Raw genomic sequence first — 72089 nt, forward strand, 5'->3', positions numbered from 1 at the left:
ACAACTTCCTGCTTCGGAGTGTAACACGCGCGCCAGAGACAAGTTGCTCGTATTGTTTTTTACAAGATTACAGGGAAAAATCAGCTTTGGCTTTCTTCGAAGAACATTATATAATAAGTATAAGGAAAGGTATTTTACCTATATGCTTGGCGTGAAACGGTAGCGTCACAGAATGATAATCGTGTACGTTCGAAATCCGTTGTGGTCTACAATTTTTTCTTCGGTTTGACTACCTAAATCATTTAAGTATAAAAATTCATCAAATATGTTTCAATTAACTCATACTCATCCATCATTTTTCAAGAAGAATGTTCGTCTTCTAGTTTCTAATTACTCAAAATTCTGGTTTTCACTGCAACTATACATTCTTAATCATCGATATTTTATAAAAGATTGTCCAATATATCTGAAGTTAACAAAACATTATGCAATTAAATTTTCTGAGAAGAATTAAAAATCAGATGTTCTTCACTTGAATACGCCCATTGTTTTGTAGGAAGGATGTGGTCTCAAACGAGCCGGAATGCTAAGCGTCGTAGAAACGTGGAAAACAATAATTTTCGCGGCGTTGAGCAGACTAAAAATGCTGCATTTTAACTGTTGCCGCCGTAACACTGCAATCTGAACCAAATAGAACTGATCTGGAGCCGAGAGGTGTAAGCTGCTAAACGTACTGGAAATAACGCACGAAGCTTTGTGACACTGCTGAACGAAGGCGAAATGCAGAAGAGCATGGTTTAAAAGAAGATAATGTGGAATTTTTGGTAGCTTGGGTTTCTGTTGCTGATTGCCTCGTTATCAACGTAGCAGTACTGAGATCTATTCCTCGGAGTCCAATACGCAAGGACTTCAGAGATTACCAGACGACTGACTGTAATACCCACAGTGGCTTCAATATTTAATTAAATGATGAAATCGCAGCAGTGCGCTTTTACGACACACGCAGCTCATTCAGAAATACTGGCCTTGGTAAAGTGAGGAATTTTCACGACTTTCGTTTTTAATTACAATATGTTGTGACTTGGCAAGACAGCCAAGTCACTAGGAGAGGAAGCCGAAAGGCACGCGTTTAAGCTCACGCAGGATGGCGTGAGGTCTGGAACTGGTCAGGGATATGAGACTAGCAAAAATAGTACGTATCTGTTGGAATACTTAACATTAATCCATAATTGGTGAACATCGGTCTGACGGTACATGCATCACAAGATAAATAGCAAATGATAATGGCGCCTTGCTAGGTCGTAGCAATTGACGTAGCTGAAGGCTATGCTAACTATCGTCTCGGCAAATGAGAGCGTAATTTGTCAGTGAACCATCGCTAGCAAAGTCGGCTGTACAACTGGGACGAGTGCTAGGAAGTCTCTCTAGACCTGCCGTGTGGCGGCACTCGGTCTGCAATCACTGACAGTGGCGACACGCGGGTTCGACGTATACTAACGGACCGCGGCCGATTTAAAGGCTACCACCTAGCAAGTGTGGTGTCTGGCGGTGACACCACACAATACTGTGTTAGCTAAGATAGAGAGCATGCTATGTTTTCCGTCCGCTCAACTAAAAAGCGCATCATCTTGTTTTTACCACATGTTGCTTCCTTGACATTCAAAGCTATATTATTTTCTGTTGTCTCTTTTTACGTCCTTACTACAACTGTTCGCATTACTGCAGGTTAGCTGGATCACTTGCCTGGCCAGTGCCGTCTAAGATAAATGCGCCGGTAAAGTAGTTGTCTCCTATTATCGCTGAGTCGGTACACGCTCAACGCACAGCATGAAATGTATCCTCATTATCGTACTTGACTGTACTCGAGACAGCTTGGCTTCAGCTCCACGCGAAAAAAAACCAGTGAGGTTCCAGCAAATGCCGTTGGGTACATAGTGTAATGTTTACAAGTGATTTCTCTTATGAAGTATGAAGTATGGTATACTCGCAGGGCGCTTTTACGGCGCGGCTTCTCGTGTGGCTGCTTCCCTGTCGAGCCACCAGCAAGGGAACATCGTCAGCCATGACACCGGTGGCGTGTGAGTTTCGTGTCACGTCCATGGACCCGGCGAGAAATTGGACTACACAGCTCGATAATACACACATCAAAAATGTTTTGTATCACCCCGAGTCCCAGAACTACTGAAGATAGACGTTGACTGTGTATATTATATCGCCGACACAGTCACTTTGTTCAGAGATGACACTAAACCCGCCCAAAGATGTAAACAACCATGCATGAGCAGCGCCTATTGGACGGAGGGGGTCCGACAGACGATCAGTTCCAGTCATTCCATCAGGAAGGAGGTACACGGCTCGTTTTGTCTGTAGTTCAACCATGCCGAGACGGTCAATACCGTGGTTCGATCGCGTCTGCATTGTTACTTTGTGCCAGGAAGGCTCTCAACAATGGAAGTGTCCAGGCGTCTTGTAATAGACCAAAGTGATGTTGTTTGGACATGGAGGAGATACAGAGAGACAGGAATTGTCCATGACAAGCCTCGTTCATGCCGCCCAAGGACTACTACTGCAGTGGACGACCACTACCCACGGGTTATAGCTCGGAGGAACCGTGACAGCTACGCCACCACGCTGAATTATGCTTTTGTTGCAGCCATAGGAAGTCATGTTACGACTTAAACTGTGCGCAATAGGCTATATTATGCGCATCTTCACTCCCGACGTCCATGGCGGGGTCCATCTTAGCAACCACGACACCGTGCAGCGCGGTACACATGGGCCCAACAACATGCCGAATGGACTGGTCAGGATTGGCACCACTTTCTCTTCACCACGAGCGTCGCGTATGCCTTCAACCAGACAATCGTCAGAGACGTGTTTCGAGGCAACCTGGTCAGGCTTAGACACAGTGTCCAGCGAGTGCAGCAAGGTGCTGTTTTGGGGTGGCATTATGTGGGACCGACGTACGCCGGTGGTGGTTATGGAACGCGCCGTAATGGCTGTACGATACGTGAATGCCATCCTCCGACCGATAGTGCAACCATATCGGCAGCATATTGTCGAGGAATTCCTCTTCATGGACGACAATTCGCGACCTCATCGTGCACATCTTGTGGTCAGGATAAAGACATCGCTCGACTAGAGTGGCTAGCATATGCTCCAGACATGAACCCCATCGATCATGCCTGGGATAGATTGAAAAGGGCTGTTTATGGACGACGAGACCCACCAACCACTCTGACTGATCTACGTTGAATCGCCGTTGAGGAGTGGGACCATCAGGACCAACAGTGCCTTGATGAGGTTGTGGATAGTATGCCACGACGAAGACACGCATACAGGCGTGCATCAATGCAAGAGGACGTGCCACTGGTATTTGAGGTATCGGTGTGTACAGAAATCGGAGCCATCACCTCTGTAGGTCTCGCTGTAAGGTGGTACAACATGAAATACGTGGCTTTCATGGGTAATTAAAAGGACGGAAATGATGTTTATGTTGATCTTTAGTCCAATTTTCTGTACAGGTTCGGGAACTCTCTGAACCAAGGCGATGCAAAACTTTTTTTGATGTGTGCACATGACCTTGGGAACTTGTTGTGTGGCAGCGCAACTGTTTCTTAAAAGGTGCTTGTAGTAAGCTGTACTGCACAATGATGCATGTCCGTGCAGGTGCAAATGTAATTATGTTTCTTTAAATCTATTCAAACGCTTTTCTATTCTTTGTTGCCAAATAGTCGTTATCTCCAAGTTAGCTAACGTGGCCCATTGAGTTGTTGTGGTTTTCGCAAGGGCGTCTGTGATAACGAGTATCCATGTTTACTGCTGATGTGTGGCTGTCCTCTGTCTTGGATGGCCCCACGTAGACTAAACAATGTTCCCTCAAACCTCTGATTGTCTTTGGTTGGGGTTGATTGTTTGGGAAGGACCAATATCGATTCGAAATCTTATGTGATTGGTTTAAGAAAATCTTCTTACAAAAGATTTGCAAGTGGTGACATAGACCTGACAGGTCTAGGTTATTTCTTTTAATTGTGTCATTGGTAGTTTGTTAACTTTGAGAGTTAACATTTCTAAAATTCTGTAACTATAGACAAATGTACAAAAAAACAACGTGCTCTTGGTAAGTCACCAAGCACTGAAATGGTAGACTATTGCAGCAGCATTTCATAGCAAATAAAACATTAAATACGTGGAGCATTTAACCACTGATACGTACGTTCCCATCGTTTTATTGTAACAAGCAGTACAAAAAACGAGGCGTTTTCGAGAGATCTTCATTTTGCTGGTGCTTTGCAACAATTTATATTCTTACGACGTACGTTACACCATAAAAACCATAGATAGGAGTTCACCTCCATTTGAATTAATACAGTATGATGTCTACTAAGTTCAGCTCGTGACGTAAGTCCGATACTGCACCTCTACACAAAGCAAAATGTGACACGGAAGACTTTTCTTTCACGCGTTGATGACTTCAGGCTGTGAAGTTATCAACTCCTCGTCCGCAAACACGTCCCGAGAGAGGACGCCTTAACGCATAACGCGCTCGCTTGCGGGGGAGGGCGGGGGGGCAGCCGCACCTGGGGCGAATGCGCGGGGCAGGTTAATGACGGTGAGCTAACCTGGCAGAGGTTTTTCGGTGGTTCGGCTCGGGTATTTAGGCAAATTCTGGGATGGTACCCGAATTCCGCCTCCAAAAATGAGGTGGACAGGCGTCTCACGCAATTTTCTTCCCACAGGTATAACCGATGAGTGATGCGACACGAAGAACATCCAGCCACAAATGTTAAATGAAAAAGAAATTTCACCAAACTTGGAGCGCACATCTAATACGGGGTACCGTTTACGAAAAGAAGAATCGGAATGAAACTGACTGGAAATACACACATACCCTGCGTATGTGGCTAATTTGTAAACCTCTGTGCACATGCTCTCTTTTACTGGCAAACGTCCTCATGTAAACCTAAATTTACGTCATTACTCTGCGATTCACAATTAAGTTCCAGGCAGAAGGTTCATCGAACCACCTCCAAGCTATTTCTCTATCTTTCGAATCTAGAAGAGTGCACAGGGAAAATGAAGACTTAAATGTTTCTGTGCGACCTCTGATTTCCCTTATTTTATTATGACTATCATAATCTTATGCAGATGGGCTCTAACAAAATATTTTCGCACTCTGAGGAACGAGTAGTTGACTGAAATTCCATGAGATCCTGCCGCAACGAAAACCGCCTTTCTTTTCATCATTTCCAGCCCAATTTGCGTATCACATCCGTCTCATTCTCTCCCCTATATCGCGATAACAAAAAACGAACTGCCCATCTTTGGACTTTTCCGCTGTCCTCTGTCATTGCCTAACTAATGTGGATCCCACACCGAACAGTAATACTCCAGAAGGGGGCGGACAAGTGTAGTGTAACCAGTCTCTTTAGTACACCTTGCAGTTTATAAGTGTTTCGCCAGTAAACCGTAGTCTGTGGTGTGCTCTCCGTGCAGCATTTACCATACGATCGTTTCAGTTTAAGTTGTTCGTAATTCTAATCATTGTGTATTTAGTTTAATTTACAGCCTTTTGATTTGTGTGATTTATCGTGTAGCCGACATTAGTGTATTCCTTCTAGTACTTACTCGTTTGGAGGGCCTCACACTTTTCACTATTTAGTCAAATGCCACTTTTTACACCATACAGATATCTTCTCTAAATCATTTTGCAATTGGTTCTGATAACCTGATGACTTTACAAGACGGTAAATAACAGCGTCATCTGCAAGCAATGCAATCGGGCTGTTCAGATTGTCACCTACATAATTTATGTATATCAGGAACAGTAGTGAGTCTGTAACACTTCCTTGGGGAACACCATATATTATTTCTGTTTTACTCGATTACTTTCCGTCACTTTCACATGAAATGGTAATAGTTTTACTCACTCGGATATTACGCAACCATCCTAAACCTCAAAAATGTAGGCGCACTCAAACGTTCGACGCAATCGTTTGTTCTTTTCCGAAAACGTGATGGCTACACGCAGTTAATAAAGCAGTTACGCACATATTAACTAGCATGGATAAGATTTTCAAACCTCTTATTAAAAATCTTCCTCCTCCTCCTCCATGCGTTATGAGAGACATGCTTAAGGAATTCGTACTCTGCACTTACACAACGAGGGATACTGATAACTTCACTTTACAATATTTTTGAAAAACTGATTTATAGATACCATCTGTGGAAAACATTTGACGCTCAGGAAGCTGATATTTGACTGAGCTAGGGAAACATATTCGGCGCTTACGTGAAAATGTTCCTGTTGTCTGTCCTGGAAATTGGAATGCCGTGTGGCTAGGGCCTCCCGTCAGGTAGACCGTTCGCCTGGTGCAAGTCTTTCAAGACTAGTTTGATGCACATTTGCATGTTAGTGCGTCCTGCTTGTGTCTCAAGATTTCTGAATAATTACTGTGGCTTACTTTAATCGAGCATTGTCCTTCCTCTGCAATTCCTATCCCTATACTTACATCTATTACTAAATTAAATATTCCCTGACGCCTCAAGATATGTCCTACCTGTGGTGTCACCGCCAGACACCACACTTGCTAGGTGGTAGCTTTAAATCGGCCGCGGTCCGCTAGTATACGACGGACCCGCGTGTCGCCACTATCAGTGAATCCAGACCGAGCGCTGCCACACGGCAGGTCTATAGAGACGTACTGGCACTCGCCCCAGTTGTACAGCCGAAGTTGCTAGGAACGGTTCACTGAGAATTACGCTCTCATTTGCCGAGACGATAGTTAGCATAGCCTTCAGCTATGTCAATTGCTACGACCTAGCAAGGCGCCATTACAGTCAATATCCTTGATAACGTACCGTCAAGAACGATGTATTCAAACGATGGATTAAAGTTAAGTATTCCAGCAGCTACGTACTTTTCTTTATAACATTCATTACGTATCCTGTTTCAGACCTCACGCCAGCCTGCTTGAGTTTAACGCGTGTATTTCGGCCTTCTCTAGCTATACAACACTACCAACCTATCGCCTTTTCTAATCAAGTAGCGCCATAAACATATTTTCACACACGCAGATACAGACGTTGGCTGTGAGTGGGCACTCTTGGAAATCAAATGCCAAAGTTGAAAATCCGTGCTTATTCGGCAGAGGCTCTCATCGCTGAGCCAACCGGACGCAGCGCTCATTCACTGTAACTGCTCAGACTACCCTGGCACTCGTTCCTTTGTGGATTCGCTGATGATGGATCCTGGATCAAAAATCGTGTCTGCTCTTTAGCACGTGTTCAAAAGAACAGACGCCACATACTTATGAACACATTTTCTCCCCGACTCATTTAGGCCTCTCTTCATTGGTTATCCTATCCATCGATCTCACCGGCAGCAGTATTGTGCAGCACCACATTTCAGTAGCATCCATTAACTTCTTATCAGAATTGTGTATCGTCCTTAAGAGGCCACAGTGCACGAAATATTTTCTGAAAAGCATGTAAATTTGGTATTATTAACAAGATTCACGAGCTATGAGAAGCCTTCGCTGTTACCAAGTGGGGAAGCGCAGTGTTTAGCACACTGGACTCGCATGCGGGAGGACGACGGTTCAAACCCGCCTCCGGCCGTCCGGATTTAGGTTTTCTGTGATTTTTCCAAAGTGCATCATGCAAAGTTGGAAGGGGTCGTGGCCGGTTTCCTTTTCCACGCTTCCCTAATCGGAGCTTGTGCCCCGTATGTGACGAGCTCGTTGTCGATGGCACGTTAAACACTAATCTCGTCCTCCTCTTCGCTACTGATGTCACAATGCTTAGCAAAGTGGTTCTACCTTACCATTTAATTTTCCAGTTCAGCATCCGATAGATTTTTTATCTTCTCTGATGCTGTCAAAGTGTTGTAATTTTGGTCTTCCGAAAGGTCTTGTTCCTTGTGGATGTTCTGTAAGTGCTTGGTAGATTTAGCTATCTTCTGGAGCTCGAAGTGTGTATCCAATCCGACAAGCTCTCCTAGCTTTAATTTTGGATGCAATATCCGTTTCGCCATATAGGTCATACACTTGTTTGTTTTTAATAATCTCTATTCTGTTGCGTTGCTATCTTGAATCCACCAAATATCGTCATCAAAATTTTCTTTTTCGATATTCTTACTATTTAGTTTTTTGACTTTTTTAACGTCCATGCCTCACAAGAGTATGTCAGAAAACTAGGGACAAGATTTTTAAATATGCGAATCTTTGAATTTATTGAAATTAGTTGGTTTTTTAATAGTCCAGTAATGTATTCTCCTATTTACTTCTTCTTTAACATTATGGTCTGAAATTAGCAAGGTTCCTAGATAAATAAACTGAGTTACTCATTTGTTTCTGTCTGCACCTACTTCATAGATAGAATCTGCATTAGTTTTCGACTGCACAGAGAAGTTTTTGGTTTTACTGGTTTTATTGTCTACACTTGTTCCAAGTAAGCTGTTATACAATATTCCGGCGAGTGAAATAGTTTCTTGTTAATTTCCTCCTATGATTTCTTTATTTGTTTGCTATTTTCTTCTAAAGCGTTATATACATACAAGTAAAGACCAAATCTTGCACACGACTTCACACGAATATAACATGTAACATTTTAACGTAATTTATAATGTGTTAATATAATTAAACATTATGGTGTTTAAGGGGGCTGGGTCATGAACACAACGGGAAATCCTGAAGAAATTGACCATTTTCTAAATAGTGTAACTCAAAAAATAAGAGTTGTAAGCCCCTGTAATGTTTACCATCTTTCAACAGATGTCTTGTGAACATTTTGATGCATGAATAACAGCTTGTGGTCTCATACTTTTTTCTGAATTATGTTTCGTGTTGCAAGTGAAATAAAGCTTGTCAATATTTTGGACACCATAGGTAGACATATCTCTAAATAAAAACAAAGTAGAAACTTGACTTTTTCTGGTCGTTGTATACGTTGTCTTTAACGTAGACCTCAAAAAAGAGGTTGTCATAAATTACGGTTCAAAAAAATTTAATGATGAGTATTAAAAATTTCAATAATTGACTCATGGTCTTCCTTTTAAAATGTCTTTAATTTTGAAATTTAAGTCACACAAATAGCGTAGTTTGTAGGTAAGTATGTTTTACTATAGTTTAGAAAATTTCAGCCTTTTCATAATTTTTAACCAAAGCGTTCCATAACATCAAAAGATTGAAATTTTGGGAAATTCAGCTTTTAGTTAAACCTGTTTGTCTATCTAACATGCTTAACACTAATCCACCCCAGTTCCACTTTCGCCTTGTTTGCAGTGATGTTCTTCCTCCCTCTCCTTTTTCAGACTTCTCCTTCTTATTTTTGCTTTTTTGGTGCTCTCCCACACTGATTTTTCTGCTCCGAAGTATCTCACGTGATGAATGGCGATGAAAGCTCTTTGCATATTTGGTTCACCAGGCAGTCCCATAAAATTCCACAGCTTCAAACCCTGACACGGCACCATCATTAAAATATACCAGAGCTTCCACATCTATTTTTTAAGTATTTAGTCCTACCAAAACAGTTTATGGTAGTTGTTCCAACGACCCTCATTTGAGTTTTGAGTCCTACTATGTAAAAGGCTCTGTAATAATCTTACGTTAAATGGAAAAGAGTGCTTATGGTGAGAACAAAACTCGGTTTAAAACAGAGCTGTCTCCATGACGTGCAGGCGTCACCATGTGCGCAGCCACTTTTAAATTCCTCTGATTTTGGTGCCTTCTAAGGTACAAGTTTCTTTGAAGGAACTTTTCCTTATTCAGGAAACTACAGAGAATTTTTTAAGAGAAACACAAAACTACAAATTTTTACTGTTTCCCCTTAAGGATGGGGAAATCTACAAAAAATATAATTTTTTATAGAAAGAACAAAAATTCTACATACTGTTCGTAAGGTCATGTTTGCCGATAACAATAACTTCATTGAAGGGGGTTAGATTTTGTCTAGTATGGAAGTTCATACTTACAGTTTTTTGAGTGTTTATGAGTAGTCTATTTGCTTCAAACCACGATTGTAAATGACACGTAGTTTCATTAACTGCATCTTGCAATGTGCCACCTCTACTGGCTATCAGGATATGCCCAATATCTGGCATACATGTATTCATCCAGAATCCAGAACACACATGCTATTGCTCTGTTGTACTATGATGTATTGATGGATCGCAAGTTTCGTAGTTTGTAACTCTGGACTACACTGCTACTCTTAAGATTGTGATGTCCTTAGCATATGTTGAAAGTGCAAATAATTTACGGGTTTGCTGCCGGGTGACGTCGTCGACCACCGACGATATTTCGGCAGGAGCACACCCTGCCATTCTCAAGGCACAACTGCAACGAGGAAGCAATGTGCAAGGGAATTTAATGCCTCAGTTCACAGAGGAGAAACAAGGAAGATACCACACACAGAACAAGTAACCGCAGAGTCAACACACAACTAAAGATAAGCAACATCAGAAATATCGATAGTGACTACTAATCGACAGGTGAGGTAGCCCTAGTTCTGTTCCCCTGTTGTTTGACGAGAGACAGAGCCGGATTCCAAGCAGCATTTAGACAAAATCCACCACCATTTCTGTTTATAAGGTTGCTTGATAGTTTGATTTCAACAGTTTCCTTAATGACACTATCCCAATAGCTGGACGTGCAAGCCAGAATCTCCGTGTTGATGTATTCCATAGGATGACCGGTGTCAAGGCAATGTTCTGCAATAGCGGATTTGCTCGGCTGTTGTAAGCGTGTGTGACGCTTATGTTCAATACACCGGTCTTCCACAGTCCTGATTGTCTGACCAATATATGACATGCCACAACTGCAAGGAATACGATAGACACCAGCCTTACGCAAACCAAGATCATCTTTTACGGACGCCACCAGGGCCTTAATCTTAGAAGGTGGTCGAAAAACACATTTCACACCATATTTCCGCAAAATATGGCCAATCCTGTTAGAAATTCTTCGTGCGTGCAACTTTGTTGCTATCGTCACATACTCGTTGCACAGAAAGCTGATAGCGCAACGCACGTTTGATCTGCCTGTCACTATAACCATTCTGACGAAAGGTGACTTCGAGATGTTATAGCTGCCAAACTTTCAGGGTCTGAGATAACGTGGACTCTGTGAACCAAGGTACGAAATAGTCTTTCACGCTGAGCTGGATGTTGACAACTATCAGCTCGTAGATACAAGTTAGTGTGAGTAGGGTTCCTATAAACAGAATGTCCCAACGTACCATCAGTCCTCCTTCTGAACAACAGATTAAGGAAGGGAAGGCAGCCATTCTTTTTCACCTCAATAGTGAACTGAATATTCGGGTGGATTGAATTCAGGAGTTCCAAAAATCGGTTTAAATTCTCACTACCATGGCCAAACAACAAAAGTATCGTCTGCAAATCTGAAAAAAAAAAAACACACAGGTTGTAAGTAGGCTGTTTAGACTTTTTTTATTGGTAGCGCCACGTAGCGCTCTGTATGAAAATCAGTGGCTGTGCTGTGTGCAGTCTGTGGCTGGTTTGCATTGTTTTTTGCTATTGTAGTGTTGGGCAGCTGGATGTTAACAGCGCGTAGCGTTGTGCAGTTGGAGGTGAGCCGCCAGCAGTGGTGGATGTGGGGAGAAAGATGGCGGAGTTTTGAGAGCGGACGATCTGGACGTGTGTCCATCAGATACAGTAAATTTGTAAGACTGGATGTCATGAACTGCTATATATATTATGACTTTTGAACACTATTAAGGTACATACATTGTTTGTTCTCTATTAAAATCTTTCATTTGCTAACTATGCCTGTCAGGCCTAAGGGGACGTTTCAGTTTTTCAAGGTCGTTGACTCCAAGGCAGCCGGCAGGAGTGGCCGTGAGGTTCTAGGCGCTACAGTCTGGAACCGAGCGACCGCTACGGTCGCAGGTTCGAATCTTACCTCGGGCATGGATGTGTGTGATGTCCTTAGGTTAGTTAGGTTTAATTAGTTCTACGTAGATGTTAAGTCGCATAGTGCACAGAGCCTTTTGAACGATTTAAACTCCAAGGCACGTTCCTCAAAGTCCTCCACAGACAAATTGGCCATAATAGGTGACAACGGGCTTCCCATTGCAACTCCATCAGTCTGTTAGTAGTACTGACCATTGAATAAAAAGTAAGTGGAAGTCAGCAAACGTCGAAACAAATTTGTTAACTCGACACCTAACTTAACCTCAATTAGCTGCAACGAATCAGAGAGAGAAACGTGAGTGAAAAGAGAAACCACATGAAAACTGAGTAAAATATCAGAGTCTTTGAAACGCAGTCCCTGCAATCGACGTAAGAAATCTGCAGAGTTCTTAATGTGGTGTTCTCACCTACCTACTAGTGGGCTCAACGAACTAGCAAGATGTTTAGCTACACGATATGTCGGAGCACCAATATTAGAAACTATATACCTCAGCGGGACAGCCTCTTTATGGACCTTAGGGAAGCCATATAATCTAGGTGGTACAGCACAGTAAGAATTAAGACTCTTGAGAGTCTCCTGTGATAAAGAACTTTTCTTCTGGAGGTTATTAGTCTTTCTCTCAACACTCTTAGTATGGTCAGCACCAGTTTTGCGATACGCCGAATCAGAAAGTAGACACTGCACCGGGAAAAGTTAAGGTCTCACATATGCCGAAATATTATAACTGTGCCCTACAGGTGGTTTTGTTCGAAGTCGCAATGATTCTATTTTCGTGATTATTAGTCCAAAATTTTGTATCCACCTTCAGATAATTGTGTCGCAGTGTAAACATGTAAGTAGTGACCGGGCTGCCATCTGGCCGTCTGGCTGAAGGACTTTGGCGGAGGGTCCGGATTCTGTAGGGTAAGGCCGGGTAAGAAGCTGTAGCGAGCAGATGGCGGAGCTTTCGCAAGGTAACGGATCCCCGGGCCAGTAATCCGGCTGGATGACGCGTTCACTCAATTACGAGGTGGGGCTGGCAGAGTGGCGGGGTGGGGTAGGGGGTTGGTGCGCAGCTCGGCCGCGTCCACCCCCGCCCCTCGTTACGGCGGTGGCGCTGAATGGCGCCAGTCGCCCAGAGCTTGCTGCTAACGGCACCCCAGGGCCGCGGGCGGGGCCCCCGGGGCGCGCTGCCATTTGCGAGGGGTGGGGGTGGGGGTGGGGGCGTTGTAATGCTGCCCGCTCCGTAAATGTCGCCAGGCGCCGAGCAGAGCGAGAGGGGAACGTCAGTGCCACTGCCCTACCCTGCCGGAGATACTTCTTCCCTCATCCACGGCTTTGTTAAAGTTAATTTGTGCAAACGGCTCCTTTTTACTGTGACAGTCAAACGCCCATTCCAGCGCTCTACTCGAGCGCAGTTGCCATCTTCTCCTCCTTCCAGCGACGACGCAAGTGCTGCTCCTGCGATTGTAGTAAGGGAAATGACGACTGTTTGTCGTCAACAAATCCGAAAAACACATTTTATCAGTCGCGGCTCGTGGTTTCCATACTGGAGAAGGCGGCGAAATTTATCTATCGGAGCTACACGTTGCACTACGTTACAGATCGGTCTGTCCCCACAACGAGCGTGTTAGTAGGTGAGGGTTTGGGGGGGGGGGGGGAGGGGGAGGACAAATCACATATACTGTACCTTCTTTCCGTTTCGTAATGAACTACTAAATAAGATCAAAAACTAACCCAAAGGTAGCCGCGCGGAGTGGCCGCGCGGTTTGAGGCATCATGTCACGAAGTGCGCGGCCACACCCGCCGGAGGTTCGAGTCCTCCCTCGGGCATGGGTGTATGTGTTGTTCTTAGCATACGTTAGTTTAAGTAGTGTGTAAGTTGTACGTAGGCTGAATTAGGTTTTTTATGTTGGTAACGCCACGTAGCGCTCTATATGAAAATCACTGACTGCGCTGTGTGAAGGCTGTGGTTGGTTTGCATTGTTGGAGTATATGCTATTGCAATGTTGGGCAGTTGGCTGTTAACAGCGCGTAGCGTTGCGCAGTTGGAGGCGAGCCGCCAGCAATGGTGGATGTGGGGAGAGAAATGGCGGAGTTTTGAGAGCGGATGATCTGGACGTGTGTCCATTGGAGACAGTAAATTTGTAAGATTAGATGTCATGAACTGATATATATATTATGTCTTTTGAACTCTATTAAGGTAAATACATTGTTTGTTCTCTATCAAAACCACTCATTTGCTAACCATGCCTATCAGTAATTAGTGTCTTCAGTAGTTTGAATCTTTTATTTAGCTGGCAGTATTGGCGCGCGCTGTATTGCAATAGTTCGAGTAATGAAGATTTTTGTGAGGTAAGTGATTCGTGAAAGGTATAGGTTATTGTTAATCAGGGCCATTCTTTTGTAGGGATTATTAAAAGTCAGATTGCGTTGCGCTAAAAATATTGTGTGTCAGTTTAGTACACGACTGTGCGGCCTTGATTAAATTGTTGCAGCCCTTGCGCTATCGCTGGGAACAACATTGCATCTGGTTCACACGCCGTCACAACTTCAGGGTGAATGTGTGTGCAATTTAAGTGTTACGCCCACAAGAAACGTACTGCCGGGCATATTTCAACTTCATAGTCCATTTCAGGTTGCCGCAGCTTTTCGGTCAGACAATGTGAGGAACTCGTTATGTGTGCCACAGCAGAACAGTGTCTACAGGAAATGCGCAACGTGCACCGTCTTCTGAGAATGCACTACTCTCGCTGCGCACTGGGATCAGCGTGGGACGAGGTGCGTGTTTAACTTCCTGAGATCCTTATGTACCAATCAACGCACCACGACAGCGCAGATGCTTATTACTTGCGGTGTTACCGTCGTGCGTTAAGAGGACAAAGTGGTGGAACAAGAATAGGCTTCTTAATATAAGCCTTAGCCGTATCAATCCCTTTCATTCACTCAGCTCAATCGATGTATCAGTCTGGATTCCACAGTACCTTCACCACATTACGACGTACTTTTCTTCCCCGAGAAGTCATAAGCAGAGCAGATGAATACCGAATGCCTCTAATTGTAGGTTTAGTAGATTCTGGAAACAGCTTTTAATCAGTTAGACCGCGTGCTGTGGCGCAAGGTTGCGCTGAACAAGTGTGTAGGTGGACCATATTAAACTCCTGGACCATATATACCAAATTTCTAGAGATTTAGTTAATTTCAGATAACCCGCTCAAGAGTTTCCAATACACAGAGGCCTGTAACAAGGTGATACCACGTTTTCCAAGCTGCTGTCTCCCCTCCTGGAAAAGGCAATCTCGGAACTGAAGAGGGATAACAAAGGAGTCAGAAACAACGAAAAGACACATAACAACATCAGCTTTGCAGATGGAGTAGTGCTATTTGCGATTTATTTTCAAACACTTCAGGCTTTTGTGCCGGATCTCGCCTTTGAATGTCAGACTGTGGGGGTGAACATAAGCGTTCCCAAGAGAAAAATTATTTGTGATAAATGGAGCACGGTAGGAGACGTACATCTCAAACACACGTCACTGGACACTATCAGAGAACATACGTATTTGGACAGCTTGTAGATAATAATGGAGACTTAGGGTCGGAGTTCCTTCGTCACATCTCGCTAGATTGGTAAATTCTTGGCAGATATTCAGTTATTTTCGGGTGAACGATGTCAGTGAAGCCGAAAAAAATGCTTTTGATCATTGTATCCTCAGCGTGTTGACTTACGGCTAAGAGACTTGGACACTTCACGAACATAGGAAACTTAGAACCACAAAGCGTGATGCCATTGAAAGGGAAAGACCAAAAAAGGGCAGAGCATATCTGATCAATTATCGACGTGAAAGACATCTACATGATAACTCTGCAATTCACAATGAGGTGCCTGGCGTAGCGTTCATCGGATCACCTTTAACGTATTTTCTTACCGTTCCACTCACGGACGGTACGCCGGCAACACGAGTACTTTAATCTTTCTATGCGAGCTCTTATTTCTCGAATTTCGTGACGATGATCATTTCTCCCCCTGTAGATGGGAGGCTACAGAATATTTTCTCAATCAGAGGAGAAATTTAACGAAAAGATCCTGCCGCAACGAAAAATGCCTTCGTTTCAATCATTGCCACCCCAATACACGTATCATATCCGTGGCACTCTCTTCCCTGTTTGCGATAGAACAAAACGAGCTGCGCATCTCTGAGCTTTCTCGATGTCCTCGTCATTTCCACCTGATGCGGATCCCACAATGCATTTCAATACTCCGCAAGAGGGCGGACGAGCGTACGGTAAGCAGTCTCTTTAGTGAAACTGTTGCATTTTCTAATAGTTCTACCAACAAATCGCCGCCTTTGGTTTGCTTTCTCCACAAAGTTATCTATGTGACTATTCCAGTTGTCATTAGTCATTGTAATCCCAAAGTATTTAGTTGAATTTACAGCCTTTTTGATTTGCGCGATGTATCGTGTAACCGACATTCAGCGGATTTTTTTGGAGAGAACAGCTGTTACGTAATGGCAATCACCCGGCCTTGTCGCCAGAAGCAGTGATGACAGATGGACAAAGGCGGAGCTGAAATTCAGTACAAGAGGCAAAGATATATCACGACGAAGACCGCCAAACCGACGCAACAAAGTACTGCGGATAATTGCCGGAGCTAACTGGCTGACCAGTGTTCAATACTTCAAAAGCCACAGTACCTATTGACAAAAGGGCTGCTCCCGTTGGTGAAGATGATGGCTCTTGGAAAACCAGAGAAAGCAGAAGAGCAAACCGAGCGATATGGCAGTGGGTAGCACATTGGTTTCGCATTCGGGAAGGTGACGGTTCATACACGCGTCCGGCCATCGTGGTTTAGGTTTTCCGTGGTTTCCCTAAATCCCCTCAGGCAAGTGCCAGGATGGTTCCTTTAAAAGGGCACGGTAGATCTCCTTTCCCATCCTTCCCTAATCCGAGCTTGTGCTCCGTCAGCTATCAGAACAACATTTGAATGTTGTTGGCAATCGTACCAAACCATAACGACGTTCTACAGCTGTTGCTGTGTATATTTATTAGGGAAATGTTTTGGCAGTTTTTCCGACAACATTTAAAGGAAGCACATTTGAGATTCCATCACAAGGAACGTGGTTTTAGCGTACGGTGTCTAAAGAAAAAGTCGTGCATTCAAGATTAAGCACTAAATAGAATTGCATGCAATTGACCTGTAAGAATCATAAAAGTGAAAAGCAAGAGCTGTATTGGCTATGCTGGTACTGGGGCATATTCTTTAATATATTACATGATGAAAAAATTATTTTACAATAGCAACCTCATATTTGCCAGCTGACTATTCTAGGGCACCCAGGACGTGGGGCTCCCCGAGAGGCTTGGTGCCCGGGGGTTTTGCCCACACCCTGCTCACCCCCCCCCCCCCCCCCCCCCCCACCCCCAAACCTCTCTCTCTCATCTGGCCTGTCCTTCACCACTTCTCGCGCTACTATTTCTCTCCATGTGTTTGAAATTTGGCTAGTTTCATCATTAAAAATTGCTTTTCCCACAATAACGAACCCATCATAAAACCCTTTTAACTTGCAATACGTGTAATCTACTGAAGTTATACTTACCGAAACTGTTACACAGCAAATCGTGGCCATATCTATACACTTTGGAGAAGTCTCTAATTCTGACCGTCAGTTACGATGCATGTTTTCGTAAGGTGTAATTACTGAAACTATCGAATACGGCAATTCATCTTCAAAAACACGTAAAATAATGGTACCAAATTTTACTCTGTGTGCCAAATATTTGACCGTGTAGGGTTTTGTTTGACACGGAGCGTGTTTTACGCGTTTGACCGAAATTTTGATTGATGGACAATTTGAAAACGTGGCTGACTTTGAGTTTCTGTTTCGCCGCAGATGCTTTGTTACAGTTTTGTATATGAGTGTATCGTGAGTCATCACAACCTGTGGAACCTACGATCAAGTAAGAAAATAAAACAGGAAGGGTGGTTAAACACTAAGGGCCGAAAGGGTGAAGGTTCAACAACTCTGGTGAACTTCTCTTTAATGCATAGATAAAGTAGTCAAGCACAGAGAACCACAGCGTCGAGCTGGTTAGAGTTTAGAAGTGCTGCGGGGCACGAGAGCTGACGATGACTCTTACATTTCCAAATGGCCTACAGGAAGCGACCAACAGCTGCAGGCAGTGGGCGGAGGTGGCGGCAGATGGCTGATGTTTCGCTGTTCACCTGGTGGCTGACTCCAGTAGGCTGCGCACGAAGAAACGGACTTGGACGGGAGCAAATTGTAAATACTGTTCGTGAAAACTAACGGCCCTACGATGTTGTGACAGTGGTCTAGTCTTTATACTACAACTCTGAATAGAGATCAATAGGTAGTTAGGTGGAGATGCAAATCGGAGTCCACTGGTCGGATTTCCTCTGTGCAGTCAGACGGCAGCACTGTGCAGATCGATACGGCGGGAGTAGAGACTAATTAATCCCGTGTCGCGGGACAGAGCGAAGCCGGCGGACCTCATTAAAACAATTGATGGAGGTACAAGTCCAGTCAATACAACTGAGCGCGCTGACAAAATGTATTCTTTGTTATCGCATTACACTGCGCAGTAGACGCATGTGAAGGGGTTAGCGAGGTTGCGTCTTCAGGATGAAGGCGGATAGCAATCTGTTTGTCACGAAATCTAGAGATTATATAACTAGTGGAACAAGTACATGGTTAATGGAAGTAAGGTGACTGTAGACTGACACTGGCGAAGTGTTTTCTCCAACAAAAACACTCTACTGACAACGAAGTTAGTCATATTAGCGAAGAAGACGTTTCTGAAGTTATGTGTCTGTTCTTAAATGTTACGTGGAAACGAAGTGTAGTCTGTGGTAAACCTAGAGACAGCCATAATGGAGCGTACTGCAGCAGGAATTAAAAATCAGTTTTGAGATGTAGTGTAGAGTGCAGAAGTAAGCCTAACTGAAAGCACACACGCTATATAAGCAGCAATACCCAGCGGCGAAAGTGCTGTATGGAGTTAACTCAGACTACACTGCGCAACAAAATTAAAAATAACTTTTTTGAAACCTCTTAATTGCCTCCCGTTGCAACAGATCAGTTTGAATTTTGGCTCACAGGTGCCAACAACCTACCTCTGTTACGGTAAAAAACTGAAGAGTCCTTTGACGTTACTCCCGGGCTCGGCGACGTTACAAACATCAAGGTGTCGACACATGCGAAAAAAGGTCAGAGCTTAGACGTTCATATGAGGTGTACGGTGGGTTAATTATGTTTCATTGGCCACAAATATCACCACAATTCTGCCTAATGCCACCATAGACGTGCCTTAACGACATTTCACCCCGTTTTCGACGCATATGTGATGATAGCTAGAACGCCGATACTCAGCATTGAAATCACACGGTTTTCGTATGGGTGGCAGGGAAATCAACTCAAATAGGCCCCTGGGAGGAGCACAAAGGGCGTCAGTGGAACCACCCCTTCAACCCGACGCTAAAGACATCACGGAGCTACAACAGCACTGAAGGTGACTTCACTCCTCGGAGTGTAGTGTGATACCAACATTTACGTTGCCATACAGAGAGGATCCAGTAGGTACCGCTCAAACCTGTTCTATGAAATTTGAACGTGATCCGAAGCAGTAGAGTATTTTTGTGCTTCTTTATTCTTTCGCTTACTCCCGTGGCGTGATCACATGAGGGCTCGTCATTGACAGATGGATGACTATAATGGCAAGGTGTCCCTCTTCGACCACCCAGTTCGTCAACAACCTCCATGCCACCCGCTCACCTTTCTGAGCACATTAACAATGTACCTGGCGCAAACTTAAACACCAATTCCTGCAAGAATCTGCTCTGGCGCCTGATGGTTAGGCACCTTCTTACTTGCATGCAGTTTGCTTGCCTTCAGGAGGTAGAGGAGCCTCGTGGTTGAATTGATGCTGAAGTTTCTGGCTCAGCAAAGGTGTGTGGATGGCACAGAAAGTGTTGCCGAACTGCGTGATCTTTGAGAGTCACTATGTCATTTTATTCACGCATGTTTCAATGTCGAACCTTCCCATTATCACACCACAGAAGGGCACGAAAGCGAAAGGCTAAAAGAGTATAGAAACACGTTACTGCTTTGTATGATGGTCAGATATCGTCAAATGGCTGTGAAAGGCCCCGAATGGTTCCATGATTCCTCCCTCTAAATCACTGTCACACTACATTCATCAGAGGAGCGAAGTCGGGTTGCAGCCCCACAATGTCAATAGTGTGGTGTGGTTGGCAGCGGTGGGCAGTTTTGTCAAGAGCATTGCCCTATTGCTCGTCATAGTGCGAATAGACGTTTTTGACCAAGAAATGTGTGGGAACGAATGCTCCAAGTGAAAGGCTGATTCCACTGACGTCCTGTATGCCACCACACGAGACATTTTCGAGTTGATTTTGAGTGACAGTGTGTCTGAAATATTTTCCGCCACCACCCAAGCGAAATGCGCGAGATTTCAACGCTTTCTGTCCCGCTTCGCAGAGGCGTCAAAGAAAGGGGTGGTATGTGTGTAAGAGAGCATATGATTATCTTATCATCGTGTGACGCATTCACCGTGTGGCTGAACAGGGCTGTGGCGAAATTTGGTGCCCTTCCGACATCATTAACCCACATCACACATCAGACGACCTTCTGAGCTCTGACCTTTTCTTCATATGTGTCGACAACTTGCTGTTTGAAGCGCTGCCGATCGGAAGAGTCCCACGCTTTTGCACTGTTTTAGAGGAACCTCTGAGCCAAATTTAAATTTCTATCATATGCGTCGCAGTTGAAAACAATTACGTGGTTTCGCAAAAATGGTCGTTTAATTTTGTTGGGTAGTGTGGTCTGGCCGGACAAGGAAAAAACACTGACGTAAATTATTGGTGTAGAAAGAATGCGGAGATGAAAGACTGAAAGCGAGTACATCGACGTCGAGCGAAAAAAGAAGAAAGAAGTATAACAATAACATTAATGAAACTTCCTGGCAGATTAAAACTGTGTGCCGGACCGAGACTCGAACTCGGGACCTTTACCTTTCGCGGGCAAGTGCTCTACCGTCAGAAGTGCTCTACCGTCAGAATTAAAGCTGTGAGGACGGGGCGTGAGTCGTGCTTGGGTAGCTCTGTCGGTAGAGCACTTGCCCGCGAAAGGCAAAGGTCCCGAGTTCAAGTCTCGGTCCGGCACACAGTTTTAATCTGCCAGGATGTGTCATATCAGCGCACACTCCGCTGCAGAGTGAAAATCTCATTCTGAATAACATTAATGATAATAATAGTAATAAATTATTAATGCAGGGTCAGATGTGGACTCTGACCACAATTTATTCGTTATGAACTGTAGATGAAAACTAAAGACACTGCAAAAAGATGAGATTTTATGGAGATGGGACATGGATAAAGAACCAGAGGTTGTAGAGAATTTCAGAGAGAGTATTAGGGAGCAGTTGACAAGAACAGGGGAAAGCAATACAGTATAAGAAGAATGGGCAACTTTGACACATGAAATAGTGAAGGCAGTAGAGGAAGAAGTAGGTAAAAAGACGAGGGTTAATAGAAATCCATGAGTAACAGAAGAGTTATTGAAATTTAATTGATGAAAGGAGAAATCATAAGAATGCAGTAAATGAAGAAGGCGAAAATGAATACAAACATCTCAAAGATGAGGACAGGAAGTGCAAAATACCTAAGCAGGGATAACTACAGAACACATGTTAAGGATGTAGAAGCATGTATCACTAAGGTAAGATAGACACTGCCTACAGGAAAATTAAAGAGACTTTTGGAGAAAAGAAAACCACCTGCATGAATGTCCAGAACTGAGATGGAAAACGAGACGTAAACAACCAAAGGAAAGCGGAAAGATGGAAGGAGTATATAGGGGGTCTACACAAGGGCGATGTACTTAAGGGCAATATTATGGAAATCGAAGTGCACATGAATGAAGATGAAATAACAGATGTGATACTGCGTGAAGAATTTGACAGAACACTGAAAGATTTGAGTCTACCCGATGCCCCTGGAGTAGACAACAATCTATTAGAACTACTAATAGCCTTGAGAGAGACAGCCATTATAAAACTCTTCCAATTAGTGAGCAAGATGTATGAGACAGACTTCAAGAAGAATATAATAATTCCAATCCCAAAGAAGGTGTTGACAAGTGTGAAAATTACCGAACTATCAGTTTAATAAATCATGGTTTCAAGATACTGACACGAATTCTTTACAAACGAATCGAAAAGCTTGTAGAAGCCAACGAAGAAGAAAATCAGTTTGGATTCCGTAGAAATGTACGAACACGCGAGGTAATACTGACCCTACGTTTTCTCGTGGTAGGTAGGTTAAGGAAAGGCAAAGCTACGTTTCTAGCATTTGTAGACTCAAGAAAAGCTTTTGACAATGTTGACTGGAATATTCTCTTTCAAATTTTGAAGGTGGCAGGTGTAAAATACAAGGAGCGAAAGGCTATTTACAATTTGTACACAAGCCATATGGCAATTATAAGAGTCGAGGAGCATGAAAGGGAAGCAGTGGTTGAGAAGGGAGTGAGTCATGGTTGTAGCTTATCCCGGATTTTATTCAATCTGTACACTGAGCAACATGTAGAAGAAACTAAAGAGTAATTTGGATTAGAAATTAAAGTTCACAGAGAAGCAATAAAAGCTTTGAAGTTTGCTGACGACATTGTAATTCTGTCAGAGTCAGCAAAGGACCGGGAAGAGCAGCTGAACGGAAGGAACAGTATCTTGAAAGGAGGATATAAGATGAACATTAACAAAAGCAAAACGAGGATAATGGAATGTATTCGAATTAAATCAGGTGGGGCTGAGGGAATTAGATTAGGAAATGGGACACTTAAAGTGGTAGATGAATTTTGCTATTTGAGGAGCAAAGTAACTGATGATGGTCGACGTAGAGAGGATATAAAATGTAGACTGGCAATGGCAAGCAAAGCTTTTCTGAAGAAGAGAAATTTGTTAACATCGAGTACAGATCTAAGTGTCAGGAAATCTTTCGTGAAAGTATCTGTATGGAGTGTAGACACGTATGGAAGTGAACATGGACAATAAAGAGTTTAGACAGGAAGAGAATAGAAGCTGTCGATATGTGGTGCTACAGAAGAATGCTGAAGATTAGGTGGGTAGATCACATAACCAATGAGGAGGTATTGAACAGAATTGGGAAGAAGGGAAATTTGTGGCACAACTTGACTAGAAGAAGGGATCGGTTGGTAGGACACGTTATGATGCATCAAAGGATAACCAGTTTAGTATTGAAGGGAAGCGTGGAGGGTAAAAATCGTAGAGGGAGAGAAAATAGACTAAGCAGATTCAAAGGGATATAGGTTGCAGTAGTTATTCGGAGATGAAGAGACTTGCGCAGAGCAGAGTAGTATGGAGAGCTGCTTCAAACCAGTCTCTGGACTGAAGGCCACAACACAACAACAACAACGCAAGGTTGGCTCGGTAGCTCAGTGTGTAAGTCGGACTACAAATCCAGAGCTCTAGGAATCTATCCCCTGTCGGCTTTGGCTTCTTTTCTGTCAAGGAATCTTTCTTTCACCCCTGGCTATGATACATTGATGCGGCAAATTCCAAGATGCACCGCGGTTCGGGATTCGCGTTAAACTACAGGTAGCTGACTGCGTTGGTGAAGGCCGCATCAACCCCAGAGTTGCCGTGGGGTTACGCCTTGACTCGCTGGAGGCCGTGGCCACCAGCACCGACGGACTCTCCTGGCGCGGCTGCAGTGCGCGGCTCTAGACGCGGGAATGGCACTACGGACTCCAGTAACGTATCTGGAGGCAGCCCTTCCTAAAGACCCTATTACACGATGCTCCTAAACCGTACACCTATGCACCAGCGCCCCAAGCGCGCATATCTGCAACTACAGGCTGTTTCACGTCGCCCTAATTACACCATCCACGAGGGATATGACTGGCGTGTATGCACGGTAGACACTAATAACGCGCGAAACCCAAATAGAAATGACTGATATCTTGTAATCGTTCGTTCTGCCACGAGAAACACTAGGGGGACTGTGTGATATATTGCAACGTCTTTCGTTCTAATTATTTTTGTGAGCTCAAGATTCCTATAAAACAATAAATTATTTTTATCATTATTTATTAAGCAATTGTTATTCTCTTACGTAGGTTACTACTGATCTGAATTACAGACTGAACAGCTTGTTATATATTACGACACTTGGTGACACACGTATATGTGTATCTAAATTTACACTTCTGGCCATTAAAGTTGCTACACCAAGAAGGAATGCAGATGATAAACGGATATTCATTGTACAAATATATTATACTAGAACTGACATGTGATTACATTTTCATGCAGTTTGGGTCCATAGATCTTGAGAAATCAGAACAACCACCTCTGGCCGCAATAGCGGCCTTGATACGCCTGGTCATTGAGTCAAACAGTTTGGATGGCGTGTACCAATGCAGCTTCAACACAATACCATAGTTGATCAAGACTAGTGACTGGCCTATTATTACAAGCCTGTTGGTCGGCCACCATTGACTAGACGTTTTCAGTTGCTGAGAGATCTGGGGAATGTGTTGGCCAAGGCAGCAGTCGAACATTTTCTGCTTCCAGAAAGGCCCGTACAGGACCTGCAGGATGCGGTCGTGCATTATCCTGCTGAATTGTAGGGTTTCGCAGGCATCGAATGAAGGGTAGAGCCACGGGTCGTAACACATCTGAAATGTAACGTCCACTGTTCAAAGTGCCGTCAATGCGAACAAGAGGTGACCGAGATGTGTAACCAGTGGCACCTCATACCATCACGCCTGGTGATACGCCAGTATGGCGATGACGAATACACGCTTCCAATGTGCGTCACCGCAATGTCGCCAAACACGGATGCGACCATCATGATGCTCTAAACAGAACCTGGATTCATCCGAAAAAATGACGTTTCGCCATTCGTGCACCCAGGTTCGTCGTTGAGTACACCATCGCAGGCGCTCCTGTCTGTGATGCAGCGTCAAGGGTAACCGCAGCCATGGTCTCCGAGCTGATAGTTCATGCTGCTGCAAACGTCGTCGAACTGTTCGTGCAGATGGTTATTGTCTTGGAAACGTCCTCATCTGTTGACTCAGGGATCGCGACGTGGCTGCACGATCCTTTACAGCCATGCGGATGCCTGTCAGCTGGACTGCTAGTGATACGAGGCGGTTGGGATCCAGCACGACGTTTCGTATTACCCTCCTCAACCCACCGATTCCATATTCTGCTAACAGTCATTGGATTTCGACCAACGCGAGCAGCAATGTCGCAATACGGTAAACCACAATCACGATGGGCTACAATCCGACCTTTATCAAAGTCGCAAACGTGATGGTACGCATTTCTCCTCCTTAGACGAGGCATCACAACAACGTTTCACCAGGCAACGCCGGTCAACTGTTGATTGTGCATGAGAAATCGGGTGCAAACTTTCCTCATGTCAGCACGTTGTAGGTGTCGCGACCGGCGCCAACCTCGTGTGAAATCTCTGAAAAGATAATCATTTGCATATCACAGCGTTTTCTTCCTGTCGGTTAAATTTGGCGTCTGTAGCACGTCATCTTCGTGGTGTAGCAATTTTAATGGCCAGTAGTGTACATTTATACGGTATTTTGCAAATGGAGGTCTCAATTGTTTTCGGAGCTATTGCCCTGGCAGTGACAGTACTCATTCGGATTAGGGCAGAACGACGAAGAAAACGAAAAGCTAGACATTGTTGTATAAGACTCCGGCTGATATGAAGGGACGAAGGCAGGTGAATATATTCATTGCATATGAAAGAACAGATGCCCGAAGATCCGCAAGAACTTCGGAACTTCGTGATGCCGCACATGGCCTGTTTCTGGAAGCTGCTGTCTATGACAGAAGATGGAAATAGTAAGTGTGATGCAATAATGAGGGTGGCTATCTCACCTTCTCGAAAGTATAAATTAAATCATATGTCTATAAATTTTCTTCTCGTACCAGCATAAATCACTGATAAAATTCCGGTACAAGCCCTGTTATGTTGCAGGTTAGAACTACTCTCTAGTCTAGCGCGCGGATAGTGTGTCTGCTTGTTTCGCAGTTTCACCCGTTCTACCGCTACCGTCCGCGGAGTGTTCGCAGCCGCGCGCTAGCAGCATCTACATCTGCATCCATCTACATCCATACTCCGCAATCCACCAGACGGTGTGTGGCGGAGGGTACCTTGAGTACCTCTATCAGTTCTCCCTTCTATTCCAGTCTCGTATTGTTCGTGGAAAGAAGGATTGTCGGTATGCCTCTGTGTGGGCTCTAATTTCTCTGATTTCATCCGCATGGTCTCTTCGCGAGATATACGTAGGAGGGAGTAATATACTGCTTGACTCTTCGGTAAAGGTATCTTCTCGAAACTTTAACAAAAGCCCGTACCGAGATACTGAGCGTCTGTCCTGCAGAGTCTTCCACTGGAGTTTATCTATCATCTCCGTAACGCTTTCACGATTACTACATGATCCTGTAACGAAGCGCGTTGCTCTCCGTTGGATCTTCTCTATCTCTTCTATCAACCCTATCTGGTACGGATCCCACACTGCTGAGCAGTGTTCAAGCGGTGGCCGAACAAGCGTACTGTAACCTACTTCCTTTGTTTCCGTATTGCATTTCCTTAGGATTCTTGCAATGAATCTCAGTCTGGCATCTGCTTTACCGACGATCAACTTTATATAATCATTCCATTTTAAATCACTCCTAATGCGTACTCCCAGATAATTTATGGAATTAACTGATTCCAGTTGCTGACCTGCTATATCGTAGCTAAATGATAAGGGATCTTTCTTTCTATGTATTCGCAGCACATTACACTTGTCTACATTGAGATTCAATTGCCATTCCCTGCAACATGCGTCAATTCGCTGCAGATGTTCCTGCATTTCAGTACAATTTTCCATTGTTACAACCTCTCGATATACCACAGCATCATCCTCGGAAAGCCTCAGTTAACTTCCGATTTCATCCACAAGGTCATTTATGTATATTTTGAATAGCAACGGTCCTACGACACTCCCCTGCGGTACACTTGAAATCACTCTTACTTCGGAAGACTTCTCTCCATTGAGAATGACATGCTGCGTTCTGTTATCTAGGAACTCCTCAATCCAATCACACAATTGGTCTGATAGTCCATATGCTCTTACTTTGTTCATTAAACGACTCTGAGGAACTGTATCGAACGCCTTGCGGAAGTCAAGAAACACGGCATCTACGTGTGAACCCGTGTCTATGGCCCTCTGAGTCTCGTGGACGAATAGCGCATCTTCAAGCAGGCGTCTGCAGCGGCGTCGCGCAAGATTAACTAGTTCCCTGCCGAACGCTGTGTACCCAGCTGCTCCGAATGGATGTTTCACAACTGGTGGAATCAGCGCGAGGACATCCAAGCTTCTGCAACGCTTAACATCATCAACATAAACATTCTAATCTCAGGAAAGATGTGTTAACGGAAAGTGTATGATCGTTGAAACTGCGAGTGGCATCATATATTGATTTGGGCTTAAGTTTTTCCCATCATTCGTGTTGCGCCATTTGAGTCACCATCACAGCTACAAGTATACAGCAGTTTACTCTAATCATAGGTGGCAGGACGGTCACTGTAAATGTAATCCCTGCACAGTACAGTCCAATGTCCCAACCGCTGTCACTGGGATATGATCGAGGCCAGCGCCGGACGACGTGGAGGGTGTAAACACTGCGAACACTTACAGTTGATTAGCGGCAGTGTGTGGAGACCGTGAACCGTCACGAAGAAGTGCTCTTGCGGCACGGGAACGCTCGTCCCCATGTAAGACGGAAAACCTCGGCTACCATCGCTGAAATGGTACTGTAACACCCACTGCGTTTTCCTGGCTTGGCCCCTTTAAAATCTTTAAGTCGTCCTGGAGTCTGCTGCATCCACCATAACAGTTTCTGGAAGGCTGCAAAATGATATCCACGCAGAAGTATCTTCGTAGCGCCAAGTAGGTGGTAATCAGAAGGGGTCAACAAGAGTTTATTGTAGGTGTGGCAATATTTCGATCCCCATTTCAGTGATGGAGCCATGGTTTTCGGACTCGTATGGGGACAAGCATTGTTCGTGTTTCAAGAACACTTCTTCATGAAGCTGCACACTCTCCACAGACTGTAACCAATCGCCTGTAAATATCCGCAGTGTTTGTACCCCCTTCCACAGAAACCATATCGTCCGGCACTGTCCTTTATGATGACACCCTACATTATCGGCCCACATAACGACATCAGCTGGGAAAAAGGGCTGTACTGTGCGGGGATTACACTTCTAGCGATTGTCCTGGCACCCACGCTTAGACCAAGGTACTACATGCTTGCAATTGCAATAATGAGTCAAATGACACAGGCTGACTGGTGGTAAAAGGTAAAGTGTAAATCAATATGGAATGCCCCTCATAGAACGTGTATACAATACTTTCCACATTTTTCTTTCATTTTGTCAAGGTTTTCTGGCCATTTGTTTCGTTTCCCGTGGTATTGAGCTAGCGCTAGTTGTAAAATAATCAGTGAAACATTCTCTTCAGTAAAATCTTCGATGTTTGCAAAGCCATCCCTAGCCGCAAAAGCAAAAAAATCCGGTTTTGGTAGTTGCTCTGAGAATTATTTTGGTCTGTGATGCTTCCGGCAAGGACTTCTAAAAGTTTGTACTGCAAAGGGGCTGGTAAACACCTTCTCTCATAGGATATTCAGATGCTCTTAATCAAACCTAGTAGGTTGCGACCACAAACCAGTTTATATGGTTTATGTAAAATCGTATCTCTTATCTCAAGGATGCACATATCCGCCCCGTATTTCTGCTGCTTAACGAAAGCGGCCCTCATCTGCACGACAGCCAAGACAGCGAGACCATAGGCACAGAAAGGACTGACGTCTTAACGCACCTCCTGAGCACTCAGCTGTTTTGGGTCTACTTAACAACAGGGAATGCCATCGGTCAGAGCACAGAACTTTCTTTTACAAAGGTTCTGGGTATTTGGAAACAACTGATTCGATACCGATTCTGACAGATGCAGGTGCACTGACGGTGACGTAGTAGCCTGCTGAGCAATGTGTGGTGACCAAACGAGGTTGGTTTCTCCGGCAATAACTGTCGGTTGTTTAAATCTTCTGGTAGAAGTCTTATAAAACTAGAACACATGAATTATTAGTTCATTTTATTACATAAATCAGTCAAAGATTTACTTAAATTTGACCTCTTTTTGTCAGAGGAGTACTGGAGAATTTACAACTATCACTGACTACGAAAGCGTCACTTGATCCACTAACGAGGGAACCTCCCCATCGCAACCCCCTCAGATTTAGTTATAAGTTGGCACAGTGGATAGGCCTTGAAAAACTGAACACAGATCAATCGAGAAAACAGGAAGAAGTTGTGTGGAACTATGAAAAAAATTAGTAAAATATACAAACTGAGTAGTCCATGCGCACGATAGGCAACATCAAGGAAAAAGTGAGCCCAGGAGTGCCGTGGACCCGAGGTCTAGCCGGCACGGTAGCTCAGCGTGTTCGGTCAGAGGGTTAGCAGCCCTCTGTAATAAAAAAACTGAGTAAATCGATCAACAACGAACTTAAACGGATGTCTTACAACGTCCGCCCCGAGCAGATGCAACGAACAAAATGAGATTTTTTTTAAAAAAGAAAAAAAAAAGGTTAGCGTGAGTAGCTGTGGAACGAGAGGTCCTTGGTTCAAGCCTTCCCTCGACTGAAGATTTTACTTTCTTTATTTTCGCAAAGTTATGACCTGTCCGTTCGTTCATTGACGTCTCTGTTCACTGTGATAAGTTTAGTGTCTGTGTTTTGGGACCGCACCGCAAAACCTTGCGATTAGTAGACGAAAGGGCGTGCCTCTCCAGTGGGGACCGAAAACATTTGATCGCAAGGTCATAGGTCAACCGATTCATCCACAGGAAAACATATCTGATATATTCTACACGACACTGGTGACGGCATGTGCGTCACATGACAGGAATATGTTGTCGACCCACCTAACTTGTACACTTAGCGAATGGGTAAAAAGATTCTTCTACCTTGCCCGATTTAGGTTTTCTTGTGGATGTGATAATCACTCCCAAAAAAGTGATGAAAACATAAGAGTTTGTAACATAAACTAAAATAAAAAATTAAACTTTTCACTCGAGGAAAGACTTGAACCACGGACCTCTCGTTCCGAAACTGCTCTCGCTAACCACGGGACCAAGGCGCTCCGTGACTTGCATTGTCCTTGATGTTGCCTATCGTGCGCATGGACTACTCATTTCGTATATTTTACTAATTTTTTTCATAGTTCCACACAACTTCTTCCTGTTTTCTAGATTTATCTGTGTTCAGTTTTTCAACGCCTATCCGCTGTGTCAACTTATGACTAAATCTGAGGGGGGTGCGATGGGGAGGTTCCCTTGTAAGTAACATACTGTTCTTTTGAGGCACAATATTCCACAAATACAACAGCACAAGTTCATCTTCGAGTATAACAACGCGTTAGTCTTAACTATGATGCTGACTGCTGGAACTGATGTCTCGAACTGAGCAGAGCTCTCGCGTGCTCGACACTATATTGACCTCACTGTCAGAGCGAAACCGGAATAACATTGCTCTGGGCGGAGCTTGTGTAGTGCGCATTTCTGCTGTTAGACGATTATAGCGCAGCTCATTGCCAGCTGAGTGCCGCCTGAGTTGTCGATCTGTCTTGTGCTGTTCATCTGCAGTGATTGTTTTTGCTAGAGCTGTTTTGTTCTTTATGATGGCAAGTTTAAGTGAACAACGCGCAGCTGCTGAAACTTTTTTATTGTAGAATATAGATTACCAAGATATGATGACGCTATGGGAAAAACTCAAGTGTACAAGTGGTTTGCTCGATTTAAAAATGACGACTTGTCGATTGATGATAAACCCACAGACAACTGATCAGCAGTCAGAGAAGTTTTAAGAGAATTGTGCAACATTGTTCGTCCACACATGAAAAGGGGCATGAAAGGACACCGATTTGACATCACTGAAGAAGTCAAGAAAAAATAAGTTTAGAACTGTGGAAGCATCGCTGGGACACATGTATTAGTTGTAATGGAGAGTTTCTCAAGGGGATAAGGCTTTTTTGTAAACAATTTGAAAATACATAGCTTTTAAACATTATTTCAGCTTTTTTTTGGTACTCCCTCGTATGCTGAGAGGGAAGCACGGTCTTGAGGAGCGGGACCTCGATAGCGACAGTGGTATCGAAATGCGTTGCCTACTTTGGCGTGGCACCGCGATCTGTGGACAATACTTCGCATTGACTACTAAGGAAGGAGGGACGAGATATTTATCTGGTTTGTGAGGATGGCGTTTGGCACTTCCACCTGTGTGTTGTCGGTTCGGTGGTTTGATGAGGGCTACAAAAGTTCAGCAGAGGAAGAGGTGGCTACACCAAGAACAACACAGTTTGGGAAGTCTCTCTATTGTTTCAGCAAACCGGGGCAGATGTAGGTGTGCGCTCTCTTCTGGTGGCACGACCTCGTGTCGATTCGTGTCGTCCGCGTCCTGCAGGCGAGGTTAGGCGTCGATATCGCATTCGGAGGCAAAGCATTGTCAAGAAGTCAGCAGCTCCAACGCTCAGTGGGTCCCGAGCACAGTCTCTTCACGTGGTAAACATTCTCGTTTGGTGGCTGGGCTGCATCAGAGGCTTCAGAATGGTTCCGGAAAGCCGAGCAGGGCGTGCCGGCAGTCTGCCCAACCGTGAAGAGGGACGGGACCAAAGGCACCCGGGCTGTGTGCCCCAGCCTGGGAGCCTCGGTGGCGGTGTCTGGCACTGGATGGCGTCCAGAGGCTCAGCGGCAGGGAGGCCCTTAGTTCCATCTTCAGCCCATTGGTGCTGCGGTGAAATGGCAGTTCCCTCACAGCAGAAGGTGACACCACTGTGGGAGGAGACTCGACGACCTGCCAATGCGTCAGCAGGCCTGGCTGAACAGTCAGTGCTTATATCCGCCAGAGAGAATGTTTCGGCGTGGCTGCTACAGATGTCACGTAAGCCACGTGCCTAACTGTTCTCAGTTTCAGTAGCTCGCTGGTCACCGACGGCCTATCTGGCTGCAGTGGCGCCATAAAGGCCCTACCGCACCCGTACCGGCACACCACAGCAGGTCTGCTGGGCGCTCTCCGGGCAGCGCTCGGGTCTGGACGCCACCAGGGACGCCAGAGAGGTTCCTTCAGTCTCCACTCGGTACAAGAGCAACTGTCTTTGTGTGGAAATTCAAAATATATAGGTAGAGCAGGTAAAGAAGTTCTGGGCACATCCCTTCATTGCTGATCGTCACATTACCGGGTTATTTGACACGCTTTATAATGAGTTAAGAAATTACAGTGCTAAGTTTTCCAGTATCCTGGGATTGTCATTCTGTTCATCAGACGAGGTTGTAGAGATCTCCCTATATTAAATGACGAAAAAAGTCACTGTTTTAAGGAAAGTCATCTCACCACCATATTAAAAGGTTTTCGTGACCTGTGTACTCGGTAGCTAATTATTTGTTGTCTGCAGTGATATTTACAGTTTTTGTTGTAACTGTAAAGTATACACACAAGTGTTTTTGAGCTTTTAATTGAAAAGCACTTTATAATAAACTTAAATGAAATTTACAAATGTTTTAGACAAGAAGTCGGAAACACGTCACCTTTGTTTACATATCTTTTCTCTTAAAATAATTCTAGCGTATCTGATGTATTTGGAACATTAGCATAACTTGCTGCAGCAAGACAAGTAGCTGTGGTATTTCGGTCTGGAAGTAGGTTTCGAGGAAAACTTCCAGATCCCGGGCAGTAAACGTGCTTTGTCTGTAGTGTAAAGCTCTTGTGGTTGAAATAGAGCTTCAGGAACAGGCTGTGAGGAAACAGAGAAACGATAATTTGCACGATTTCCAGGAAGCTAGAGTCCAGAAAGTGAGTTATTGTAAGTAGTTTGAACGTAATTGCAATGTGGAGAGGCTTATTCTTGAACATAAGCTTCATTTACGATCCTCGTAGTTCAAGACACATATCTTTCCGGTTCGCGTTTTTAATAGTTCTGAGCTAAGTCACCCAGTTGCTGATCTCATCTGAATCTCGGACATAAAAGATTCGGTGTCAAAACTATGTATGCCGCTCACGTGGACGGAGAAAACTACGCTGGTGTCCACAATTAAAGCAAAAAGCGGAAATTTCGCAAGGCTGAGTTTCTTTTACCACGAAACAGTATTAACAGGTGACATTAAATAGAAAATATGTAAAGAATGCAGAACGTAAATAACTGCTATATGCATAACGGCAGATAAAAATGTTCTTCGTTTTTTCCAACGTAACATATTGGCACACAGTCCGACAACTGCTTAATATACACAGTGTCGGATGTGACGACATCTGGTAGCAACACAGGCCCGACAACTTGAGGCATACTGTGAATAATGTCGTCAAACTTATGTTCAGGCAATAACGCCCATTTCTCCTGCAGAGCTGCTCGCAAGTCTTGGAGTGTGGATAGCGGACGCTGACCTGATGGAATCCGTCTCCCTAGTGCTTCCCAGACATACTGCATGAGATTCAAATCGGGAAAGAGAGCAGGCTACGCCAAGCGTGCAATATTTGGGGCTTCCAAGGAGACATCAACCACACGTTCTCTGTGAGGTCATGCATTATCGTCCACCAGTACAGAGTCTGGGTCCACATCACCTCTCAACAACCACACATGATGTCCCAAGACCTCGCCACGATACCTGACAGCAGTTAAACCTTGCCCATTCATCCGTAGAATTTCATGAAGAGGTGTTTGAGTAGTCAACGTAATCCTGACCCACGCCGTTACAGATCCTACTCAATATCGGTCTCTTTCCACAATGTTTCGGTCCTGAAATTGTGTTTCTTGTTCCCACCAGATGCGAATGCTTCGAGAATCACTCTTCAGACCGAACCAAGACCCACCTGTGAAAAGAACATTAGCCCACTGTCCGACCGTCCAGGTTGTGTGTTGACGACTCAACTTTATGCGTCTTGTTTAGTGAAGACGCATCGGAGGTACACATACAGCAGGTCTCGACAGTAAACGCCAATCTTCGGAATCCTTCTGTACACCGTTTGCCTCGATACACAACGTCCAGTGGATGCTGCGAGGTCAGATGCCCGTTGCCGTGAAATTCTACGGCGGTATCGTCGTGCATTTACAACCAAATAACAGTCCCCTCTGCCGGCCACTGGTAGCCGAGCGGTTCTAGGCGCTTCAGTCTGGAACCGCGCGACCGCTACGGTCGCAGGTTCGAATCATGCCTCGGGCATGGATGTGTGTGATGTCCTTAGGTTAGTTAGGTTTAAATAGTTCTAAGTTCTAGGGGCCTGATGACCTGAGATATTAAGTCCCATAGTGCTCATAGCCATTTGAACCATTTTTTTGAACAGTCCCCTCTTTTTGATACCATACATGGACGGCCCTGTCCTGGTCATTGGGATACTGTTTCGGTCCCTATAAATTGTCGACACATCTGAGAAACATCAGAACGGCTCACATTGAGCCTTCCGACCACATCATTTTACGACTGTCCTGCTTCCGTTCTTCTTGTGGCACTTCATTGCAGAGAGTCTGGTAGGTGTCTTCCTTGTGCTATACCGCCCAGCCTATGCCTGTATACAAAGCGATTGTGGATGGCCGCACGGAATGGCCGCTTGTGGTTTGAGACGTCATGTCATAGACTGAGCAGCCCCTCCCGCCGAAGATTCGAGTCCTCCTTCGGACATGGATGTATGTGTCGTTCTTAGCATAAGTTAGTTTAAGTAGTGTGTAAGGCTAGGGACCGACGACCTAAGCAGTTTGTCCCTTAGGAATTCACACAAATTTGAACATTTGATTGTGGATGTGGTATAACCCGGTACACACTACTCCGTTTGATATGTGCCTTGACGTTATCGTTGGCGTGGTTGTCCATTGACCGGGATGCCACCTTCCGTGCAGAGCATGACTGTGCGGATATCTGTTGACACTTTGTATGATTATACTGTGAATTAGACATACGACTGGGAAATAGCGGTTTGTTGCTTTATTTTTGGACACCAGTGTAGGTACGGCCGGGCTGCATGTAGCGCTCGGCAGCTCTGCTGGCGTCCTGGTGTGGGTGCGGCCTTAACCCCGCGTGTGTTCCACTGACAGCGCCGCCAGGCTGGCAGACCTGCCGGCACAGCCGCCACACTGAGGTAGATGCCAGGTGCGGCAGTCTCCATAGCGTCTAGCGCCTCTGCAAACAGACTTGCCGTGGCATCCCAGTGCGGTAGGGCCCCGGCCATTACAGCAAGTGTCTGCCTACAATAAAGATCTCTCACACATAAGTCTCGCGCAATTACACTGTAGAGGCTGTTGATGAATTTCATTTTTGTCTGTCTCTGGACACGACCGAGACGCTGGGAATAATGGCAGCCACTTGAAACGATGTCACGGTACAGTCATCCATTGCGCCGATGTACGCCTGCAGAGAGGGCCCCACCTGTGGCGGGAGAGCGTGTAAGGCGAGAAGAGGCCCGGGTTCGCCGCAGCTTACAGCGATAAGTGGCGCGCTCCCGTGTTCGTTAGCGCGTCCCCTCTCAACGGCGCCCAAGGGTGCCGTCCGTCGCGCCTGGGGCGAGGGACGAATCCCCGCTGTACAGGGACACGGTGCGAGGTGCGAAACTATTGTGCCGCGCGCGCGAAACCAGAGAGGACCGAGTCACGTGCACACATAAATCCAAACAATGAATTGGCTCGTGGAGAAGAGTGTGTGCGTGCGCGCGTGCGCGAAGAAGCAAGTAGGAGGACAGGACCGGAGAAAGAGATGGAAACCGACATAGGTGAGTGAGAAACTGTGAAAATTAAGTAACCGTTAATTATGTCAAGAATAATGGAAATGGACAACGTTTCAACTACTTAGAAATGCCGCGCGGGGTAGCCGCGAGGTCTTAGGAGCCTTGTCACGGTCCGTGCGGCTGCCCCATCAGAGGTTCGAGTCCTCTCTCGGGCAGGGGTATGTGTGTTGTCCGTAGCGTAAATTAGTTTAAGTTAGATTAAGCAGAGTGTGGGTTTAGGGACCGATGAACTCGAGAAGTTTGGTCCCATTAGACCCTACCATAAATATCCAAATTTACTTCGATATGAAAGCAACTAAGCCCAAGTTTGAATTTGATGAAGCACTGAAAGTCCAAAGTCGAAACAAGGCCCCTGGAGCAGACAGTTCCCTTAGAACTACTGATAGCCTTGGTAGACCCAGCCATGTCTAAACTCTTCCATCTGCTGTGCAAGATGTGTGAGACGGGTGAAGTGCCCTCAGACTTAAAGAATAATATAATAATTCCAATTCAAAACAGAACAGGTACCGACACGTGTGGAAAATTACTGAACTATCAGTTTAATAAGCGATGGTTGCAAAATACTAACACGAATTCTTTACAGACGAATGGAAAAACTGGTGGAAGCCGACATTGGAGAAGATCAGTTTGGATTGCGGAGAAATGTTGGAATACTCGAGGCAATACTGACCCTACTACTTCTCATAGAAGATAGATTAAGGAATGGCAAACCCACTTTTATAGCATTTGTAGACTTAGACAAAGCTTCTGACACTGTTGACTGCAATACTCTCTTTCAAATTCTTAAAGTGGCATGGGTAAAATAAAGGGAGCGAAAGGCTATTTACAATTTGCACAGATACCAGATGGCAGTTATAAGAGTCGAGGGGCATGAAAGGGAAGCAGTGAAGGAAAACAAAGAAAAATTTGGAGTAGGAATTAAAGCCCAGGAAGAAGAAACAAAAAGTTTGAGGTTTGCCGATGACATTGTAATTCCGTCAGAGCCAGCAAAGTACCTTGAACACCAGTTGAATGCAGCGTACACTGACAGGAAAGAGTATAAGATAAACATTAACAAAAGCAAAACGTGGATAATGGAATGAAGTGGAATTATGTAAGGTCATGCTGATCGAAATAGATCAGGAAAGAGACCCATAAAGTAGTAGATGAATTTTGCTATTAGGGAAGCAAAATAATTGATGATAGTCGAAGTAGAGAGGATATAAAATGTAGATTGGCAGATTTATGAAGAAGAGAAATTTGCTTACATCGAGTACAGATTTAAGTGTCAGGATGTCCTTTCTAAAAGTATTTGCATGAAATGTGGTCATATATACAAGTAAAATATGGATGATGTATAAGTTATACAAGAAGAGAATAGGAGCTTTTGAAATGTGGTGCTACAAAAGAATGCTGAAGATTAGATGAGTAGATCACGTAGCTAATGAGTAGGTACTGAACAGAATTACGGAAAAGAGAAATATGTGGTACAACATGTTTAGAAGAAAGTTTCGCTTGGTAAGACACATTCTAAAGCATCAAGGGATCACTAATTTAGTATTGGAGGGGGGTGGGAGGTAAAAGTCGTAGAGGGAGACCAAGAGATGAATACAGTAAGCAGATTCAGAAGGATATAAAATGCAGAGTTAGTCCGAGATGAAGAGACTATCACAGGACAGAGTAGCACGGAGAGCTGCCCAAACCAGTCTTTGGACTCAATACCACGACAACAACAACAACACCACCAAATTTATACTGCGGCGAAATGCCCACTCTGATATCGTCAGTGGGATTTCCTGCTTCCTCTGCGTCGTCTTGGAAGATTGTAAGCACGAGATGGCGCTCCTCAGACCGCTTCCCTTGCTTCGGTAGTTGGTCGTGTTACATAAACATCGTCATAAACAGGGAACACTTGTGTATCGAAAGAATATCAGGCGAATTAGGGATAATATTTATTCTTTGAAAATGTTGTTTGTTCGTTGATTTTTCACCTTTATCATAATTGTGAAAATGCTTTTGTTAGTTGATATTTTCTACCTGAAATGATTCACTGTAATAAATATTACGCTTGCACAACTGCCAACGTGTTTAACGCTTCCATACTTACATTACTGAAAACAAAAATAACTATTTCCGTTGTGTTACCACAAATAAATCGCTGAAGCGATTTCGATGGTATTTGGTACGGAGATAACTTAAATCTTAAGGAAGAACATGGGCTACTTTGTAATTTAAAAAAAAGAACAGAAAAAAAGAAAAGAAAGAAAAAGTCTACACCTAAGAGGATGGAGTAGGGAATGGAATATCTTTTCACATTAGTGAACATAAATTATATTAAAAATCATTAAATTACCTGCACAATGTACACATCGTATAATGTATAGCTGCTTCAATGGCACTATGCATAGACGCACGCTCTTGCCTATGCCCTTCGGCACCCACCGCTGGGCAGTGACACTTTGCGTGTCACGTTGTCGTGCGTTTGGCAGACAGGGGAGGGAGGTGAAGGGCAGCAGATCACTAGCTATGCTAACCAGAACGTGCAGCCACGCGAGACAGCTGCCACTATTGTACATGCAATAGCTTACTTATCCACCATCTCCCATCACTACAGATCTGCAGCAGGTAGCAGCTATTAATTCATAAATAATACACTCAGCAAAATGTTGCACTTCAATTTTGTTAGGTGCCCTTGCGGTTAGGTCACACAACTATGATGGAAAATGCACTCGTTAGTGTGTTCCCACTAAGTGCAATACTTCCGACATGTGGTGTACTAAACATCTCCCGTATCTTCACTAAGCTCAACTTTTGTAGACAGTGGTGTTCTTACTACGAAGATGCCGACATGCCCATTGCTTCCTGTAGGCTACAAACTTCAGCTACATTAATATGGCCCTCTTCCAAGTTATGTCACATGTGGTTTCCACCGATGCTGCATTATTCGGTTTGCCGGCGTGTGGTCTAACATCCCCTGCTCATTGTTCAGTAATGTTAGAGGCGTTACAGTTAAAAAGAAATGTTCGATTCCATTGCAGTTTATTTGTTTAACATACGTCTAGCATCCCGTAATACCAGGAAACATATTTTCCTTAGCAACGCATATACAGATATTTAACACGTAGGAAAGAGGTCATGATTATAAGTTGTTTAAAATTAAAATATTTAAAAAGTACAGGAGTTCACAGCCTTATGTCCAACTGCTGAACTTACACGACTTAGTTACTAACAGGACCTCCGGATCGCCAGGGAAGGATCGGTTTGGGTATGTACGTATGATGTGCTGAACAGTTTGTCGTTCTGCACCACGTCACAGCTGGCCGATGCTTTTAGTCCCCTTTTGCACATTGAGTCTGCACATCATGCACTACTTGTCCTTATTGTAGTGAGAAAAGAACAGTTCTTTCAATGATCTTCAAACTCTGGTGGGCTGGTCGAGATGCAGAGCATCTTCACCTGTTCTGCGGTAGCGTCTGTTCATCGGTCTGCTGTTGCTGCTCCGCAGTGCACCAGAGAGTTTGCACTTTGTAGAGGTGGGTGACGGGAGCGAAGTCTGTTTTTATTGAGTACAGGAATGTCCTTATGTATAGAGAAGTAAGGATCACCAGATGTTTTTGTAAACTTCCGCTTGAGGGCAGCTTCACGGCACAAAAGTGGGGGAGCTGTATGACTGAGAATAGGCAGCCATGAAGCTGGAATATTCCTGATTATTTCTGTGATGGTGCCCATAGTCTGCTTGAGCTGCATATCGATGGGTCTGGTGTGTAGGCTGTTGATCCAGACTGGAGCGCAATAGTTTGCCCCATGGTACACCAGTCCAACAGCAGATGCCCCAAGTGTTGGAGCTGATCATGCCTATTTCGTGTCACAAAGTTTCTGCAAGGTGACATTTCTTCACTTCATCTTAGAAGCAGTTTACAGCAAATGATGTTTGAAACTGATTGTACTGTCAAGAGTGACACCTAGATACTGTGGGCTTTGGTTATGGCACGAGTGTTCTTCTTCAAAATGTACCTTTATTTCCTTGTTGCTGAAGCAGAAGATGGCGACTTGGCAGCACTTGACTGTAACCTGCCGTTACGAAAGTATTTGCCAACAATTTGTAGATTTTCAGTCACGACAGACACAGTAATGCGCAGGCCTTTGTGGATCACAGCAAAAGCCCAATAGTCAGCACACCCTAATACCCTTGATGATATCTTAGGCATGTCTGCTGTAAACAGATAAACAGAGCAGGAGATAACACTGGTCCTCGCGGAAGGCCATTGTTAAGCTTCATTAGATGACTCCTCTTATCACCCATTAGAACTTGAAAAGTTCTATTGCTTAACACAGCACTGATGAGGTTTCCAGTTTAAGACATGCCATGACCCTAAAAGTTTGAATAAAAGACGTTGCCTCCACACAGTACCATAGGCCGTTGTCATAACTATATGTACAGTTGAAGTCTTTTATTTGTTTTTCGAGTCTTGCTTCAACAAAAGTTTTCAGTGAAAGAATTTGATCGGTGCATCTGCGGTTTGGGCGTAATCTTGCCTGTTGAGCAGGCAGGTTTTGGAAATTTTGAGACTGATTCTGCTACACAGTATTTTTCCAAATGTCTGTATAGTGTGTTAAGTAAAGCAAAGGGTCCGTAGCTTTGCTATTGTCATTTGGTCTCACTGGTTTCAAGGAGGCTAACCTTTTTTCTCTTTTCAAATCATGGGGTGTGTGCCAGTTTAGGGGATATCATGAAAGACCTCTCATTGGCCAGTTTTGTACCTCCTTCCCACTGTCGATGAGCGATTCTGAATGGATGCCTTCGAAACCAAGTGCCTTCCCCGCTTTCATTTCTTTGAGATCTGCTTTAAATTCTCACTGTTGAATGGTCTGCAGTGGTCTGACTCAGGTTTACAGGCTAATTTAAGAGCCTTCGATTCCTTTCTGACCTTAACTGTATGTGATGAAATCTTAGGTGTTCTAGATGTGGTCAGAACGTGATTTGCTCCTTCATGCGGTCTGGTGGGTTGGTACCTACAAGACGATGTTCCTCGCGTCCCAACCATACTCTGTGCTGTTTGTCCCCTGGGTGGTTCTAAACTAGTAATAATACGGACACCAGACAATCCCAATTATTTTCTGGTCTACATCGCATCACCGCACACGAAGTCCGTTACAGACGAGAAGTACAATCATTTCCCGTAATATGCGCTTATGACGTAATTAGGGTGAACTGAAACAATTGCCTGTATTCAACAGTTTCTGATTGTAGTGATGAACACGGATATCGTAGAGAATGCTGGAACTAAAGTCAACAAATCAATATCAACAGACAGAAATCCGTGCGTTACGTGAAGCGAGGCTAAGATGGCTTTGCTTCTAATTTTCGCTTCCCCGTGTTTTTCCCTTTCGCGGCTTCGTAAACGACCCCTGCAGTAGAAACACTATTCTCGTCTACGAATCTGTGGTCCCGTACGTGCTGTGCCGAGAGCGCAGCGTCCTTGCATCTCACAGCATCGCAACTCAGCCGCCACCTCCGCGAACGATTCAGTCTGAGCACCAGAACTTTCCTGTCCTCTCTGTGGGAAGGTTACCACGCAAGTTTAAGCACTTGTTCCGAAGTTCCCAACTCCTTGTACCTAATTAGCCGGCAGCATTAAGTATTAAATCTGTGCAGCCAGCGAAAAGTTGTGCGCCGAACATTATGATCTTCCGAGAACAGCACGGCGCTGAATTTATTCGTGACGGCCTCTATAGTCGTAAAAATTTTCCACCATCCTCAGCGTAGAACCCTTGGATACCACTGTCTTGCCTGAAGCATCACATTCAAAGAGCGAAAGCAGGTAAAAGCCGTCCTTAACTTATTTTTGATGTTCTGTGCCCAGTCTGTCACATTAGGAATCGTGATCCAGGAAGGCTCGCAGCCTAATGTCGCATCCTTTCCAAGACACGCCCCGTTGTGTGCTTAATGGTAACTTAAGTATCAGGCATTTACTGAGACTAGAGTCACTCCAGAAGTTCGGCAACAGAGAAAAGAGCGCAAGTGGTCATCGTGGCCAACTAGTGCTCGTTTAGAACGAAACCAAAAAAAGGTTGCACTATGAAAGTCACGGAAGCACTGCATTTTATTTATCCTGATGGGACATAACTTTAACTGATTAACAGTGGGGTTCCGGGTGTTCTACCGAATCTCTTTTATTTTTTATACTTTTTTTTAATGCAGTATAGTTTGACAACCGATCTAGCCGTCTTCTTCGGAAGTTGCGAGTTTTGCTGTCTGACTGGAGTCCAGGCATCATCTACACAGGACAGCAAAACCTGCAACACCCGAACACGATGGTCAGGTCACTCGTCGAAACACGAAGTGTGAGAAAAAAGTAATGAGACTGACAGCACTCTGGGAACGCTGTGTAGTTCTACTTGTGTAGACCTGGGTGTCCTTCCCTTCCAGATGCCCAGTCCCAGTTTCAGCTCCGTACAGCCATATTGTGATTTTTGAGGCTCCGTGAGTAAAGCTGTGTTTTTGTTGTGTGTTACGAAAATGGAACAGTGGAATTTAGAGAAAAGTTGTATCATCACGTTTTGTGTTAAACTTGGGTAATCTGCGAGATCTTTGAAAAGTTGAAACAGGCGTATGGGGAACATGCTATACCAAGAACACACGGTTTTCGCTGGCATAATCATTTTTGGAAGACCGAGAACACGTTGAAGATGAACCTCGCTCAGAGAGACCTTCAGTTTCAAAAAGCGACGAAATCGTCTGACGGGTACGTGCTCTTGTGACACTGTTCCTTCAGCACAAACTGTAAAACAAGTCTTTTGCAAAGATGTCCTTGGAAGACTCACGTAAGGGGTGAATCACATGAGGCAGGTCAATGCACGCAAACGGACGCTGCGTCGTGTCGACGCCCCATGTCGCACGGACACATCCATCACGGAATTTCTGACTTGAAAAGGCACTCCTGTTGCTTCACAGCCTGCTGTACACCTGATCTGCGTCCTTGTTAAATTTTTCTTTTCAGAAATTGAAAAATGCTTTAAAAGGACGTCATTTTGGGAGTCTGCAGATCATTCAAAAGAATGAGACCTAAATGTTAAAGGGCCTACCAGCCGAAGCCTTTGCAGCGCTACTTCCAAGGTCCGGAACAACGTCTCGGCCGATGCACAATTGCCGAAGGGGTCTACTTCGAAGGGGACGATATTCTTTCTTTCTTTCTTTGGCTTGTGCCTTAGTCCCGCAGTTTTCGCAGGGTCGGTATTGTTACAATCGGATTTGGCACGGTTAATTGAAAGGGGTGGCTGGATGCCCTTCCTGCCGTCACCCCATATTGAATCAGTGAACCCCAGCTGTCTGCGTCTAGTGTAAAGCATGAAATAGTGTGAACGAGTTTCAAATGTCTGCGAGTCGTGTAACTGAGGCGTAATGTGGGGACCAGCCCGTTATTCACCTAGCGGGATGTGGAAAAGCGCCTAAAAACCACATCCAGGCTGGTCGGCACACCGGCCCACGTCGTTAATCCGCCGGGCGGATTCAATTCGGGGCCGGCGCGCCTACCCGACTCCAGGGAGCAGCGCGTTAGCGCTCTCGGCTAACCTGGCGGGTCTTGAAGGGGCCATACTGTTGTCTGACAAAGATAAAAGTATTCAGACTAGTTTTCTTCGTTTTCGAAAAAAAATCAATCCCGGAGAACACTTGGAAGCCCACTATTATCAGTGACGTCGTGAAAACCTAAGAGATCTTAATTTAACTGGCCTGCAGATGCAGCTGTAGTAAAACAATCACATTGGTTACTGTTTCCTGAAACACGTCTCCTGACTAGTCGCAATCAAACGCGTTGTACTTGTGTAAACGCTACTTCTTTTCGTGTATCTGTGCACATTTAGCTGTTAGACGAAAACTTGACCCTATTTCACACAGCTTGTACGAACTTAATTTTGGCTTTATGGTTACTGACCAAGAAAGGAAATGGACTATCTGTGTAGGTATCAGGTGTTTCATATGTTTTACACTACATTCAGCTGTTTTAATGAGCTGGAGTGCGCGGCAGATCGTTGCTTTCGTCATACAAGACAAATTGAAATCACTTGAATAACAAAAATATATGGAACATCTAAATTTCCTGTTTCCTACATGGCCTTTTCGAAACACTGAATGGTTACCAGCATCAATGGGTGACTCCCAAGACAGTTTTAGTGAGTGAAGGCGAAAAATTTGATGAGCATTTAGAACAATGAGAAGGATCAAGGCGTGTTGACCCTGTGTTTCAGGCCCCTGCTTGCTACAGAGACGAACAACAGTACCATTCTAACGATAAATGTTTTACTGGGTGTGAAGTACCTCCAGTACAGCAGAATCAATATTGTTAACTGCAACACACAATGAAACAAGATGGAAGTATGGGCTCAGTCTGTGGGAAGCGTTTCTGTCTCTGATCACAAACGCATAAACTTGAAAGGTTTACGATTAATGCTGAAGACCTTTCCAGAATAATAAATTCGTCGGTTGATGAGACAAATTTAGAAACATACCAGAACCAAACGAATGTATTTTGGTTCAGGAGACAAATTTAGAAACATACCACAACTAAACAAATGTATTTGCGGTGGAGGTTTGTCTGTGTACAGTTTTCTATGTATTTTAGAATGTGTTGCGATAGTATAGAATCTCATTAGCTACATTGTGAAGCGGACAAGAAATTTTCGGAATGAGTAGCCGACAGTAAAATCACAGGCCTTTATCTTAAGGCTCATCAAATTTTTATTGCATCACTGAGTCACTAAAGGAAAGAGGAACTATTTTGCAATTACTAAACATTGTGAAACTCATTTGCAGTTACTCTTTCCTTAAACTGATATTACCATATTACCACCAGTAACAGTTAATAGATGTTCTTTGGTAAAGAATGCTTTCACAATGCAGACAACAGAATGAAATAATTATAGTTCGGTACCTCCACTACTAACTTCCACAACTCCAGAAGATGAAATACTTCTGGTACGGTAACTCCACTATTGCGGTATCTTCACTACTTAAAATATATTTAACGTGCATTGAAAATATATATTATTTTGCTTTCAGCTCTAAAATTAACTTAGATTGTCAGCCACAATTATTATTCAACAGTTTATGAGCTAAATTGCAAAAGACGCAAAGTAAGCTGTGACTACAGTTTTCAGTGCAAACTCTACGAGCATGCTTGTTAAACTCGAAATAGGCTCTGAGAACTATGCGACTTAACTTCTGAGGTCATCAGTCGCCTAGAACTTAGAACTAATTAAACCTAACTAACCTAAGGACATCACACACATCCACGCCCGAGGCAGGATCCGAACCTGCGACCGTAGCGACTGTAGCGCCTAGAGCCGCACGGAAACTCGAAATATGTTAATAACTACGGCTATTAATGAAAATGTAGGCAGTCCATTGTCCCAGAACTGCTCTCATTAATAAACGGTCACAATGCCAACATAGTACTAGGAAAAGAAAGTTGGCTGAAACCAGATGTAAACAGTAATGAAATTCCAAACTCAGATTGGAGTGTATACCGCAGAGACAGACTGGACAGTGAAGGGGGAGGTGTGTTTACAGCGATAAAAAGTGCAATAGTATCGATGGAAATTGACGGAGATCCGAAATGTGAAATAATTTGGGTGAAGGTCACGGTTAAAGCAGGCTCAGTAATGGTAATTGGATGTCTCTATAGGCCCCCTGGCTCAGCAGCTGTTGTGGCTGAGCACCTGGAAAATATTTCAAGTACATTTCCCCACCATGTTATAGTTCTGATGGAGATTTTAATTTGCCGGATATAGAGTGGGAGAGTCAAAAGTTCGTAACGGGTGGCAAGGACAAGGAATCCAATGAAATTTTCTTTTTAAGTGCATTATCTCAAAACTGCCTTGAGCAGTTAAACAGAGAACCGACTCGTGGCGACAACATATTAGACCTTCTGGTGACAAACAGACCCGAACTATTTGAAACAGTTAACGCAGAACAGGGTATCAGCGATGATAAAGCGGTTACTGCATCGATGATTTCAGCCGTAAATAGAAATATTGTAAAAGGTAGGAAGATTGTTCTGTTTAGTAAAAGTGACATAAAGCATATTTCAGAGTACTTGACGGCTCAACACAAAAGTTTCGTCTCAAGTACAGATAGTGTTGAGGATCAGTGGACGAAGTTCAAAACCATCGTACAATATGCGTTAGATGAGTATGTGCCAAGCAACATCGTAAGAGATGGAAAAGAGCCACCGCGGTACAACAACCGAGTTAGAAAACTGCTGCAGAAGCAAAGGGAACTTCACAGCAAACATAGCCAAAGCCTTGCAGACAAACAAAAATTACGCGAAGCGAAATGTAGTGTGAGGAGGGCTATGCGAGAGGCGTTCAATGAATTCGAAAGTAAAGTTCTATGTACTGAATTTGCAGAAAACGCTAAGAAATTTTGGTCTTATGTCAAAGCGGTAGGTGGATCAAAACAAAATGTCCAGACACTCTGTGACCAAAATGGAACTGAAACAGAGGATGACAGACTAAAGGCCGAAATTCTAAATGTCTTTTTCCAAAGCTGTTTCACAGAGGAAGACTGTACTGTAGTTCCTTCTCTAGATTATCGTACAGATGACAAAATGGTAGATATCGAAATAGACGACAGAGGGATAGAGAAACAATTAAAATGGCTCAAAAGAGGAAAGGCCTCTGGACCTGATGGGATACCAGTTCAATTTGACACAGAGTACGCGAAGGAACTTGCCCCCCTTCCTGCAGCGGTGTACCGTAGGTCTCTAGAAGAGCGTAGCGTTCCAAAGGATTGGAAAAGGGCACAGGTCATACCCGTTTTCAAGAAAGGACGTCGAACAGATGTGCAGAACTATAGACCTATATCTCTAACGTTGATCTGTTGTAGAATTTTGGAACACGTATCATGTTCGAGTATAATGACTTTTCTGGAGACTAGAAATCTACTCTGTAGGAATCAGCATGGGTTTCGAAAAAGACGATCGTGTGAAACCCAGCTCGCGCTATTCGCCCACGAGACTCAGAGGGCCAAAGACACGGGTTCACAGGTAGATGCCGTGTTTCTTGACATCCGCAAGGCGTTCGTAACAGTTCCCCACAGTCGTTTACTGAACAAAGTAAGAGTATATGGACTATCAGACCAATTGTGTGATTGGATTGAAGAGTTCCTAGATAACAGAACGCAGCATGTCATTCTCAATGGAGAGAAATCTTCCGAAGTAAGAGTGATTTCAGGTGTGCCACAGGGGAGTGTCGTAGGACCGTTGCTATTCACAATATACATAAATAACCTTGTGGATGACATCGGAAGTTCACTGAGGCTTTTTGCGGATGGTGCTGTAGTATATCGAGAGGTTGTAACAATAGAAAATTGTACTGAAATCTGCAACGAATTGACGCATGTTGCAGGAAATGGCAACTGAATCTCAATGTAGACAAGTGTAATGTGCTGCGAATATATAGAAAGAAAGATCGTTCATCATTTAGGTACAATATAGCAAGTCAGCAACTGGAAGCAGTTAATTCCCTAAATTATCTGTGAGTAGGCATTAGGAGTGATTTAAAATGGAATGATCATATAAAGTTGAGCGTCGGTAAAGCAGATGCCAGACAGAGATTCAATGGAAGAATCCTAAGGAAATGCAATCCGAAAACAAAGGAAGTAGGTTACAGTACACTTGTTCGACCACTGCTGGAATATTGCTCACCAGTGTGGGATCCGTACCAGATAGGGTTGATAGAAGAGATAGAGAAGATCCAACGGAGAGCAGCGCACTTCGTTACAGGATCATGTAGTAATCGCGAAAGCGTTACGGAGATGATAGATAAACTCCAGTGGAAGACTCTGCAGGAGAGACGCTCAGTAGCTCGGTACGGGCTTTGTTGAAGTTTCGAGAACATACCTTCACCGAGGAATCAAGCAGTATATTACTCCCTCCTACGTATATCTCGCGCAGAGATCATGGGGATAAAACCACAGAGATTAGAGCCCACACTGAGGCATATCAACTATCTTTCTTTCCACGAACAATACGAGACTGGAATAGAAGGGAGAACCGATAGAGGTACTCAAGTACCCTCCGCCACACACCGTCAGGTGGCTTGCAGAGTATGGATGTAGATGTAGATGTAGATTGTAAAGTGAGAAATTACCTTGCACCAAGGTTTTTTTAACAAAACAGCTTGCTCAGGATCGCATGAAACTTAACTGCCGCAACTCCCCCGTGCGCGCCATCTACACTCGCGCCGTGCAGCTGTGTGGTCCACCCCGGTAGACGCCACGTGTCACCAGAACCCGCTGTGGAAACCGGAAAAACTGTGTTGACGGTTGCTTTCAGTGTGTCGTAAGTTAACGAAAGAGATCGTCAGTCGCAGAAACAATCGAGTAGGAGCACTTTATGAAATCAAAACTTAATTTACAAATTCACAACAATTTTTTACAGTTTTTGTAATTCAGTAGTATTCTCGGCGTACATCCATTCTGGGATCCCAGATATATAAACCTGAATTAGTGTTTCGTTGTTTCAGCTCACACAGTCACTGACAGAATATCCGAGAATAAGAGAGCATATACCTATTTCAATGATAGAATTGGTTGCAAATATCTCGCTATATCACATATTTGCGAAGATTAAGTAAACTGTTTAAACTTAGTATATTCCACGACAGTGTTGTACTAGAACGCCATGTCAAGACAATTTATAAATTGTTTTATCAGCTTCTATTCCTAGAGTCGACAAATAATGTTCTAAGTTAAACTTCAATATGCCGTATTGGAACATAATACAGGATATAAAAATAAAATAACATATATACTCGTGATGAGTAAATGGTTTAACATATAAAAAAAAAGGACAGGAAACGTTGGAACTGATCAAAGAGAGCTCCATTTTAGATACGAGTTAAATAAATACAACCACATTTCTGTCAAATTTCACGTTTGTCAGTATTTTCGAAAATTTTAGAATATTCAAAAGGCAACCGCCTTCTTTATCATCTGGCTGCAGATAGTATACTGTCAAAGTCACAATTCGTATATCCAAAGTATTCCAATTCTGAGAAGGTTATTTACACATACAGCGAGAACGTACCTGATTCGAATCTATAAATTACTGTCTATTCTTATAATCTGTGTTTTGTCAAAGCTGTTTGGTAGTATACATGGCAACATCCTTTGAAGTACATTATAACATTATGATTTCACAGCAAATCTCACAAAATGGTTCAGATAGTATCTCTCTGACATGTAATAAACATTGCCCGTCGAAAAGCTATTATTGTTCTTCATCCAACGGGGAACTGATTAGATCTCGTGTAACCACAGTGCTGAATCTTAGGGTCTTTGATTTTATTGCGGACATTAACATTTATCAGACGCCAAGTTCGTTTCCACTGAGGATGACACAAATATTATAACGAACAGAAATTCAAGAATAGTTTTAGTATGATTGGTTGATGCAATTTTTATGAACATCAATAATTTTTCCTAGCCAAATCTTTGTCATTGAAGTTTGAAAAGAAAATGCCATCGCTGCAGAACTTACAAGAAATTTTCTTACAGTATGTGCCTAAAATATGATAGCAGCTGGATACAAGAGGTTTACAGTGTTAAATTCCTGGAGTTCCAACTTGGTAATAAATCCAGTTGAGTGGAGAGTGCCACAAAATTGCTGAAGCCCCACATTAGTTTATTTATTTGCAAAGCGAATTTTGTCAGAGAAATGTGACATATACATAAAACAGCTAACATAAGACACTGAATTTCATTACATAATGCCCTATAGGATAAGTTTTTATAATTCATCAAGTAACGCTAAAGTTTTTTTATTTCAATAGGGCGTAACAAGAATTATTTATTGTGTGATATAAACTACGTTCTGAAAAGGCTGATCAAGGAACTGATGCTCCTAAGTATTACGTCACAAGGTATTTATTCCGCAATATTAAAAGTAAAGATGATCTTTATAAATATTCAAAGTTGTTCATATTTGATCCAGAAAAATGTCCCTTATACAAAAACACACATTTTCAGTTGCATGCTAGAACACAAAAACCAAGAAGGAAGTTCAGTTTAAGAGAATCCTAAGGAATTTATTAGTGGCTGACCTTTATACCCCACTGCCAAACTTCTTAGTAAAATCGATTGATAACTTAAGAATTACGAAATATCTGATTTATAATCTTCAGTGCAGCAATGAGACCAACGCAAATAAGCATCGTAAAATGATTTTGTGAATCGTGGCAACAGCAGACTAAAGATATCAAATGTACCGCAGTTCACTGCGCGTTTACACGATTTTTTAATTACTGATTATATGAAGATATATTTACGACTTTTTGTCTCATTCTATATGCACTTGGACCATTTGACTTAGGAATTGTGGAAGGAACGCTAGCATGTCTCTTCTTATTTGTGAACATGAATTATTAATTCTTGTTATGTGCCATATTCTCTATATATGAGTATCTTCTCACTCTGGAATTCCTACTCTAATCTAATGTAAAGTACTTTCTTTCATTAATAAGAAAAGCTATTACGATGCAATGTTTTATTTTCTCTAGTGACATCGATAAGATTTAGGTTTTTTCGCAGAGGATAACAGTATAATATTATTCCATATTTCCAGAGAGGCGCAAGAGCATATTAGTACTGATGTATGTCCAGAGCGAGACGAAAAATAATGATCCAGAGTCAGGTCAGTCGGACCAGACATGATCATGGGATTAAGGTTTCAGACAGAAGGGCAAGACTTTTCTGTACATTGGGAGTACACAAACAGAAGGAATAGAACTCAGGTGCAAACGCATACGATTTGAATCGCAAACGTTTCGTGGATTATCAGCACATGTGTTCGATTCCCGACGGGGTCAGGGATTTTCTCTGCCTCGTGATGACTGGGTGTTGTGTGATGTCCTTAGGGTAGTTAGGTTTAAGTAGTTCTAAGTTCTATGGAACTGATGACCATAGATGTTAATTCCCATAGTGCTCAGAGCCATTTGAACCAATTGTCAGCACATGAGAATGTGAAAAACACATTATTTGCCACGTGGCGCAACTCATCGGTTTCAGAAGTTAACGAAAAATATAAGATGGAAGGAAGGAAGATGAAAGTTATTTGTTTGGTTTCTTTTGCTGTGTTATGAAGAACAGCTAAAACTTACGGATGCCGACTTATAAGACAATAACTTCGCGGCTGGTGTAGGCATATATGCTTTGCGTATCTAGACGTTACATGGTATGTGAACAGTCAGTAATTTACAGAAACATGAAATTTTATTGGTTTCGTTGTGTGAAGACAGAGAAGTTCTGCAAACGGTGGCGCAGCATTTATTCTTGTGTTGCCTACTCACAATTAGTGAATACGTTACTCACAGCCTTGATGTAATGAGTCCCAGAATACTTGCGTGGGTATTCAAGAGGATTGAATTAATAACTTTTAATTTTCATGTCACCAGGGAAAACACACAAGTGTTACCAACACATCTGAAATTGAGTAATAAACATAATGTCTGAAATTCTAAATTAATAGCTCGACATTTTCAAAGAAACGTTCAAGCCATTCTGACCATATTCCATCCACTCCAATATTTGACGTAGTGTTTTACTCTGGAAGATATTGATAAATGTTATGCCCAACTGAAATTTGAAAACTTATATACTGATGAAGTGTTGTATTGCAATAACCTCCTGTTCACATATTTGTATTCCATACCAGGAAAAGCATCTAAGTAATGTTTAACCTGTGAAGAACAATATCTACAGAAATTTTAACAGTTTTGTAACACGCGTCTGAGCCTTGGCTGAAATGCATCAGATGTTTCGCTCAAACAAAACGATGGACAACAACGAAGTTTCTGAAATTAGCGTGTGACGAGAGCTAGATACACGCTAATTTATGACGTGCTACGGAAGGAATGGTTATTACGCACAAAACTAGAAATGGTAGGTCAAATATTTTCACGTATGCAGCGTATTGTGCCCCAGCTGTATCACTAAGTGCGCGAATGTGGACTCGAATAATTCGTTTTCCTTTACGTTAAGTGCTGACACCTTCCCACACGTAAATGCTCGTATGTAACGTTTAAAACACGACATCTAAAGTCAAGCTGTATCCCTTCGAAACTGACAGTTGCAGAGACTGGTCCCTCAACATTAGCGTCAATCACTTTAGAGTAGATGTTTATACTGAATGGAGCAAGTGAGCTCTTAGAAACACAATGGGGCGGGCTGCATACAAAGAGTTCTTTGCTCATTTTCTAGGATATGCTGAAGAGCACAGAAAAAAACGCAGACTTACTACAAGAAACATGATAACGGCTTGAGATGAAGAACGGAGGGAGTGATGTGAAACCGTTCGTGCAGCCTCCCTTTCGCGGTGAGTTTTGCAAGTTTTGTTGTCACTTTGCAGTTCTATTAAAGACCATTCATACGTAGCTCGTATCAGCGTACTTGCTCCTAAATGTATCACGGGTTATGTGTGCTTCTAAATGATTGATGAACAGTTTACATTACCGGATCCATGAACTTTTTTTTTTTTTACTCTTTTGTTCTCGCGAGGAATCACTATGTTTCATTCCCATTTCGTCATTTTCTACTGGTGTTTCCGTGTGACATTTGATAGTATCATTAATGAATAATGAATTGTTTCGGCTGACAGTGATGGATGCTTATGAGTGACTATCGGGTTTAGCTACTGCAGCCACCTACGGCGCGTTTATGAATCGACAATTACACACGACTGTTTACAGACATTTTTCTGTACCACACTACTAGGAATTTATTGTCACGTGGTGGTGTAGTGTAGCATCTTCAGGGATATGCTACTATTATTTCATAACTGTGGAAAATTGTGAGGCACAGACTGTATTTTTATTTCGATTGTGAAGTACACCTGTTCATTGTGTTCTTTTCATTAATTCCTCTTGCCTGAAGTTTTTAGGTTTCAGTGTGCATTTCCGATTTTAAATTGTGCTTCAAAAATTCAGAATTGCTTATATTTTTTTAAAGTTTGGACAACATATTAATCGAGTGTAAGATAGCATTCCTATCTTTGTATGTCTGCCTCATTAGGAAACATTAGCTCAACTACACAATTGACGTTTCGACCGCCATTTTAGCAGTCCTCTTCAGACCGACTTAACTCACGGATTCTGCGTATGATATTTCCTGTATAAATATCGTTATCTTTCAGTTGCCAGGTGACAACAGACGTAAAATTCTGATTTGGTATTCGGCAGTGAGAAGTCAGTGTATGTACAGAGGGACGGCAGCTCTGTAGGCTATTACCTGCGCTGCTCTAGGAGGTGACAGGCCGGCAACAGTGAATCATCAGTTTCTACTCAGGGGGCAGCGTTTTCATGCACAAAGACGCTGCTAGCGCGAGATAGATCTCTGGTCCTAAAGACTACGTGCACATACATAAACAGCGACTTTGGCCATGAAATGGGTGTATTACACTTGCTGTCACGGTATGAGCTGGGTGAAATAAATTGTCACTGTCTTCCTTCCACAAAACAGCCGTCACTGGGAAGGCATTTCCTTTACCAGCGCCCCGCCAAATGCCCTACGTTGCCAGACCGTTAAATCGGCAATATTTTCTTTCTCACAGCGAGCCTCTCTTCATCTGAGGAGACATCTTTAGTTTTCTATATCTAAACTTTCAAATTCAGCTTCACTTTTTGTGTCATCACCTAGTCACTTAAGTTTTTTATGTTAGACCTTCTAACAAAAATCGCAAAGCAAGGAACTACGTGATTATTAATTAAAATAAATCTTTCCTCTCTTTGGGACATCATGTTTCATTCCCAAACTAATTTAATTTTTTTTCATTTCAGCAAGTTCGCTTAAGGTTAATGAAATTTGTAACAAAACGTAGGTGCTAGTTTAGCCTCATTGATGGTTTCCTTTTTGATTTTTGCATTTAGTGGTCGAAAGCTAATTTTAAATAATGTGCAAACAAACGACATGATGAAGTTTCAAAGGTGTGGTAGAATATTTAATGTTTGAAGCATTGTCTGCTATTGTAGCAATGATTTTAAAACTGATAACTGAACTGGTAACAGACTTCATCGTACCAGAAATATTTTCTGCATCGTGTTTCGCTTCAGTCTGGCTGCAAATTCAAAGATACGATATGTATTGGGTCTTTTCGTCTATAAACTGGTCCATGACTGAACAGAAACTAATATTATTTATAATATAAGACAATCTTACCTACCACTAAAGCATTTCTCTGCCAACATACGAATTTTCGAAAATAAAAAATCTTGCCCAGATTCTGCATGTTTGAGTAGATATTTACATCCAATATACTGTCTCCTGACTTCGAATGGAGGCTCGTTAGTTTCGAGAAGAATACTATTTTTAAGGGTTGACCACAGTACATGATCACTTTATTCTGGAATCTGTCATGTGTTTGTACAATAGATTCAGAAGCTGAACCATAGCAAAGACAATTAAACTGTGAAGCTCATTTGATAATTTTACTTTACAAAAATATACAAAAGATAGTTAAAGGACAATATGTAGACAATGGTATCATATTCAAATAAGAGTATACAATAATAAACGAATGGTTTGTTTGTGTGGAAAAAATTTTCCTATAAACTATTATAAAAAATCTTTTACAACGAATTCTGAGTGAAGAGCATTCAAAGATATTGCTGTCACTGAAAGATGATGAAGAGTAACAAAGCGGCACATCCTCAAAAAAGTGCATTGTTTGTCAAGAAATTAAAGATTTTACCCAAACCCATCATGTAACAACACACTTACAAGTAAATGTAAAAGATGTACTCAAGAAAATATCAAAAACAAGAAACCAGACTAACCTCAATTTTCAAATTCCTTAATAAAGTTTTTCTATATCATATAGAAGACTAAAATGGATTAGGTGCAGATATTGTCTGAAATCTGTTTTAGCAGACACCAATTCATGATTCCTCAATTTAGTGATTATTGTAAAATAAATAATTTGACACAGTAAATTAAATAAAGCTGGTCTAAATATATTTATTAATAGATATCAGGGTGGAGATGCTTGGAAACAATTGACTTCTTCTGATGATGAAATTTTCAAAACTGATCAGGAAAAACAGCTGAAAAAAATATTTCCGCTCCCTACCACTGAGTTTGGGAAACAGTTAATCAATAACTTGTCCACAAAGGATTTGCAGACAGACTTCAAATTGTAAACTCTGAAAACAGTCTCAATTTGCTTGACTCAAATTTCTTCTTGAATGGATCGAAACAAAAAATTATGAAAATTGTGAAAGATAATCTAAAAGTACATAGTTGTACGAAAGTAACTTAAATTTTTTTGTGAGTACAGAATGCAGACAAGTAGAAATATGATGGAATTTAACTCGAAGACACAGAAATGTAGGATCACAAATGAAATAGTGTTAGTTAAAAATGTAGGATCACAAATGAAAGAGAGCTAATTAAAAAATTTAGGAATGGTAAACAAAATATTTGATAAACATTATTAAGTTACAAGCATAGGGATCTGATTGGAAATTAATTATTTTTATTGATTTATAATTAGGGATTAATAGATATGTTTCACTGAGAGGTTCATTTTACATTGAATTACTAGAAAAAATAAAAAAAAAATAGAAAAGTGTGAATCAATGATGATCAAAAATGTTTTGTGTGGGCTATAAAATCTGCATTATTTTCTGTAAATAAAAATGCAGAAAGAGTCACAAAACATAAAAATGTCAGACTACAAACTGATAAAAAACCAGAATATTTTAAATTTCCTGGAATGGTTGATAATATTCCAAAAATAATGACAAAAATTTATATATCGATTAATATTTATATGTTTGATGAAAAACTTCTGGTGTCTCCATTAAAAATTACAATAACAAAGAGAAACGTATAAATTTCCTTTATTTCAAGAATGAAAATAATTTACATTATTATTGGACAAAAGATTTATTTAACTTGTTCCAAGTCAAATTACAAAACATATAAAAGAAAAATTTATTTGTGAGATATGTTTACTACATGTTGACAACAAGGAAAAATTAGATGCTCATACAATGAACTGTTTAGTTAACAAACCATTAAATGTAGAATTACCAGAGAAAAGCTTCTATGTAGGTTTTAAATATTATCAACATACACAGAAAGATTCATTCGTTTTTTATGCTAATTTTGATAGTTTGTTGCTATTTGTCAACCAAATACAGAATCTTCATATACAATGAAATATCAACAACACAGACAAAGAAGTTTCTGCTGCTATATCAAGTAAATCAATGGAGACTATAAGGATTCCGTCATTTTCAGCGGGCCAAACTGTCACAAAAAGTCTATTGAATGTATGAAAAAACAGCTCTAAGACATGGAAGAAACTGTGGTCTGGTGATGAGGACAGGTGGATGCTGGTGCCTGTGAGGTTTCTACAGCCGTCTCTGCATGAGCCTTGCACTGCCGGTACGGTGCAGCGCGGGAGGCAGGGAGACGCCTGCCGACGGCGGCGGTCACGCACGCGCCGCTTATCTCGCCCTGGCCACGCCCACCTTGTTGTGTGACGTGTCGCGGCCGCCCACAAAACGACCGCCTGCCACTTGCCGATAGCCGGCGAGCTCGCACTTTATCCGCCTGTTGCCCACCGGGAACACCAATGTCTCACCCTGGAGGCCGCCGACTGCACAGCCCTTCGGCGACACCGGAAAACGCTTCACAGCTGTGTATTTCGAAGAAACCTGGACGGCCAGCACAGTGTGAAGCTCTGTCCCAAAGCACTTGCGTTGGATGTGGATGTCAGAAGTTCCCGCGTCACCTGCAATAATTTGATACCAAGATGGTAAGTTCTTTGCCAACTTAGAAGTAAATCCTGTGCCATGTCAGCAACTGAGCTGTCTGGAAAGCCATATCTGAGAGCAGCGTTTAGCGGAGGAGAGCTATCAGCGCCAGCGGGATATGCCCAGTAGCACAGCCCGCGCTCTGCTCTCGAAGCTGAGTGAATGCAAACCGTTTCGTGGAGCTGTTTTGAGGCTTGCCGAATCTGAGGATCGGCAGGCAGGCCGCAGGGCTGTCGCTAGGGAGTCGGTGCCTTGTGAGGCGGAGTGACGACAATTCAGTAGTGCCGAGCGACTGTCGCTAATAAATGAGTGTCTGCTGTCAGTAAAGTTTTTTTGCCAGTACAGCCTAAGCTATACCTGAATACAAAATCCCTCTAGTATGTGTAAAATTTCCCATTTTTAGGTATTATGATAGATTGTAAAAACGTAACTGGAAGTTCTAAACTGTACGCATTAAGTTACCGATTTACACTGAAGTAATGTTCCTCCTTTGGGACAACAAGATATCACAGAAGCCAAAACAGGCTATCTGCAATACCGATTAGATTCCAGTTTTGACTTAATCACTAGGTAGATGTCCTCTGAACCAGAGAGAATAACTAAATCCGAGCTGCTGAAATGAAGCTTGTTAGAACTACACTTAAGCTAGAAAAAGGATAAAACAAGCTATTAAAGGAACAAAATGGAAACACATATAGACAGTGAGTTCGAAAAACTGCAACAACCTAGACCGACCCTTCGTGTAACACGTAAACGTACAGGGTAAATCAGTACTCCACCGACAAAATGTCGGAGTTCGTTTAAGAATATTTTCAGAGTATTTTGTGTTTAGAGCAGTGTCACCGGTAATGATGTAATTGCGATTTATTCAGTTATTGAACCCAGTTGTCTTTATTTATGGGAAAATACCTCACAAGAGTGAAAATATCTATAACGTAACAATACAAAACACAAAGTAATGCAACAACTCTCAAACACAAGCAAAAGTAGTGTAAAAGGGCTGTCGTCAGTCGGAGAACACGTCATCATACATCGTTGTGCCGCCTTATAATTGCAGTGAAAACAAACAGTAGGTGCAGGTAACCTCTCCGCCAGTAAATACATTGAAGAGCCAAAAAAACTGGTACACCTCCCTAATAATCGCGCAGGGCCCCGCGAGCAAGCAGAAGTGTCACAACACGACGTAGCATGGACTCGATTAGTGTCTGAATTAGTTCTGAAAGGAATTGACACCATGTATCCTGCAGGACTGTCCATAAATCCGTAAGAGTACGAGGGGGCAGAGATCTCTCCTGAACAGCACGTTGAAAGGCATCCCGGATATAATCAATAACGTTCATGTCTGGGGTGTTTGGCGGGCAGTGGAATTGTTTTAACTCAGAAGAGTGTTCCTGGAACCACTCTGTAGCAATTCTGGACGTGTGGGTTGTCGCATTGTCTTGTTGGAAATGCCCAAGTCCGTCGGAATATACAGTGGACATGAATGGATGCAGATGATCAGACAGGATGCTTACTTACATGTCACCTGTCAGAGTCGTATCTAGACATATCAGTTTGCCATTTCACTCCAACTGCACACGCCCCGTACACAGCATCTCCACCAGCTTGAACAATGCCACGCTGACATGCTGCGTCCATGGATTCATGAGGTTGTCTGCATACCCGTACACGTCCATCCCCTCGATACAATTTGAAACGAGACTCGTCCGACCAAGCAGCATACCTCTAGTCATCAACAGTCCAATGTCGTTGTTGACGACTCCAGGTCTGGGGTACAACTTTCTGTCATGCAGTCGTCAAGAATACACGAGGCGTCCTTCGGCTCCGAAAGCCCATATCGGTGATAATTCGTTGAATGGTTCGCATGCTGACAACTGTTGATGGCCCAGTGATGAAATCTGCAGCAATTTGCGGAAGGGTTGCACTTCCGTCACGTTGAACGATTCTCTTCAGTCGTCGTTGGTCCCATTCTTGCAGGATCTTTTTCCGGCCGCAGCGATGTCGGAGATTTGATGTTTTGCCGTATTCTGATATTCACGGTACACTCGTGAAATGGTCGTACGGGGAAATCCCCACTTCATCGCTACCTCAGAGGTGCTATGTCCCATCGCTCGTCCGCCAACTATAACACCACGTTCAAAAAAAAAGTTTTGATAACATGTCATTGTAGCGGCAGTAACCGATCTAACTGGGCCAGACGCTTGTAATCCTACATATTTGGTGCAGAACGAAGTGCCGTATTCTGCCTGTTTATATGTCTCTGTATTTGAATACGTATGCCTATACCACATATGCTTACGAATAACCATATCAGACGAAAAAAAAAGAAGGAAAGAGATATATCCGTGCGGTCCTCAATGCAGTCTCGAAGTAGAAGAGTAAACTGTGCTATACTGTTGACATCAAGAAGTAGCATGAGTGAATGGAATAAGTGTTCCCAAACAAGACAAGCAATACGTACCGTCGAGACTTGTTGTGTTATTCAGGTATTTTCAGTGCAATACAGATACAAGGAGAGGTAAGGGCAAGCAATTACCCATCGAATGTATTGCTGTCTTAAAACATAATACTCAGAAAGTGTTCCCGAAAACCTACGAATTTTTGTCGATGGAGTTATGGTTCACACCGTATCCGCCATTGTGTATTTTCTTCCGCTGATTAATTGCTACGATTTTTTCCACCTACTACCTCATGGTGGAAATCAATAATAAACTGAGCAGTTTTATTCATTACTGTGCCCAATAAGCACTCCTGACATACATTTCATTGTTATAGTGCAGAGTATTACTCCGAGGTTGCCGATGAACGATTCCGACTAAACACGTCGCGCAATCTGTCTCAGTGTCTCACGTCATAAACATTCCGTCGCTTCAGGCCGCGTTCGCAAGTGCGACTTTGTGTGACGCTATAAATCCCCCGAGAATGAAACGGACAGTATATTTCAGCACTTCGAGACCAATGGAGCACTACTCGACTGAGAGCATTTTCTCGACCAGCAGGAACGCAATAAACGCTGACATTGACTGAATGGTCGTACCTTGAATGTGATACCTGCTTCTAGTAAGCATCAAATTGGCTGTTATTAGAGAAAAGTTTAGCACGTTTATGTTTAAACCGAAGTTCATCATGTCACACATTTTGGACTCTCTACTCTAAGGCGACGCATTAGTTATTCGAGCTACCTAAATCTTTACCTACGGAGGACTGACATAGCTGCTTGGAAAGCGTGCAGGATGTGCAGCCCCGTACAGACAGACCATACTTGTTTAGTGTAGCCGCAGTCTATATTACTTAACGCAATTTTCCACAGTTTTTCTTTCGTTTTTTTTTCAGGCTTCCACTACGTAATACACAGGGGTGGAATAAAAGTTTTTCTGCAAAAAATATACACTTTCGCAACCGATAAGAGTTTACATAAAACGTTTTTGGCTACCCGTAATATAAGCCAGTTTCAAATTCTGCGTCAAGCGGAATTTCTCGGTTATCGTGTACTGCAATCTGAAGAAGCTCACTAAGAGAATTGGCAGAAATATTGGTCCGTAATACAACATGACGAGACCAGAAACCGCAAAATATTCAGATTTCTTTGATAACCTCTACGGCAGTACCGGTATATCGTGGTTTGTGGTCACAACCATTTTATTTTGTTGTTTCCAGAATACTGTGCAAACCTGAGATATTACTGAACAGAGAGAACGAATACTTGTTATTTCCTTCGCTGTCTATATTTTACCGTCGGACGTAAACTTCATCTTAGCTCTGGAATTCAGAAAAGTGCTTTTCTCATATCAGAACGTTATCACAAATTTTTGCAGATGTCGTTCAAGAACTTTTTGACCTATGACGTTGATAAGTACTTTCGATATTCCTCTTCCTCAAACGGAAGCATAAATTTATACCATGTGATCAGAAGTATCCAGACACCTGGCTGAATATAATCTACAAGTTCGTGAAATTCGACATAGTGTTGGCCCGCACTTAGCCTTGATGACAGCTTCCACTCTCGCAGGCATACATTCAATGGAAGGTTTCTTGGGAAATGTCAGCCAATTCTTCACGGAGTGCTGCACTGAGAAAAAGTATCAATGTCGGTCGGTGAGGCCTGGCACGATGTCGGCGTTCCAAAACATTCCAAAGGTGGTCTATAGGATTCAGGTCAGGACTCTTCGCAGACGTCCATTACAGGGATGTTACTGTCGTGTAACCACTCCGCCACATGCCGTGCATTATGAACAGGTGCTCGATCGTGTTGAAAGATGCAATCGCCATCCCCGAATTGCTCCAACAGTGGGAAGCAAGAAGGCGCTTAAAACATCTGTGTAGGCCTGTGCGATGATAGTGTTACGCAAACCAACAAGGGGTGCAAGCGTCCTCATGAAAAACACTACCACACTGTAACACCACCGCCTCCGAATTTTACTGTTGGCACTACACAGGCTGGCAGATGACGTTATGTGTGGCTTATGAGGAGCCGCTCGACCATGAAATCCAAGTTTTCTCGCTTCCCGCTGTGCTGTCATAGTACTTGCAGTGGATCCTGATGCAGTTTGCAATTCCTGTATGATGGTCTGGACAGATGTCTGCCTATTATACATTACGACCCTCTTCAATTGTCGGCGGTCTCTGTACGTGTCGCTTCACGTTTCCACTACACTATCACATCGGAAACAGTGGAGCTAGGGATGTTTAGGAGTGTGGAAATCTCGCGTACAGACGTATGACACAAGTGACAACCAATCACCTGACTGCGTTCCAAGTGCGTGAGTTCCGCGGAGAGCCCAATTCTGCTCACTCACTATGTCTAGTGACTACTGAGGTCGCTGATATGGAGTACGTGGCTGTAGGTCGCAGTACAATGGTCCTAATATGAAAAACGTATGTTTCTGGGGGTGTCCGGATACTTTTGATCAAATAGTGTATGTGGTACTTGCAGGCACGATCAATCAAAAGGGCCAATGCAACGTCACCGCATTATGGCACATGTCGATTCATATCCAGAAAGTTTCACATTGTTTATTGAGTAGAGTAATCAAAAAGCCTTATTGCCGCTCTAACTTAGTGTCCTATGCTTTGGCGTCTCGCCTACGACTCCTGAAAATACGAAGCCACACTTGCAAAGTCTGAAAGACTCAAGAGACGCTAAGCATAACAATTTCAAATGGTTCAAATGGCTCTGAGCACTATGGGACTTAACATCTGAGGTCATCAGTTCGCTACAACTTAGAACTACTTAAACCTAACTAGCCTAAGGACATCACACACATCCATGCCCGAGGCAGGATTCGAACCTGCGACCGTAGCGGTCGCGTGGTTCCAAACTGAAGCGCCTAGAACCGCTCGGCCACACCGGCCGGCTAACAATTTCAACACACCACTCTTCTAGGCTAGATCTATCCGATTTAGAGGGATGTGGGGTATAACTGGAAGTGGTCAACGAAGGGTACGATCGTAGCAAACCACTGCGGTTTGGCAGAAACGCGGTATTAATTATGTACGATAATGTCGAATTAACACAAACAGAGACATTTATATTCATTCTTGTGGCATTTTATAGCAAGTAATGTTTCATTGTCTGTGTTCGTCCCATGTCTTTCTAAAGTGTTTATGCATGTAACATCTGGAGTTGGCCAGAAAATCGTGGCAACAATATCAACAGGCGACGTTGTGCATGTGTTGCCGGAGAGAAGGCGCTGCTATTGTTAGTAAAGGCCGGCTTCAATGCGTGCGCCATCGAGAGCTATCGATCGCGTGAGTGTTTGCAAGCCGGGAAGGTGATTAAGTGGGCTGAATGATGTTTGCCCAGCGCGAACAACTCCAGTGCACAAAAATTCCCGTGGCCCGTGCCAAGCGCGTGGTGAGGTGGGCAAAGCAGCAGTACGGGCGTTAACAAAAAATCGGATCGTTAACTGTCTCTGCTGAAAGCAAAAACATTTTTTGAGACACTTCTTTGGAAAATATTGAAAAAATGTAAGAATCAGATAAAATACTCTCATGGAAAAAACGTGTTGATAACAGCAGACATAAATGCGAATAGTGTATTCTGGTTTCGCAGACATACAGAAGACAGCGGTCAGAAGACTTTTAGGCTTCATTCGAGAACTTGAACTGTTAGTGGCGAATCATCCAGGACAACCAGAGGCATACCACGAGACAAACGGCACAGCTACCAACATTAGGCATCATGCTAACAAATAGTGGGAATGTAAAAAAATTTCCGAGAAGAAAGTCCACTCTCGACTAACCAGCAGTGATCCAGATCGACACATAATCATGGCGTAAAGATTTAACTTGAAATAAAACTTCGATCAAGTCACACCTAATGCAGCGACAGAAAAGAAATGTCACGTCTTCAGATAGTGTTACGCGCTATGAAATGTAATAAACAGCTGCACAAAAAGTTTTTTTTTCAGATTCGCTTACTTTTGCTACGTTAGCATATTTGTTTCGTCTTCACTTCCAGTGTATGATGTAGCATCCGATTCCGCATCTGTGCTTGTGTCTGTGTCGTTTACTATGTACCACTGATCTATCCGACGTGAAGCCTGTCTTATTCTAGCGTGTGGTCTCTCCTGTTTGTATGTCGCATACAATGCTCGTGATACTTTGCCTGCGATGTTGTTTATAGAGTTCCAGTCATCTTGTACGCGCATTAACTGTCCTATGTCCTGGTTTCCTAATCTCAGCCTTGCGTGTCCTAGCGCATCGCAGAAGAGCATTATGTGTTCAGGTGTACCATTCTCGCCACAGGCGCAAGTGTTAATTTGTTTTAGGCCAAACCTGTGGACATGCACAGGATATGTACGGGCCATGGTCCGTGAGAAAGTGCGCCGTCCCCCGTGTTGGATTTATGTACTTCAAATTCATCAGCTCTCGTATACTGGGGAAGAAAGAGTAGAGTGCTCTTCCCTTATCAATTGTGTCCCATTCTATCTGCCAAGTATCAGTTCTCCATTTGTTTAATTTCCGTCTGTCGGTTATGCCTTAGCTAGTTATTTCTCATATTTTGTCGTCTCTTCCCCTCTTCAAATCAAATGGGTCACATGGCTCTGAGCATTATGGGACTTAACATCTATGGTCATCAGTCCCATAGAACTTAGAACTACTTCAACCTAACTAACCTAAGGACATCACACAACACCCAATCATCACGAGGCAGAGAAAATCCTTGACCCCGCCGTCCCCTCTTCATCCAGTACGCAGCCCCTCTCTGGCGAGTTGTTATGGGTATGGGGAAAACTCCCAGTACCACGCACGGTGTCTCAATCGAGGTCGTGCCGAAAGCCCCCGAGATTCTGAGTAGAACACTCCTCTGGCCGCGTCTCACAGTGGTTTTATGCGTACCTATGCATAAACGATGTGTCCAAGGACTAGCCGAAAAACAAGCAATTGACTCAAAGTGTGCTGTGTAATATGTCCTTACTGGCTGAAGGAGTAGTCTTATCTTATAGTCTTCAGTCTTACAACTTTGTGCACCAGTTTAATTGTCAATCTGGGCCTGTTCGTTAAAGTGTAAATATTCGTCAATATAAATGCCAAGGTATCTTGTCACAGTTTTTCTTTTTATTTATTTCGTTCAACTTTATAATTGGATTTCTTTTCAGAGTGCCTCTTAGAAGTACGAACAAAGTTTTGTTTCTTCCTGCTTTGAGTTGTTTGTTCTTGCACCATTCACCGATGTACGTGAGGAGCCGCGTGGCCCTACTATCTAACTGGGAGCTGGAGTTTGCCCGTACCTTGACCGTGGGGTCAGCAGCGTATGGAATCACCCCGTTAGTCAGGTCGTTGTCTTCTAGTGCATTCAGTAGTGGTTCTATGGCTACGCCCCAGAAAATTGGTCCGCGTACGGACCCTTGCGGACAACCCTTTCTTATCCCCTTTATAACCTTTTGGCGACCAGTCTTCGATTCCACTATCCTGTTTTTACATTAATCTCTAACGCTGTTGTATAGAGCCAGTGGAACATTCATCTCTCTAAGTCTTGTAAACAGCGGCGGCCACGAGAGGTTGTTGAAAGCACCAGCTATGTCAATTAGGGTTGCTACTATGTATTTATCATGTATTGTCTGTGTCATTTCTATGGCCCTGTTTACTGCGACGTCGGTAGATTTATGTGGTCGAAAACCAAACAGATTTGGGCTAAGGCCGAAGAGCTTTCAGTGCGACAGAAGTCTGACGCACATCAATCTCTTCTGTACCTTTGCCACAATGTTAATGAGGCATATTGGTCCGTATGTCTTATCGTCAGTCGGGTCTTTATGCTCCACTTTTTTGATTATAAATGCATTTGCCGTCTCCATATATTCGGTATTCGTTCTTCTAGTACAGCATCATTCAGCAAATCTGTCATGTGTGGTACGATGAATGGAGCAGCTTGTTAAATGGTTTCCGGACGGATGCTATCAGGGTTCGGAGGCTTTTTGTTCTTTATTTTGTGTATTACCAGTACAACTTCCTCGTGAGCAAAGGGATGGTGATTCCTCAGTTTTCGTATTTGTCACAAATAGTCTACGAAGGGCGGTGTGAAGTTGGTTGTCCTGAGTGTGGTCATCGCCAGGAAGTAGTTTGTTGATTTAATTTAACAACAGTTTACTTCTCAATAGTTCATTCTTGTTCAGCAAGATGTCTTTCATTGGCACTGCATCACTGAAATCAGAGAGTACACCCTGCCATCTTGTACGACGGTCCTTGCCATCAACTTCAGGTTGCTCAGTTGTACCTTCTTTGCTATAAGAGACTAGCACTCTGCTTGTAACTCTTTCTGATAATTCACAGTCAGGCACTTCAGCTAGAGTGGGAGACAAGAGCGAGGTCGCACTTACAATTTCCTGTGTTCTGACACACACAAAATAACTAACATTACTCGTGTCACGCGGGAAATATCAACTGTTACTTGTCGCTGTTACTGGAGACAAACGCCGCAGAGCCTCACTTAAAACTTCCGGGCTGATAGGCCATGGTCGATGTATAAAACTCTCCCCTGACGTTTCGTCTCCGACTGCGGGAGACATCCTCTGAGGTAAAGCGGCGAACTGCAAAGAGAATTCGAGGAAACGCTGATCATGTAGACAGTGAACAGGGCGCCACTGTCCATCAAAGCCGAAGCCACGTGATGAACAGTGGCGCCCTCAGTACTGTCTACATAATCAGCGTTTCCTCGAATTCTATTTGCAGCTCGCCGCTTTACCTCGGAGGATGTCTCCCGCAGTCGGAGACGAAACGTCAGGGGAGAGCTTTTTACATCGACCGTGGCCTATGAGCCCGGAAGTTTTAAGTGAAGACAACACCAGCCGTGAAAGCCTACATTGTATGATCCGCAGAGCCTGTTCTTTTCCAACAGACAGAAAAAGACCTGTGGCTGGGTACCTATTGGAAACTCAGTTGTCCTCCTGCGAATGTATAAAGACTTATAATAGTTTTTAGTGCAACTGTGTAGTTAATTATCCCAATGACTTGCACCTAGCTGCTTCCTGGTCACGACTCTTTTTAACTGATGGAAATTGACTGTGGCTGTCATGGTCCAGTGCACTACTCCCTTATACACTCGCTTTTCAAGGACTTGTGCACGTCTTTCTCTAGCAGCGTTGCTTTCTCCGGACGCTACCCAGAGTCTTCCTAATGACCGAAATCTTTCCAGAAGTTTCTCGAACATTTTGGCTTCAGATCCGCATTTGCCGTTTTCCAGATCCCCACCTGGTAACACGCCTTGTGCTTCGTCTGACTATTACAGCTTCTCTCTTCCCTCCGTTGCCATGTCACTTTTTCCATTAATAAAATGTTACCGCCATGACAGGAAATTAGCCAGCAATCGTTTTATCACTGCCTCCATGGTGACAAGTGTCCGACATCTGCTCATCAATAATGCAATAGTAAGGAGATGTAGATTGTAGCAAATTTTCGTGACTGACCAGATACACTGTGATTCATCTGGTATCGTGAAAGGAACTTTGTGGGACGACAGTTTCATGGCTGCCTTGTTTAGGGATCTGTGGGGAGGTGTTCCTTCTCGCGCAGCAGAGTCTGAGTGGAGAAGTCGAGGGCGTGTCGGCCGCCGGTGGCTCGTATGAACAGTGGCTGTTTGGCGGCCCACTCTGCCGGCGTCACAGAGGGCCCGGCAGGTGGCGCGAGCACGCTTTCAGGAGGCTCTCCTTTCAGGAGGGTCCTCCTTTCAGGAGGCGTGAAAAGCGGCCGTAAATCGCGCCAGCCCAGCGCAGCCACGCGTGCTCCAATCGCGGGAGTCCCTTTCATGTGAGAAAACTGAGGTGCGGCGGCCAATGCGTCCTCGAGAGTCACACGTGGGGTGGGAGAGGGAGAGACGGTGGGGAAAGGGATGATGGGGGGGGGGGGGGGGGATTCACCGTACTCCGTGGCTCCCAGGCTGTCCCACCTATTCCGAGGAGGGCGGGGGGCGGCGGCGGGTTCGGGTGCGATAATTAATTGCCTTGAGGACCGCGGTCGTTAGCTGTTGGCTCTTCCGTTAAGGCAGCTGACGTCAATCTCTGGCTTTTAAACAATCAGAATAATAGAGTCTTCTGGGGAGTAATGTAGAGTATTCCTCTTATCTTTTACGCATGTTCAGCTCTTTCTCCGCACAAATTACGATATGAAAACCCATCTGTTATTGTAGACGAGCCGTTGGTGTGGTATTTGTATGTTCCTTAGCTTGTTGGCTGTGTTGTACATAGCTCGCTGGTTCATGACCATGTGTATCTGCTCAGTGCACACAGGGTGTTCGCTTAATAGTGTGCAAAAATTTAACAGGACGTAGAGGATGCTGCACAGAACAATTTGACGGAGGGAACCTGGAGTCAGAAAAGTCAGCTTAAGGAGGTAACAGGAATAAAATCACATTATTGTGTGCTTTTTAATTTACATTGTTTAACTGCAAATATCATCATTGACACAATGAAGGTACCATTTGTACTGTATCTTACTAAATGTGCTGAAAGTGACAGCCATCAACCTCAATGCAAGCTTGACATCGGAGAATAAGATTCTGACGCACCCTTACAAATATCCCTGGTGTGTTTCGAATCACATCACAGGCAGCTACAATTCTGGCAACTAATTCAATCACCGTGTCCACTGGGTGTCACACACAAGTGACTTTAGATATCCCCATAGGAAATAATCAAGGGGATTCATGTCTCCCCTTCCAATCCAGCGAGTAGGAAATACTGTACCGGTACTGCTCCAACGTATTGGACTGTACATCTCTGAATAGCACAGTGTAATAAGTGGGTCTGTCATTGATTCACTGCACGTTCTGTAATGGAACAATATAAATACGATACAACAGAACTACCTTATGGACAAGTTAAAAAAAAACCTCTATCATGATTTCCTGGTAACCTGGCTCATCTTCCTTGTTTCCATGCAGGAAATAAAGAATGTACATGTAAATAAACATCAATATACATATAAACTTGTACGCAAGTTAGTTGTAAATGAGCTGGAAAACAGTAACGTTAGTCAAAGCGGTATACATGTTTACTTCCATATCTACTGAAGTAGCCACTCCGCCCCAGGTTCCCTGTCTCAATTTGTACAGTGGAGCATCCTCTACGTTCTGTTACATTTATGCACGCTCTTACGGAAACACTCTGTATACCGATCAAAGGGAAGATGTAAATCCATTGTTCTAGGTTTCATTTAACGGTTTGTGCTTACACAACGAGCGATATTCTTATTTGTGAGTTGCCGTACGTGTCTACGCCTTAGATCAGCTTCAATGCTATGGGGACGAATGTGAACGTTATTTCTTGGTTCCCGCAGAGTAGAGCCCTGAAAGAGCAGCCCTTCATGACGGCGGCGGCAGTAAAAAAACAAACCCGAGTGGCCACAGCGGCTGATTTTAGTCCAGATCGTTCGTGTCATACGTGCCTCTGGAACTCTTTCTTGTCTGAGTTATACACTGACGAGCCAAAGAAACTGGTACACCTGCCTAATAACGTGTACGGTCCACGCGAGCAAGCAGAAGTGACGCAACACGACGTGGCATGGACTCAACTAATATCTGAAGTAGTGCTGGAGGGGATTGACACCATGAATCGTGCAGGGCTGTCCATAAATCCACAATAGTACGAGCGGGTGAAGATCACTTCTGTTTGGACTCTGCTACTCACTCCAATTTTATGAATTACGAGGTTATTGCAGTAAAATCAGCTTGGGAGGCTGTGGATGTTTCTTGTGGACTAACTGCTGTTAGTATTGATTTCATGTTTTTATGCAGTATAATATTAATACTCTATTGTTTTGTGTCCTGCATGTTAGTACCCATCGTGTTTCACGTGCAGCATGACAGTGGTGTTTGGTGATGTGGGCATCCCAAATGTTAGTATATTCATGTTTTATGTGCATTGATATTGTGTCTAGTTGTATTTTTATTGTTTACTTGTTTTGGTGTTGATGTTTGTTAAAATTTTGGTATTTGTAAAATGAGGAAACTCATTTTAGAGTGGGAGTATGTTTGGACTCTGCTACTCACTCCAACTGCCATCTAGTGGCAGCTTCAAACTGGGCAGGTCAGACTGTCCAGTATAGTCTGCTCCCTGACGGAAGAATTTGCAACCTATGTGCGGAAGTGGACCTCCCAGGTCCTTTGTGTGCGCAGGTAGGATTAGCCGTTGTAACGGCCGAGCAGATAGCTGCGAGACCCCGTAGCGGACGGGCGTGTATGTCTTCCAGCTAAGCCAGGAGCCGCAGTTGGCGCGCTGCCTGTGCAAGTTGTAACGTTTAATGTAATAAACAATAATAACAGACAACCTGTTCCGTCTAGTTATTGTGAGTGGAAACAAGGGGAGGACAGTAAGTTCTCTCGCACTATACATTCACACTCCAATGTGCCACCACGGGAAGAAGAGCCCGCGCGCACAACTTCTCAACAGCACTTTCCAAGGTATCCCAGATATGCTCAAAAATGGTAGTATGTGGGGAGTTTGGTGGCCTTTGGAAGTTTTTAAACTCAGAAGAGTGTTCATGGAGCCACTCTGTAGTAATTCTGGTTGTGTCGGGTGTCGCACTGTCCTGCTGGAATTGACCAAGTCTGTCAGAATGCACAATGGGTGTGAAGCGATGCAGTTGATCAGACAGGATGGTTACATGCGAGTCACCTGTCAGAGTCGTATCTGGACGTATCAGGCGCCCCATATCACTCCAACTGCACACGCCCCCACCATTCCAGAGCCTCCACCATCTTCAACAGTCTCCTGATGACGAACAGGTCCCACGGAGTCATGAGGTTGTCTGCATACCCGTACACGTCCATCCGCTCGGTACAATTTGAATAGAGACTCGTCGGACCGGGCGAGATGTTTCCAGTCACCAACAGTAAATGCCGGCGTTGACGGGCCCAGGCGAGGCGTGAAACCTTGTGTGGTGCAGTCATCAAGGGTACACGAGTGGGCCTTCGGCTCCGAAGCCCATATCTGGATAAATTGCCACTGTAGCAGCAGTAACAGAGCTCACAACTGCGCCACGCTCTTGTTGTCTTATGCAGGCGATGCCGACCGCAGCGCCGCATTCTGTCTGTTTACGTGTCTCTTTATCTGAATACGCATGCCTTTACCCGTTTCTTTGTCGCTGCAGTGTATAAACCCCATAGTTGTGTCCTGGATCTCGCTCTAAAGTGCTCAAGCCACAACTGTTTCAACCATTTCGGTTATCTTAGAAAACTGAGCGAGTTGCTCGACTGATTGCTCTCTAAACAGCACTAAGCGCTACAGCAGATGGGTTTGAGGATGGAGAGATCGTTTATTATTGGTTCTTCATAGTTCATGGAAGTGTGACCTACAATCTACATGGATTGTTTTGTGGTGTACTGAGATAACACACAATAAGAGTTTGCGACAGGTGGTGCGAGAAGTACAGCGGACATCCATCCGCAGCGGGAACTTTGCAGCGCGCAAAACCAGTCACGCTGGCCGTTATATTAACTCCCCTGGAGCGGTAGCACCACCTGGGAGATAGGGGCGCGCTTAAATAACCGTGCGCGAGTAGAAGTTGTTAACTGCAGAGTCTTGCTAGGGAGTTCCCGTAGAACGTTCGTCGTGACTTCAGGTCAGCGAGGGAGATAGAAACAGTGGCAGAAGACAGACAATGGTTAGTCTTCAGCAGAAACAGGACAGTGAGTAGAATTATCGTGCCGGCCGCGGTGGCCGTGCGGTTCTGGCGCTGCAGTCCGGAACCGCGGGACTGCTACGGTCGCAGGTTCGAATCCTGCCTCGGGCATGGGTGTGTGTGATATCCTTAGGTTAGTTAGGTTGAAGTAGTTCTAAGTTCTAGGGGACTTATGACCTAAGATGTTGAGTCCCATAGCGCTAAGAGCCATTTGAACCATTTTTTAGAATTATCGTGATGGACAGAGACCGTCTGCCCAGAGATTTAACTGAGTACTGTTAGTCTGGAACTGTTCTTCGAATAGTTTTCCTCTGACTTTAGTTCAGAGAACATTATTTAATTCATGTCGAAGGAATTGCAGTCAACGGAGGACAGACTGGCTTAACCGGGACTCTACTATTGCTGTAACCAGCATTACCAAAGTTGAGTAAAATGTTTTACTAATTCCTATTCTGTGTTGCTTTCATTGTGTGTGTGCTACCCTGGAACTGACGTATCCGTCCAACTAGGACACCTTTAGCAGACATTTTCAGCGGGAGAGAGGTTTTTCATCAAAGTGGATGCCCCCAGCCCACAACATGTTTAATGAGAACTGAGACAGATGCGAAACCAGATTAAAATTATGTGCCGGACCGAGACTCGAACTCCTGACCTTTGCTTTTCCTGCGCAAGTACTCTACCGACTGAGTACGACTCACAACCAGTCCTTTCATTCTTTAGAGAGATATGGCTTTCCCACTATTCAGTACTAGCTCCATCTGGTTTTCACAATATACTTCATCACACCTCTGCATTTGTACGAATACCGACTGCACAAATTGGTCTAAATTCCTCGGCCTCGGGGAATTTCCCGCTTCAGGATGACTGCCTCATCTGATAGCGATGTCTCTCATGTGGTTACAACAGGACAATGAATATAAGACATCGCGCAAGAAACGCGCTAATAAGAGAACCATAAGGACTTGCCATCACCGATTTGCTGCATATCGGCAGTGCGTGTCAGGCACAATGAGGACTGCAACATACTTAAGTAAAGAGACACAACTCTCAACCGCTGTTGAGAAAATCGATTTCGAATATTTTACACCAGTAGTAGGATAAGGGCGATTGAAGTACAATTTTGATATCAAATTGATATGCAAATTAATTAAATTTATCAATTAATCACCTCCGACCAATCCCGTCCCCAACCACGCCCACTCCCACGTGGATGATGTCACGTGTATTCTCGGCTGCACGTGTGCCCCAGCCCCCTCCTCCCCCTTAACCCCCCTACCACACCCACCCAACCTACGCTATTGGTGGGAATTTCGAGTTTTGGTGGGAATTTAGAACTTTGGCGGAAATTGCTCTGTTCCAGGACTGTGCTGACATCCCACCCCACCCGGGAATTGACTTGAATCCTGGTCCTCCTGGGCGGATGTGAACAGTGGACATTATACATCT

This window comes from Schistocerca americana, chromosome 2 (genome assembly GCF_021461395.2).
Source record: "Schistocerca americana isolate TAMUIC-IGC-003095 chromosome 2, iqSchAmer2.1, whole genome shotgun sequence".
NCBI classification, from domain to species: Eukaryota; Metazoa; Arthropoda; class Insecta; order Orthoptera; family Acrididae; genus Schistocerca; species Schistocerca americana.